Genomic DNA, 72,089 nt, shown 5'->3' with positions numbered 1-72,089 from the left:
CTTCTCACCAGTGGCTCGGATTAAATCTATTAGGGTTATGTTAGCCATACCTGCATTTCATGATTATGAAATCTGGCAGATGGATGTCAAAACTGCTTTCCTTAATGGAATGTTGGCTGAGGATGTTTGCATGAGTCAGCCAAAGGGTTTTGTGGATTCTAAATACCCTAATAGAGTGTGTAAGCTTGAGAGATCAATCTATGGATTGAAACAAGCATCTCGCAGATGGAAACTTTGCTTTGATGAGAAGGTCAAAGAGTTTGGCTTCTCTAGAAGTGAATATGAATCTTGTGTATATGTCAAAGATAGTGGGAGTATAGTCACCTTCCTGGTATTGTATGTTGATGACATACTACTTATACGAAACGACGTTCCAACTTTGCACGAGGTTAAGTCCTGGCTTGGAAAGTGTTTCGCTATGAAGGATCTGGGAGAAGCTGCCTATATTCTAGGAATAAGGATTTTGAGAAATAGGAGTAGAAGACTAATTGGACTTATTCAAATTATGTATTTGGATAAGGTGATAAAGTGTTTTAGCATGGAGAATTCAAAGAAAGGAGAGTTATATATCCAGAGTAATACCAAGTTGAGTAAGACTCAGAGTTCGAGTACTGATGTAGAGATAGCAGAGATGAGTCGAGTTCCATATGCTTCCACCGTTGGCTCGATCATGTACACTATGACATGTACTCGCCCTGACGTGGCTTTTGCTTTGAGCATGGTTAGCCGATATCAGGGAAATACGGGTAAAGCTCGTTGGATAGCGGTTAAGAACATTCTTAAATATATGCGAAGAACGAAGGACTGGGTCCTTGTGCTTGGTGGCAATGATGATTTAAGAGTTGATGGGTATAGCGACGCCAGCTTTCAGACCAACAAAGACAACCTCTGTTCTCATTCAAACTGGGTGTTTACCCTTAATGGAGGAGCAGTAACTTGGAAAAGTTCCAAGCAAGAGACTGTAGCAGATTCAACATGTGAATCAGAGTATATAACTGCGAGCGAAACATCAATGGAGGCTATATGGTTAAAGAACTTCATTGGAGACGTTGGAGTTGTGCCAACTATTAAGGAGCCGATGGAGATTTTCTGTGATAATAAAGGAGCGGTTGCCTTGACCAAGGAACAAAGAGATCATGGAAAGATATAGGTATATTGGTAGATATATCATTTTATCATACATCGAGTACAAGAAGGGCACTTTGTCGTTAAGAGAGTATCATCAGAAGAGAATCTTGCAGATCCCCTCACAAAGGGTCTGAGTTGGATCAAGTACGTTCAACATGCGAGGAACATTGGTCTCAAGGATGATATTAATTTTAGTGATTAGATAGATATTTAGAAACTTGTTACAAATAAATGTAATTGACATTTGATGATTGAATAATGGAGATTTATTTATGAGTATTGTTTTCTATCTTTTTTTACAATTATTTATCTTTGTGTTTCAACTTTACATGTTTTACTTCCCGAATAATTGGATTATTCAAAACATCCACAGTCGATCATACTTTGGAAGTAAGTAGTAAATTAAGACTATTATGAATTGGTTTGTAGATTGTCTAAGTGTTTAGACATAGAAATGGTTTGCTGTAACGTTCATGAGTACTTTTGAAATAGGGATTTAAGTATTGGATTAAACCACGCTCAGAGAATTACTTCATGGAATTTATCACGGGTAGTTCTGAGACGATAATATCGTATAATCTTTAAACCGAGATATATGAGTTGTTGTTTACGAGTTGGTTAGGCATTGATAATGCATAAACCGATAAATGCATCAATAACTAGGTGTTATAAAACATATTGTTGTGCATGATTTGATGAGTAAATAGTACAAGCATATAAGTCAAAGTTTATCTGTTCCTTTTGCCTTAAGGAGAAAATTGATATCTTGGGCCCCTCGATGATTTGGTGTTGATTTATGTGTCGAGCCCGGTTAGGACTGAATTGATGCGTTCAATTAAGTTATCTTTCATTACAAATCAGAAATTGGGAAACAAACTGTTGGACAATGAGAATGATTATGTTCCATGTCATTTTTCCACATGATATCTTGCAGAACGGAGGATTATATGATCCCTTATCTTAGGACATGTAACTGACTAGGTCAGAGTTCGATAGCGGCTTTTGAGAGCTATAATATGTTGGTCAATTTTTGAAGTTGTACTTGCAATTATAGTTATTAGACTTATCCAAGTGGAAGAATACTGGATTAGGTGTCTAAGCCCATAACTATAATTGGTATATAGCTGAATTGATAGTAGCACAGTCCTTTGGGTTGCCTTCACTCTTGCAACTTGACAAGATGACTTTTGGAGAGAAGTTGAATTTATTATTTGGAATAATAAATTGATATAAATGATTTATTAATATATTATGAAAATAATATATTAATTAGAAATCATGTTATTTAATTAATATTTAATCATAAATTAATTTGAAATTAATTTTAGGATTGAAGGAATTAATTAAAAGTACAGGGGTTGTTTTGCAATTAATTGATAGTTGTGAAATAGAGCTCTCAGACTCCTTAGATAGTAGTGGACGAAAATTATAGGGAGGCCCTATAAGTTTTCGTCCAAGGCTTCTAGATGAGGAGTCCATTGGCTGCTTAGGCCTTAAGCAGGAAATTAGGGTTTTCACCTGCAAAACCTAGCTTTGGGACTAAGCAACCTTAAGTATATAAGGAGCCTAACCCTTGGAATTTTCGGACACCTTGCTTCTAACCCTAGAAGATTCGATTTTCTGGTGTATCTCCTCCTCTCTCTTCTCATCCTCTTGCAAAGAGTGTTTATAAGCCATTAGAGTTGTCACATTTGAGACACTTGCTTTCAAGAGTTCAATATCTACAAGGATTAATTGTTATTACTACATAACAATTGACGTATGTATCTAAACCCTAGTATTAGGTTAATTTCGATTATTATAGATGAATATTAGGGTTTCTCTTTTGTATTCAGGTTTGCATGTTCAACTAGTGAAAACCTAGATCCAAAGTTTATAGGGTTGCATGAATACATAGGACTTGTAGTTATGCTCAAAACCTATCAGTTAGTTCTAACGTTTTTATGCATTTTTGTCCCATAATATTGGTTTAGTTGAGTATGAGCTACTCCAGATCTTATGTAGCCTTTTCAGACGTTTTGAAGCATATGGAGTCATAAAAATGCGATATTGATCCTTTCCTTTCATCCATGCATGAGTAATGGGGCTTAGAATCTTGTGATATGTTAGGGTTTTTAGATTTGGACACTTTCTAGTCATGCAAAGTCATAAAGTTGGAAACCTTATGTTTTAATGGGTTATTTGGGGTTAGATATGAGACTTAGATGTAAGGACTCAAAGGAATAAGAACTTAATGAGGAAAGTGGGATCTGATCATGTACGCACGGCGTACCTAGTGGTACACGACGGGTACTGAGTTGGAGCTGCGTAATCTGGAGAGAAATTCACTACGCAATGCGTAGTGATGGAGTACACAGGGCGTACTTAGCCTGATGTGGGATTTTTGAATTTTGACTTTTGACTCTTGACCATTGACTTTAAACAAGTTTGACTTGAGGTTATTTTGGGAAAATTATATAGTAGTTTGAGATTGGATCGATGTTGATTGTATAAGTGATCTGTAGAGGCGATATTTGGAACAGTGATCTGTTCAACTATTTTTCAGACTGTGAGGTGAGTTTTCCTCACTGTACTTGTAGGTCGAAGGCACCAATGTCGGCCCACTAGGTTATGTCTCCTAGTATATAGGATAATGTTGCAATGTTGTAGTGATCTATTAGATCTGCATGATTATTTTTTTGCTGTTATATGTTTTATCTGTTGCGTACGTCGACATAGTGCAGTTTGGGGTGAGGCTTTATTGCTATGTGTATAAGCCAACGAACCGGGGAATTCGAATCTGATGACTGATTGGGCCAAGGCATTCTAGTCCAATGACTGATTGGACCAGTGTATTCCGGTTCGATAATTGATTGGACCTGTTGCATGTTGGCATTCCAATCCGATAAATGATTGGGCTGATGCATGTTTTATTTGTCTTAATGCGTGTGGTATTTTAGGGGAACTCATTAAGCTTTAGCTTACATTTTGATTTTATCATTTCAGGTACTTCAAAGGATAGGGGTAATGCGAAGGCTTGGTCGTGCACATCATCCTGAACCTTTATATGATTTATCATTTTAGGATGCTTTGATATATGATTGTGATTTTTGGAAACTTTGTTTTTTTGTAAAACTTATGGATTTGAAATGGTTTTGAAAAATAAAAAAAAATTCCTTTATTTTGGGATGTTACAAACCTTATATTTCTTCCCCCCCTCCCCTCTCTCTAAATAATTACATGAAGAGTCTCAAAATTCTAAGCATTATATTTTTACATAACACGAGTCTATTCATACAAAACTTCATCATTATCTTTCAAATCTTGAACAAGATTCTTCACAGATAACTTCCTCCCGATTAGATTGGTATTTTGAGTCCCAAGGGAAGTAAGGACTTAATCATGTTTTGTGATCAGGGAATGCTATTGAGGAGGTTTAAAAGGTTGATCATCTAAACTTGAAATGTAATCCTTATCATCCTCATAGAAATCATAATTGGAGCTTCCATTAACACTTTCTATAACAATGTCTTCATCCACATACTCATCTACACCATCTAACTGCATCTCATCAACAACATTCATGTTTATATCCAAACCAATAGGAATAAGTTTTGCAACCTGTTGATAAAGAATCAGTGTCAAGTCTTGAATTTCTCTCATTTGCACCAAATATTTATAAAAAGTTCCCTCGATCCCTTAAATCTGAATGTTTGTGATAACAAGTGTTTCAACTAAATAATACATTTTTAATTCCCTTATATCGTATTCTACTTTCTTTTTGGTATGTATTTTTAACATTTTTGTAATATTTAAAAAAAACAAAACATTTTCTTGGATTAGCTTATTCAGACATGTTCTTGAAATTTTGGAATATATTATTCATACTTTGTCCATAATGTTTAGTCCAAAATTCAAATCATATATATATATATATATATATATATATATATATATATATATATATATATATATATATATATATATATTGTCTGAAACGTACTTTTGATGTGGAACTAATGGCAGTAGGCATTAATTGGAATATGGAAATGTACATGGAAATTAGAACATGGAAATGTACACATGGATAAGAAATGTACATGGGTTAGAAATGTACATAAGAATGATGGATTTTGATAAATGATGGGTTATATATCAAAATGAAGATCAATAATTATCAAGTTTTATATCAAAATGAAAATCAGGAAATGAACATAGTCATGTACCCAAAAAAATGGGTAAATAAACTTCAAAATTTTTTCAAGTCAAATTATCATATTGATTGAAGAACTTCATTCTTATCACTAAAAAGTCACAAATTTACAAATACAAGGAAAAGTAAGAAGATGACAAGTCGCAACCTAACTTTTGTGTATTCAATAGCTTTAACCATGATGGTTACTTCATATTACTTTGTTTGATTTTTGATTTGCTTCCTAATTATTCGTTTAATATATGAGGGTGTGACAAGTTTCTTCAATAGTTGAAGGGAGAAAATAAATTATAGGATTTTACCTTACCCTTTTAGTTCTGTGTCATTTAGAAAAGTGAGAAATGTAGAGGGTGATGGCTATGAAGCAATTGGGTAATGACTATATTTAGATTTTGGAATGTTAAGATTTGATTGAATCTCAATCTTACTTTCTCGATCCCGATCCTATGAAACCAAATGTGATATTGTAACGTCCCAAAAACACGAATAAAGTTTTTATTTTTAACCCATCAAGTCCATACAACTATTTGTTCCAAAACAAATCAGAGTAAAATGTTCATTCAAACATCAAAGTAAAACAATAATAGTCAGTGCGTAAAAGCCATCGGGGAATGTTGTGTAGTCAAGTAAGGCCCTTCCATTTGGAACAAGAACTACCTTAAAATGTTTAAACCACAAAACTGTAAGCATGAAGCTTAGTGAGATCCCCAAAATACCACATACCATATGTAGGATAGGGAATGTTATAGGCCAACCATAGTCTTACTATCACTATTAGCCATAAGCCAAGTCATGGTCTTTCCTTTCTACACTAGGAGCCAAATCCTAGTCTTACGTACAAGTGCCAAGAGCCACATCCCGGTCTTCCTTGTAAGCATCACAAAGAAAACTATAATCCTACGTATAAATGTCGGGGCTAGACCCTGGTATTGCATATAGTTTCCAGGAGCCACCACCTGGTCTTTCATACATATGTCAGGGGCCACCACTTGGACTTCTATGGAAGGATCACAAAGACAACTAGCATCCTACATAATATAGTGAGAAGACTCACATTGTCGACGTAATCAACAATTAATAACTCTCATAACCAACGACCGTATGCTAAACACCTCCTACTAAAACCACACAAGGTAAACCCTTACTCCACCTTCTACAACTAAAAATTTGACCAAAAGTCAACCCATGCCAAAAGTCAATGGTCAAAGTCAAAGTCAACAACCAAAGTCAACAGTCAACAGTCGATACTCATGTCGTGACTAGCCCATGGTCACTTTGTGGCAAACAACTCAGCCCGGATCCAAAACGTCAAATTCGAACAACTTTATCGTGATCAAAACCATTGTCATGTCGTGATAGCCAAGCCCCCACGTCATAACAGTGTCCATCTAAAACAATCGGGAAAACCCATCTTCATATCATGACTACAACAAATTGGGACAACTTAATTCATTTAACCCTTAGTACTTTAAGCCATCCATTCCAACTTTCCAAAGGACCTTCTTACTGCAAAAACATTCTAAAAATTAATGCTTTATAGACATGTATGTCTTGATCTCATATTAGGTCAAAATGTTGAAAATTGGAACCATACTCACAAGAATGTCTTCAAATATTAGCCAAGCTTTAGATCGAACAAACACAACCCTCAAGGGACCTTAAGGACCCACAAAATTGCCAACTTTATGGAATCATTCCATCCAAACTTCCAAAGGATTCCATTCAAACTTCCACAACATGAAGAAAAAGGGAGAAAAAGCCTAGATGTAGAAGCTATCAACATAAAGTTTGGATCTTGAACACTTACAATGGTCCAAAATTGGCTCAAATACAAACTCCAAGCTTGCGAAGAGGTTCTCTAGACCAGAAGGGTCTTTTTCTCCCTTCCAAGAGCTCCAAAACACCAAGGGATAAGCTCACAAATGAAGATGAGTTTATTAAGTTTTTGCTTCAAGGTTCTAGAGGGTGATGGAGGCTGGAAATGAAGCCCTAAATCCAAGATTGGAGGATTAAATACGGGGGAAACCCTAAAAGATATTCTGCTTGGGTTGCAGCTATTGTCACGTCGTGCCCATATTTATGTCACATCGTGACATCCTTTCGAATACGTGTTCTCATTTTTGGCACATCACGTCGTGACCTCCCTATGGTCACGTCATGACATATGGTTTTACCCCAAAACCATGTCTTTGACTCATTTATGTGCTACATTGATCCATTATGGAAGACGGGTGTTACATATCTTATGATAAACTCGATCCTAATAGGATCTGAATCGTTTTCCAGAGATAGAAGCTTTACGATCAATATTTGGATCTTAACAACTTTGATTAGTATAAGTCTAAGGATTAAGAATTCGGATCTCTTAACTTTGATTTTCATATCTCTAAAAAAAATTGGGACATTTACAATAATTTTCAAAGATTATATGGCCATTTTTGTTTAAAACGGTTAATACATAAACTTGTGATCTTTTTCTTAAATCTACATCTTGCTCGTCATAAAACTTAAATCCTTCACATTTGTGTGGCTGATGAGGCCACCGGATGGAACTTGAACAAAAGGATTTATGAATCTAGGCCCGTTTGAGTATGTGGACTCAATAATAACTAAAAGTTGAAAGTAGTTACCGACATAATGTTACAAAAAGAACAAATCAGCTAGGTTAAAGACGGAAACTTTGACTTTTACAAAATAATTTATTGTTCAAACTTGTGTAAGTTTACTTCTCATTTTTGTTTATGTAAAACCGTGATAATCATGATTATAAAATTAATTAAATATTTATATTAAAAAGTTAAAATTATTAATCAATTATTTTAAATAAATTATTATTTAAGATATATTTTTTAGTTATATAAAATTATAATCGTTGATTTTAATAAATATGTGAAGTTATACCATCTTATAATTTGTATTAATTTTATTTAATTTGTTAATCTAATGTTATTAATTTAATACAATTAAAGTAAAAATTTTTAAATTTTGAAATTAAAATTTAATATAATTAGGATGAAAAATTTAAAATTTGAAATGGATATTTAATATGTTGACAAGTGATATTATATGGAACATATATATTGATGAGAAAGTCTAATATAATGACACTTGTCGATATGAGAATAAACATATTCATTTATTAGAATAGGGATTGACTAATAAAATAAATAGAATGTTACCGTCCATGCAAGATGTACTTATGTAGTATTTATATGATGTGCATTAAACATATATAATAAATCATTGTTGACGTCAATTTTGTTTATATTTCTCATTCTTTTTCCCTGCTAGATTATTATTTGTTAGCGGAAGTAGGATATTTTGTCAATTTAAGGTCGCATTTGGGCCGAAAGAATCGTTGTCGCGCAGCTTGTGTTGTCTCTGTGCCCGTTCCATGCTGCATCAGCTCACCGGTTAAACGGTGCGAGAGCGGTGGTGGTTGTGGGCCGCTTGGTTGTAGTGGGTATGGGTGAGCAAGCGTATCGGTTTGACCGGACCGAACCGGGACCTGTGGCGGACCATGACCGATTTGCGTATAGTGGTTCGATTTTTGGTTTTCGCTTTTAAATATTCACCGATTCCAGTTCCAGATATAAACCAGTTTGGATCCACCAGTACCGGCTAAAATTCAACCCAAAAGTGTAGTCTAACATTTATCACACTTAGATAAAATTCAATACTTGGTGATCTAGAAATTGAAGAATCAAAAGCAATGGAATAAAAAAATGGATGCTAATTGAATTGAAGATCTTATCAATCTCAAGTAAGATCATGTTGATTTGTTGTAAAGAAGTTAGTTGTTATAAAGTAGGTTGCTATGGTTAGTTGAAATTTTATTCCATCTTTTATTTGCTTTTAGTGTAGTGAAGATGAACTTGTTGGTGCTACACCTTAAGCTAATATCGTTGACGATTCGAAAGAAGACGTGACAAAGCTAGGAAACGATGGAAAAAGATGGCATAAAAAGAGGCGTTTGTTTGAAATTGGTCGATATAATGAAGACAATAGAGAATGATGGTGTAAAAAGAAAGTATAGTAGAACATGATGGTGTAAAAAGAAAGTACACAAAATGTAAGTTTTACAAAACTTTCCTAAAAGCCTATCTAAAACCAAAATGATAATTCTAGTTTAACCAAACATGCAAATAGGTGCAAAAAAAACCCGACTAACATAGTAAAAAAAATCAAAACAAGTTGAATCTTAAAAACGACAAAAAAAAAGGCTAGTGTAACAGCACGATAACACGATGAGTCTAAGATTTAAATAATAAAAAAAAAGAAGAAGAAAGATTATTAAACCTTTTTTTGGTAGGTGAACTACCATTTAAGTTTGTTGCGGACAAGGCTTTTATCGTATACACCAACACGCTTAATGGTATGGTTGTCTTGTCATCTAGACATAAGATTTCCTAGATGTAGCCAAATTTTACATAGAAGAGTGAACAAAAATGTTTCAATATTTGAGTAACTCAAATACCACAATACATTTGGCAACACACATTTTGACATCCTCTTGTCAAAGGGTGATTTACATGGTCGTCACACCCACTTTATAGATGAAAATTTGGTGATGCACAAAATAATAATAAACTTTAAGGAAATAAATAGTCATAAGAGGAAATTGGTGGATAGTTACTATATTGAACTCACAAATGGGGTATTAAAAAAACGAATTAAAAGGGTAATATTGTTTTTGTTTTGTACATGTTTAGTTGTTGTTATTATTATTATTATTATTTTGCAAAATACATGAGTGTTGTTGGTTTAGACCACATTATGTCCTTATGACCCGTTATTGTATGTCTTTTTGTTGGTTTTGTTCGCATTATGTCCTTATGACTCGTTATTGTAGGTTTTCGGTCAAAAAATGGATTTTTCAGATGACTTTGACATCTCCGACGAGTCTCCGATCATCTTCTCCGACGATATATATATATATATATATATATATATATATATATATATATATATATATATATATATATATATATATATATATATATATATATATATATATATATATATATATATATATATATATATATTTCAATTTTCTCCTCGATTCATCTTAGCTGGTTCCTGGCCAGTTTGGACTGGTTGCTCACCCAAAGTCGTGGTCACAGTTAGGTTGAAGGCAGTGTTGCTTGCTGTTGGGTCAGCTCTTTGTTGGGCCGGTGGCTTTCAGGCTGCCAATCCACTTCCTATCTACGGTCCATTTTTGCTAGGACTCCTTATTTGTTTCGGTATTTTATATTTACAATAAATAAAAAACTCATAAGAAAAATTACAAACCATAATCTATTACAAACACTGTGGAAAAGAACTCTCACCCAAACGATAACAATTTGAATAAAAAAACAACCAAGAACTTTTAATATTCATATACAATGTATTGGAAAAAATTTAATATTCATATGCAATTCTATTCGATAAAATCAACGCATTCAATTATATTGAACAAAATTAGTAGTGATTATATAAGTATATGCACGTAATTTTACAAACAATAATATTTAACTAAAATAGAATGCATCAAAACATTAAAAATTAAAATATAACTTTAACAATTAAAGTATTTTGATAGTTAGTTTAAAAGGATGCAAAATACTTGAAAAATAATAACGGTTTAAATTTAACATGCAACAGAAAATTAATATGTTGTAGAAAATCAAATTTAAAATTTTATTTAACCACAAAACATATTCTAATAGACAAGAACAATCAACTGATCAGAAAGTTTTTGGATCATATATTTGATACATAGGATCCTTTAACGTAGAGATAACAATCATGATTGATTGTCTCTATGTGTGGATCCATACAAAGAGATTTGTATAGTTGCTAGACATCAACTTATCAAATTTGTTCTTTCTCTTTCCTTTGACTTTAAGTCTCTAACCTCTAAGGTGGGGAAAGAGGGACAAATGTTAAAGTTGGGAAGGGAAGGATTAGGGTTTTAATGTATGTTTTTTTTTTGTTGGGAAATTCAACAAAGCAAGTTAAACACTACTGATTAATGATAAATAAATTTCGGTAAAACTTTACGAAATAAAACTTCTGAAAAATTAAATCAATATTAAACACCATATTTAATGTGTTCGATAAAATTGACCTACATCTACAAGTGAACGAATGAGAAAGAGGATTTTAGTAAACTTTCGGGAACAATTACAATCAGTCAATGCACCTCATTTGAGCTCTCAAAACAAAAGAATCACTCATGCTTACAAACCACTCTAAAAGGTGTGCTCTCACAATGATTATTCTCTAAAAGTGCTCACAAAACTAGCATAGAATAATGATGGAGATGTATGCCTACTTATAGGAAAGCATGAGAAACCCTAAATCGGATGAGCTAGACCCATCCATAATTAGCCAATGAAAGGATGCCCTAAATCTCAGCCAATTACAAAAATGTCATGTAATAGCTTCCTCTTTATTGACAAAGTTTTTTCTCACCAACAAAGTTTTCTACCACTAAATGAAGTTTTCTCTCACCAATAGTGTTTTCTACCACTAAACATAGATTTCTCTCATCAACAGAGTTTTCTGTCGCCAGACAGAGCTTTCTCTCATCAATAATGTTTTCTACCACAAACATAGCTTTCTTTCACGAACAGAGTTTTTTTGTCACCGACATAGATTTCTCTCACCAACAGAGCTTTCTGCCACTCAATACAACTTTCTCTCACCAACAAAGCTTTCTATCAAAACTTCACACCCCCAACATATTTACCAAAATTATAATCACTGCCCCTTAAGTACTACTTACATTGTTGGGTAAGCTTTTAAAAAACTTTTCAAATGAGTAAGTCAAGTAAAACTAACCTATCTAATTAATTATTATAATTTAGAACTTGGATTTATTAAATAAAATATTTATTTAACTTATTTGATTTACTAAAATAATAAATAAATAATTATTCACTTTTTTATTTTTGTTGATAAATTATAATTTATCAAATAAATGAATTATTTATTTTTAAATATTTTTATAGCTCTTAGTATGACTTCATAGTCTATGTATAGTTAATAGTATATTAAATTGCATGTACCTTGCACACTATATCCAATATACACTATTTGTACGAGGAACAATACATGTTGGGATTTTATTTAAAACTTAGTTTCAAAAACTAAAAATAATAGCAAACGGAAGATTTGAGTTTTATAAATAACATAAACATTTTATCACCCACCAAGGATAACCTTGCAAATAATAGAAAGATTTAGAACACAACCATAGAAAGAAGAAGTAGTAACAACCTTTGAAGCACTTTGAGTCATTTACGGGAGGCTTGGAAGTTGATGGAGAGAGGATGAACCCTTGAGACACCAACAATGTTCCAATTTGAAAATAATGCTAGATACAAACCTTAAGCTTTAAGTCAAAACAAGATTATGACTTAAAGAGAGGATGCAAGCAACAAATATCTTCAAGATACAAGACTTGAGAGAATATGGTGAGAGGAGAAGAAGTTCTAGGCTTTTTTTTGCAAGAGTGGGATCATCAAAATGAAAGCACTCTCCACTATTTAAAACAGAATGTTAATCCAAGAGTCTTTAACCATTAAGCACTTTAGACAACCTTGTCCCCTAGTATGCACCCTACCTTGAATACTTTTAATCAAACAATTAAGAAACTCATGCTTCTTCTTTCCCCATGCATGGCCGGTCATGATGGTGAAAAAGAGAAGATTTGGTTTATATTTTATAAACTCAAAGTTTATAAGATATAAACTTTGTCTTTTGATAAAAGACAAAAGGTTTACCTAGTCCAAAATGTTGTACATGACTTATTAATTCATACATTATGAAATAATATGTTACTTTTATTGTAAAATAATTATTTTCTTGATATAAAAATTCTCCCAATTTATTATAAGAGTTTATGAATATTTACTAAAAATCAAATTCTAATAAATAATCATTTGTATCAAGTTGTTGTTAGTGTGACCCTTAGGATCATATGTTATTTAACAATATCATTTTAATATGACTCTTGAACATACTAGATCTTTCAATACAACCAACTTTATAAACAGTACTAAATGTTTAACAACATATCACTCTCCCTAAGAATATATGTTTGTTTCTCTCCATATAACTTTTTATTTAACATTTAATGGTGAATGTGTTGTCACTTTTAATCACCATTTGTTGTGATGTCATTTGAATATAAGATATAAATTTAATTATTCTCATATGTGTTTGACATTTTTGTTTCTTGCCTTACAAGGATGGCGAGAGGCGTCAATGATTTTTGATGTACATGAGGTCAATGCTTACCATTGCCAAACCCAATAGAGTTTGCTTGTAAAATGAAATGACAAAATTGCAAAAATGGTCCCTGTGGTATGCATTTTTTGGCGTTTTAGTCCAAACCACGACTTTTTTGGATTGGTGGTCCTTTTGAGGTAGTTTGCTTGTGATTTTGGTTCTTCGGTAAACTAAAAGGACAAAAATACCCTTCTGGTATATTTTTTCTGTTTTTCTCTATTTAATTTAAAGTTTTATTAATAAAAAATATGGGACATCTCTCACTCTCTCTCTCTCTCTCTCTCTCTCTCTCTCTCTCCAAAAAAACCCCACCTGAGTATCATCTTTTTCCCACAAGTCCAACATCTTTTCACCATCGACACACCACCTGCAACCTCATGTTTTTTTATAGTTCATCGACAACCAACACCCCCTTCACATCATCATTCTCATCGTCTACCACCACACCTTAAACTAGGCCTACAAATCAGAGATAAAACTCACACAAGTTCATGTCTTCAACTGGGTTTACGTCATTTTCGTCTCGTTCGAGTGTGTGTTTTTTCAGTTTTGTGTGTGTATTTAACTTAGATCTCAAAACTTTGATTATGTATGGAGATCTGCTTCGATTTATGTTGTTCCTCGCCCCTTTTTTCTTAAGAACCCTAATTTCTTTGATGGTGGTGGTCTGGTGGTGTTGAGAAAACGGGTTTAGAGTTGCAACAACTTGGTGGTAATAAAAACTCTAATATGTTCTTGAGTGGAGATGGAGCCCTAATCGTGTGTATTACCGATGATGAACAACATGGACAGAAACCCTTACACAGGTTTGGATTTGTAACCGGAGAATAGGAACAGATGTGAGTTTGGGTTTGAAATTTGATGCATTGTGTTTGAGTTTTGTGGATTCCGATATGGTATTCTTCATTCACCAGGGAAGAAGAAACAATGACAACCCTCCATCATCGATGAGCACACAGAATCAAGAATTTGCAACATGTTTTGATCGATTCTTCTTTTTAGCGTCATTAACAGATTAATCCTCGATGGAATCGCATCTTATTGATGAATAATTGATTTGTTCCATATGGCTACATCTCCGACTCTAAGCACCACCATACCCACCACCGATTTGCGTGTAATTCTTCATCATCGTTATCTAGTTCTCGGTGCCCTTGGTCAAATGTTGGAGATCAAAGTTTTAGATTAGGCAGAAGAAGAAGAAATGGTGGAGAGGAGCGGAACTTAGTTGTTACCGTTGGAGGCTCCATCAAAGGTGGATGCTTGGTCTCGACGAAGATGGTGATTCCGATCTGGTAGGGGGATGAACTTACAGTCAAATTGGAAACACACACACACACACAAAGAGAGAGAGAGAGAGAGAGGGAGAGAGAGAGTCATTTTTTTATTTATTAGTTATAAAATAGTTAAAAAAGAAAGAAAAATGAAAAATAAATATATTAAGGGTATTTTAGTCTTTTCAATTTGGGGAGGGACCTTTTCCACATACAAACTAGCTCAAAGGGACTACCAATCCAAAAATCTCGTGGTTTGGACTAAAACCCCAAAAAAATACATACGACAAGGACCATTTTTACAGTTTTGTCAAATGAAATTAATGTGTGACTTTGTGATATACAAAGAGAATAATAGCAGAGTGTGGGCATGAGATCAGTGGGAAGATGTAAGGCGGATTCTTCCTTACTCCATTATACAAACTCTCTTTCCTTCTTTTTCACTTTTAATTTAATGCCTTACATTTGACTATTTCCTTAACCAGGAATACACATTACTACAAAACTCAATACATTATGGCCATTTAAGCCTAGCTAGATATTCCTTTATGTTTTTGTGTCCTGAACATTTGACCTAACTGAAATTAAGTGAAACATGACGCGTGATAGAATAAGTCGAGATGGTTGAGGTGAGTTTAAATTTGCAAGAGAGGAAGATCCAAGATGGTGGGGTGGGTTGTAGTCGGACCCATGAAAAAAATTAAACAAAATGTAATTTAGTAACTTTCAATGAACAAAAGCCATAACAATTGAATTGCCTTTTAGGAACATTTTTTTTTAATCACTACTTTATGTAAACGCCATGATTCATATCTAGAATACACTCTTTTAAGTTATCTTAGTAAGGGTGAGAATTATTTGGGTTGGAATCGAAAATTCCTAAAATCAAATCGAATCGAAAATCGATTTCAGACGAAACCATATTCAAATTCGATTTTTAGTTTGGTCCAAGACCAAACCAAAATTTGAATTTGGTGTTTGGTTTGAGTCTGGTCTCATGAATTTTAGACCAAACCGAACCGAAAAAAATTGAATTGCATTAATTAATTAATTAAAATATATATTTTATATTTAGGTAAAAATGTTAAATAATCAAATATTAAATAAAAGACATTTTAGCAATTTGGTTTATTCGGTTTCTAAACCAAACCAAACCAAATTGGAATTCGGTTTTTGGTTTGATTTAAAGGTATTTGAATTTGATTTGGTTCGGTTTATGATTGAGACCCAATATATTCATACGGAGTAAACCTATTCGAAGACATAATAACTCATAAACCAAACCAATTCATACCCATATATCTTAGTTCTTGATGGACGATGTACACATAAAATATATGTCCAAGTTGAGTACAAATGTACAGTTTTAGACTCTTAGCCTTGATCAAGAGGATTTAAGGAAACTAAAATTTTAAATTAAAATATGAAGACGGCAAACGTAGGTAGTCGTGTCACTAACTCCGGCCGTCACCATCTCAATCACAATCTCTTCCGTTGACATTTTAGATAATTTCTATGAGAATATAGATTGTATAATGCAGGCCAAGGTACAAATTCCCTATTAACAAAACAACATACAAACATGCGTCACTAATTGGTGCGGGAAACGTTACTAGCAAATGAGTAAATTACAGTTTTGGTCCCTGTGGTTTTGTTAAATTCGTACTTGTAGTCGAATTTTTGAAAATTTAAAAAATTGCATCCTTGTCATTTAAAAAAAAATACATTGCACATCACTGATTTATTTAAAAATACCATTTTACCTTTTCTTTTATTGTTTTTTTTATTACACATTTCTAATTTCTTTTATATATATATATATATATATATATATATATATATATATATATATATATATATATATATATATATATATATATATATAGGGCTATGTTACAATGTGGATGAACAACTATTGTGCGAATGTGTGGACAGTGCTATTCTATGAGAATTACTAAGAGAATAAGTTGTTTAGTAATCTAAATGCGTTCAACTTCACACAACTATTGTCATTTTCATACATTCTACTAACTCTTATTCATTTTCGTTCCAACACATCATTTTTCACACATTTTCATTCTTACAGAATACGACTCAATAAACATTCTAACAGAATGAGAATAAAAAAAAAGTCTATAATAACCTTATAGATGGTTTAACTAGTAAGAATATATGATAATGACAATAGTTATGTAAGATTGAATGTATTTACATTATCAAACAACATATTATCTTTGTCATTCTCGCAGAATAGCATTGTCCACACGTCCGCACAATAGATGTCAATCCACATTTGAACCTAGCTCTCTCTTTCTCTCTATCAATCTATCTATCTATCTATCTATCTCCCTTTCTCTCTCTCTCTCTCTCTCTCTCTATATATATATATATATATATATTATATATATATATATATATATATATATATATATATATCCATACACATATTAGACTAAGGGTGAAAGTAAGAAAAAGGACCCCCAAAAACCGAAAATCGAATATATTAATGTTTCAAAAGGCATACCATTTACAAAAATCCATTATGAATATCATCAAAAACACAAATATAGCCACAATATTTACAAAAAAACACAAAATTTAAAGGATAATAGTTTAAGCATTTTAGATTTAAAGTCAATGATAAACTACCAAGATCAATTCTAACATATCCTTTTGTATACATAATACAACCATTGAATTTTTCTTGTAACACTAATGACCTTAGATCATTCTTCAATAATTTCATCTTAAAAAAAACTTTCAGTTGCAGATATAACAGTAATATGAATGATTAATAAGATGTTAGACGCAATAAAATATTTGGGTAACAATCCACAACATGAATGAAGTCCAAAATTTCAAATGAAAGAATCAAATTGAAAGAAACATTGTAACGCCCTATTTCGAATTGTTTCCCACTACGGGGTGGTGATCAAGGAGTAGGTATTAGCATACTCACAACCTTTGAAGAATTGTGGTTTGGGCTCATTTGGAGATAGATGATGTAATTTGGATGATCCGGGTATTCGGTTTGTGTTTTAGAGCCTAAGGTACCGGTAAATTAAGGCTTTGGCTTGGGCCTTTTATAAATTTTGGATTTAAGTTCGATTTTTTTTCATGAAAAATTAAGTTGATAGGAGTGTAAGGCTTCTCGTTACGTTTCTGTGGATATAAAGAACGTCGAAAACGGATAAGGGATGCAAAAGTTATGATCATTTGAAGTTAGAAGGGTTTTAGACCAAACCGGGTATGCGGGGGGGGGGGGGGGGGGGGGTACCAGGAGGGAATGCGGGGCATTCATGAACAAAATGGATGCAGAGTCTTTTGGGGAATGCTGAGCGTTCTTTGGGACTGCAAGGCATTCGTAGGCCAGATGAAAACCCTAATTTAGGGTCTTGGACCTTATTGAAAGACCTTAACTTACCTCCAACCCTTATTTCCTTCAGCCTCCATCCTTTCTAACCCTAATAACAAAACCCTAGTCTCCATCTGAATAATTCTTGAGCTTCAAAGTGACTTATGTGTATTTTTGGTGCTTGAGGAGGAAGAAGGAACTTCTTGAAGAGTCATTGTTTGATTTAGATCTTTTGGATCCATGCCTTGTGCACCTAAATCTATCTTCTAGAGGTATAAAGTCTCAACCTTGGAAGCTCTTTCATGTAGATCTAGCTAAGTGGTATTTAATTATGGTTTTGGTCCCTTTGTGGTGGTTCTTGTGAGCAGAAGTTACTCCAGAACCTTTGAGCTTCATATTTGGTCCTTGTTGGGGTTGTGGAGTCATAAAGTTTGGATCTTGATGAGTATAAACCTTCCATGCATGATTTGGTAGTCTTTTGGTGAAGCTTAGGACTTAGGGTTTTGATTTGGATCCCATTAAGTCATGCTAAGTCATAAAGTCAGGAAATTTATGACTTAAGAAGTCCCCATGAATTAGATCTGGAAGTTTGGACTGAGGTATTAAAGTATTAAAAAGTTCTTAAGACATTTTTGGGTGATTTTGACCTTTGGAGTTCATCTTTGGTGTTAGGCTTTATTAATCCATTCAAAGTCTTAAAGCCTTCGACTTTATGGATCAAGTCACTTATATTTAGCTATTATGAGGTTTTGGATGTTTAGCTTAAAGGATTAAGTCAATGGAATGACTTTTGGGTGGCCACTGGGAACGTCGTGCGTACCACTGGGGAACACCGTGCGTTCTGTCTATGATGCCCATTTTTGGACCAGCAATATACATCGTGCGTATGTATGATCAGATGGGAGTTGGGCTTTTTGGACTTGGACTATTTTGGTATGGGCTTCGGTTAGGCAATGTTGTTTCTTTTGGGCATAGTTGTGTTGGTCCCTGTTGGGCCATCAGGTTTTGGAAAGTTGATTATTTTAAGAATGTCTACAATGGGTTTGGGCCCAATTAGTAAAATTGGGCCATTGATTGGCCCTTGGGTAGCTTTTGTTATTTGGCCCTTTTGGATTATTGGGTTTGGGCCTAAGTCTTGGTCCAAACTAAGTAAGGGGTAAATTGGTCATTTACCCGAGTAATGGATTTATGGATATGGTTTGGGATCCAAATGTTGATTGGGTGCTGTTTTGATATTGTTAGTTTGGGGGTCGGTCAGCCAGCAGCTAAAGATTTATCCGTGGGATTCATCGGTGTGAGGTGAGTCTTCTCACTATATCCATAGGTCGAAGGCACTAATGCCGACTCATTATTTGCTTTATGGAATGCTAGTTGTCTCTGTGATACTTGCATGAAAGACCATGGGGGTAGCTCATGGCCCTTAGATATCAAACCATAGGGGGGGCATGACATTCCAGGTCAAGACCATAGGGGAGTCCATGGCACTTGGATATCAGACCATGGGGGAGCCCATGGCTTTCTAGGTAAAGAGCATGGGGGTAGCCCATGGCAACTATATATATGTCGCATGATATTCTGTGGTTTTATGTTCTGTGGTATTTTGGGGAAACTCACTAAGCTTTGTGCTTACAATTTTCAGTTTGTGCTTCAGGTACTCCGGTTTTCAAATGGAAAAAGCTCGGGATGATTGTTGAGCACACACCACATATTTCCACATTCTGTGAATTAGTTTGATTTGATGATGTTTTGCTAAATTATGATTACATTGTTTTATGGGAAAGAAATGTATTAATGATTTATTAATCTAAAAACAAAAAAAAAATCTATGTCGTGATTTTTGGGACGTTACAAGTTGGTATCAAAGCCTTGGTTTGAGGGATTCGGACATACTCTCGGGTGTGTCTAAACTCAAACTAAGGATTTGGTAAGGTTTCAAAAGAAAAGCATTTTAAGAAAAGAGTTTTCCAAGATAAGAAAAGTAAGTTTTCCCAAAATACCCATACATGTTATATGTTATGCTTTAATCTGTGGATATTTGAATTTTATGCTACTTATGGCTTGTTGGATTAGATGTCTAAGCCCATAACTATTATTGGTATGTATTCGACCCGAGAGTAGCATGGTCCATTTGGGTTGCACTTCACTAGAACAATTTATATGGATAGTCTTTTGATAATAGTATGTTTATGATTTATATTTATATATTATAAGTTCTAATATATTAATATGGAATCATATTATTTAATTAGTATTGATCAAGAATTAATTTAGTGATCAAAAGGAACTAATTAAATATGGACTCTTATATATATAGTATGGGCCAAGTTCATTTATGTTGGGCTAAACTTGCATGGATAGTCCATGGAGTTTTTAACCCATGGATCCTATGGAAATGAAAGGTCATGGGTATTAGGGTTTACATGAATGTAACCCTAATCCTCCATACTATATAAAGATTTCTTTAGCACATGAAATGGCACTAATGTGTGAGCAAAAAGAGTGGGCCAATTTCTAGTGTGCTTACTATTCTCTCAAGTTTTCCAAGGAGTTTTTGGTGATTTGTGATTCAACTTGAGGCTTCCACACTATTGGGGCTAAGCTCTTAAAGTTCAAGACTTCAAGCCACATCAAAATGTATGTCTTCTAACTAGACTTTTGTAGTATAGTTGCTTCATAACATGCTAGTTAGGATAAAACCTTGGAATATTGAATATTTGCATGTATAATAGAGAAAACATAGATCCAAGGTTTATAGGGTTGCATGTACACCATGGGAATGTTAGAATGCTCAAAACCCATAAGTGCTATCAGATCCTAGGCTTGTTTTCAATTATACTTGATGCTATTTTCAAGAAAAAAACGTTTTTTTTTTGAAATCTGCCAATTCACCACGAGGTGGTAAAATTTACCACGAGGTGGTGACTTTTCAGTGCAAAAAAAAAATAAGTTTTTTTTGGCCTGTTTTGGATTAGATACATTACCACAAAGTGTTTTTGTTCATAAAACATGATTTTGATGTTATGGTAATGTTTATTCTCATCCAAATAAATGATAATTGTCAAAGTTTCAATACTTGTTTTAGTTTATGTGATTAGTTAAGTTCTTGAAAATTGTTAATGTGAATTATCTTCACTTATGAGTTTGATCTTGTTCATAGAAAAATTACTTGATTATTGTGTTAATTGGTAATTTTATCTTAATGTTTTTTATGAACTCCATAACTTGTCCTCAAGTTATGGAAAATAAAGAGTTTTTTCTTTTAAAGTGTCACTAAAATTCATAGGTTATGAAAATGGAAGACCCTCTAATTTTAATGTCATCATAAAATGTTTTTTTATGTCTTCCATAACTTGTCCTCAAGTTATGAAACTTGAAATTTTTTTCATAAAAACCATATTAAACTCATAAGTTTTGGAAACCAAAAGTTTTTGAATTGTTCAAAACTTTCCCTCAAGTTTTGGAATTTCTAAAGTCTCACTCACACTTTAATTCCAAACCTTTAGAATTTTAAAAGTTAAAATTCAACCCTTATACTGTTATAATATTATAGGTTTAATATATATATATATATATATATATATATATATATATATATATATATATATATATATATATATATATATATATATATATATATATATATATATATAAGAACAAAGTTAGTCTTACCGTTAGTAGGCCTTATTCACGAAGCCAGTCTATAAGGGGTATAAGGTCACTGCCTATAAAATGACAGTTTAATGGGTGTCCACTCTCACCCACCGCTTCCGTGACTAGTGGAGGGTCGTTAGCCGAACGGGTAGAACAATGACTATAATTTCCATTATAAGTATAATTGATAAATATAAAGTAACTAAACCTTTTATAAATTCCCAAGCTTAGTTACTTTAGGAAAATGTGAATTTGTTGCTAACCCATGAAATTACACTTTGCACTTTTCTTAAGTCGTTAGTGAAGTGTGTGTGGTTAACCGGTACACTAACCTGGATTTAACAAGGTAGGCAAAAGGTAACTTAATGTTTATCATAGGATTGGTGGAGCGCATGTGGTTAACCGACACATCGATTAAGTGATAAATATTAAGCGTACCAAATATATTTGCATGGTTATTCACACCTTGTTTTGTGATCCTCAGCATCCCAGTCATAAAAATTGAGAGGGCACAATCGAGATTGAAACATGCCATTGAAAAATTCAATGAATCTTAAAAGATCTAGGAGTTTCAAATCCAATTAAAACCTAATAAATTATTTCGTTTTTCATGGTGGGAATTGGTGAATCGTCATTGGCCTACCTTCAAATATTCTATAGCATGGATTACGACATCCCTCTTCCAAGTTATAAAATATTGTGTTGGTTCCTAGCCTTAATAATTCATATTGGGTGTTATATTAAGGACCTTAAATCAACTAACTTGAATTTTTCCCATAGTAGATGTTTGGTTCAGACAACTATGATATTTCCAAATCTCTTGGAACAAGCTTTCCTAAAGAAGATGATGTCCTGGAAATCATACTTCTCTTCCTCCACCTCCTCCAATTACTCTCCCTAACCCACAAGTTTAAGGTCACTCAAGCCCTATTGGAAAGCAAGGTCTATGTGTCTTCATATCTTGGAGATGAAGTCACATATTGACAAGCCGGGAGAGTTGGGTGTCAAAGTCTTAAGGAAGTTGGATGTTGACTAATCACTTCCTAAGTCACATAGTGAGTTCTTTAAGGACTATTATGTAACATACTATGTCATGAACCTTAATGATCTTATATATTTGCTTGGTGCTGTTGAATCAACAATGATTTGGAGCACTGGTAAAGCAAAATTGATTAGAAGATCAACTTCCCAAAATACCATGGACATTGACAATGGTAACATTAGATATCCAGAAAAACTTTCTCTTCCCAATTGAAAAGGGTTGGTCATAGTCAACTCGGTTGAGCAAATGGTAAATAGAAAGGCTAAGTCTGAGATAGTTCCGTGTACCATTCCCAAAGGGTCCATATGTTTCTATTGCCAAAGAAAGGGGAATTGGTTGCGAAGCTGCCCTAACTACCTGAAAGATTTGAGAGAAGGTCAAGTCAAAAAGTTTGACTCGGCTTCAGGTAAGTCCACTATCTAACTCTCTTAAGTTCCTATTTGAAGATTCTTAATACATTTTGATGTATGGTAGGATCAAGCAAAGGGAAGGAAGCTTAAAAGAACATTATGTTGAATCTGATCGCGAAGATGGATTTCAATCGCATGGTTCGAAGATCAGATTCTTGAGCTACTACTTAGGAGTTATGATAGATTGCTAGGAAATATGTAATAGCATTGTTTCCATTTAAAGTTCCATTGTAAGGAAAACTTTTTTCCGCATTTTATAAATAAATAAAATTTTATTTAACTTTATTTTATATCTCCTTGCAATGACATTTATGGAAAATTGATGTTTGTATGTTTCTAGCAATATTGGAAATATGAAATTGATTCTTTCATTTGTGGTAATGTCTAAATATACCAAATAAGGAAAGATTCTCATCACCCAAGTTTTCAATTGGACCGAAACTTGGAATCATGCAAGTTGTATAGTATGATGAATGAGAATTTTAATCTTTGGAAAATTAAGACTAATTCCTTGTTCACATGTATATGTGAGCCAAGTGAGGGACTAAGGGATCGAGTACACATTCGTGTGCACTGGTCAAGTCCACCACAAAAGATCGATAAGACTATTCGTCATTATTTACTAAAGTTTAGTAGATATGGTTATACTTATAAGCTTAAGTATAATTCTGAAACATTGGAAAAGTTTCGATGTATGGCAGAAAGAATAAGAAGAATCAAATTAGGCAAAAAGATAAAAGTTTCTCAAATCTGAAAAGATGGGGGAGTACTTTAGTATCATGTTTTGTGATCATCTTAATAATTTAGAAATCATATCACAATTAGTCCTCTAAGGACATCTTAGTGCATTCTTATGACTAAGAAGAGGAATCTTGAATTGTTGAAATGGTTAAATCAAGAAGATAAGTCATATTTCGTTCCAAAACAAGTCTTATAGTCATACTCCAAGATTGTAATTTGAGTGACACATCTTGAAGAAGGTTTATTAACACTAGTTAAATGTAAGAGTAAAATGTGTCCTACTCTTGTACATTTGAAATTGGAAAGTTGTGATGTTTTGGATAAAACAAAGACCAACTTAGGCTAATTATGTGAAGTGTATGTCTTGATAAGAATCGACACTATCTCTTGAATATTTGTTTGTCAAAGAATGGGACTTGGCAAGAGAGTCTTATATGTCAAGAGTACAGTGGGAGTCTAAAAGATCCTGAAAGAATTTCAAGATCTAATCAAGAATAAAACCCGTAGTTTATCAATAGCTCACGACTTGAGGTTTATAACCTATCATGTTGACATATTCCTATTTTTGTGCCCATTACAGTTAAAGTTGGCTTTGCATATGAGTTCTGAGAGTTCTCAATTGGTTGCATAACAACTTGGAAGCAATGGCAGGCCCTTGTGCTGCCAGGTGGCAAGAAGTTTAGACTGCACAAGTTCAGTCCATATGAGTTTGGATTTGTCATTAACCGTGTCTTGTGATTATAGTTTTGACAAATTCACATGGACAGGAACACATACACCATACAATCTAAGTGTCATAAGGTTTCTCTCTGATTCATTAAAATAATGGTGAGGAAATGCTTTCACTAAAAAGATTTTAAATAGATAGCAATTATGATATTTGCATTCTCAAAGTCGTTAGTGGAGCGTGTGTGGTTAACCAACATACTAACATGGACTTGTGAGAAATAGCAAAGGTAAAAAACAATTGAGACTATGATTACGACATCCCTTTTCATAGTTCTAAAATTGTTTAGACACACATGTGTGCTATATTAGGAAAGGTGTATGATTTTGATAAAGTTATACAAAGCATCTCGTGTCAGAAATCTGAACTTTGGTAAGAAAGTCAATAAAGTATTGATTTCTAGAAGTCCAACTGATTTCTGAGTACATGTCAAAACTAGTGGGAGCATAAGTGTTATGCTAATAATTCTCATATTAGTGGGAGCATGATAATTATAATAAAGTGTTGCAAGTTAGCAATGTTAATTATAGAAAACAAAAGTTTCAATTGGGAAAAGTTGTTTTGCTATAATTAAGGGAGAGGAAATTCTTCTTCATTTCAATTCTAAAAGCTTAGATTGAGATTTTAATCATCTTTAGTCAAGGATATATATATATATATATATATATATATATATATATATATATATATATATATATATATGAATTTTATGTTGGAATGGCTCAACTTAAGGAAATTCTCTCTCACTCACTCTCTCTCTCTCTCTCTCTATATATATATATATATATATATATATATATATATATATATATATATATATATATTGCGTTCTCAAAATTCGATTATGATTACGACATCCCTCTTCATAGTCAAATTATGAAAACATGGCAAATAAAAATATTGTAGCGAAAGACTGATCTAGAATCATGCATTTAAGTGAGACATCATGAATCGTGTCCCATATGCTTCGGGTATAGGATCGATTCCATGTGCTATAATATTTATCCTTTCTAAAATTTTCAAATGCCTATGGCATTAAGAGGGAAAAAGTACTAGAACTGGATATGACTAAAGTGATTAAGCAATTGTCGAGGACAATCTAAGTTTTACCTAAGATTGGCTACTCAGGGACAGTTGGAAGTATAGTGTTAATCTTGGAAGGACCATATTGACATATTCTGAAAGGAGGTAACTCTTGTTCAGAAGTGATAGTCAAAATGGGAATATGGAAATGACTCCATAGGTGGAAGTTATTCAATCTGTGTAAGATTAGAAAACTTAATGAAATAAGGATGTTCAAAGCAATGTACTTTGAATATCAGACTTCGTTTCCATGGAGTTGATCTCCATTGGAATACTCTGTAATGTATGTTGACAAGTCTTTGTGACTTTGTGCATAATCATTACAAGAGGATCAGTGCATATAAATTTAAAATCTAACAGATTTCGGTAAATTGCAGGAAATTGGAATTCTTGCATTTGCAGTAAGGATTTGGGATTATGAAATGAGAATCATTGGAATTATGTTCAGCTGATCTATTTCACAAAGTAAAGATCATAGACAAACTTAGTGTGCATACTTGGTGTATGACATAACTAATGTTTGGACAAACATAGTATGCATACTTGGTGTATGGCATGACTATTGCTTGGATAAACATAGTGTGCATGCTTAGAGCATGGCATGACTAGTGTTTTGATTCAAGTATACAGTTGATTAGTTGAAACAGTATACAATGAATAATCTGTAATCAATATGGTGATAAATAAAAAGTGTTCTATTTGTATTCATAAGTTTTGAGACCATATTGGATTCTATTATTCTTGTGTTTCACTTTGCATGTTTTGACTTCCAGAACAACTAGGTCATTCTTCCCGAATGAATAAGTTATTCAAACCATCCACAATCGGTCATATGTTGGAAGTATATATGAATCAAGACTGTCATGAAGTTGGCTTGTAGATGTCTAAGATGTTGGACATATTGCTACAACATTCATGAATGCTCATAAAGTTCTGAGTATTGGATTAAACCCACACTCATTTGACTCACTTCATGGATTTTATCACGAGTGATCATGAGACGATAATATCCTATATTCTAGAAACCTAGAGATATGAGTTGTTGACTATGAGTTGGTTATACATTGATTGCACGAAAACACATATGGTAACTCGATGTTATAAAACGTGCCTTTGTGTATGATTCAAAAAGTAGTAGATAAAACATATGAGTCGAAGTTTATCCATTCTTTTTACCCTTGAAGGGATAAAAGTGATATATGTGGGCCCCTTGATGATTTAGTGATGACACCCAGAAGTGCTTGGCAAAGCCTGGACTGATTTGATTTGTTCAATTAGTCGGTTGTTATAAATCGGAAATCGGGAAACAACAAATGGATAGAGAGAATGATTATAATCTATGTCTCTGTCCATATGATATCTAGAATAGAGGAATATATGATCCCTTATCTAATAGACAAGTCATTGACTAGATCAGAGTTCGACAGCGACTTTAAGAGCTACAATTGCTAGTCGGTTTTGGAGTTATATGCAATAATAGTTTTAGACTTATCCAAGTGGGAGACTGTTGGATTAGATGTCTAAGCCCATAAATATTATTGGTATCTATTCGACCCAAGAGTAGCATGGTCCATTTGAGTTGCACTTCACCGGAACATTTATATGGATAGTCTTTTGAAAATAGTTTGTTTATGATTTATATTAATATATTATACGTTCTAATATATTAATATGGAATCATATTATTTAATTAGTATTGATCAAGAATTAATTTAGTGATCAAAAGGCACTAATTAAATATGGACTCTTATATATATATATATATATATATATATATATATATATATATATATATATATATATAGTATGGGCAAAGTTCATTTAGGTTGGGCTAAACTTGCATGGATAGTCCATGGAGTTTTTAACCCATGGATCCTATGGAAATGAAAGGTCATGGGTATTAGTGTTTACATGAATGTAACCCTAATCCTCCATACTATATAAAGAGGTCTTTGCACATGAAATGACACTAGTGTGTGAGCAACAAGAGTGGGCCAATTTCTAGCATGCTTACTATTCTCTCAAGTTTTCCAAGGAGTTTTTGGTGATTTATGATTCCACTTGAGGCTTCCACACTATTGGGGCTAAGCTCTTAAAGTTCAAGACTACAAGCCACATCAAAAGGTATGTCTTCTAACTAGACTTTTGTAGTATAGTTGCTTCATAATATGCTAGTTAGGATAAAACCTTGGAATATTGAATATTTGAATTTTTAATAGAGAAAACATAGATCCAAGGTTTATAGGGTTGCATGTACACCATAGGAGTGTTAGAATGCTGAAAACCCATTGTGGCTAATGATAGGAGAGATGCATTTGGATGTCTATTGTAAGAGCTGGTAGACTTGCATGCTAGTGATGATTAGTCAGCGATGGATGGGCATGATATGTGATGTCTTGTAGCCTTGGGAGCATTGGATGTTATGATAGATGGGAATAGTTATTGGTATCAGTAATTGGTAAGTGCATGCTTTAAAAATTGTATACAGTTAGGATCTTATAGCCCCATAATAACTGATTTGGCCTTATTTCTTGTTCCTTGTTTGGTTGTTATTCTAGGGTAGAGTCTTTTATTCGACAGTCTATTTGATCATGTTCTATGTATAATTTGCATGCATAAGGCAACCGGCGGTGGGGGTGGAAGTTCTTATCATGAGTTGTGGTGTGTGAGCTTGAATGTTCTTCGATTATTCTAGGATGAGGATTCTTGAGTATATTTAGACCTTTTTGCACGTTGTTTCGGTTTGGTGTTGAACACTTAGGAATGGAGTCCAGATTCTGGTTTCAGCTCAGTAGCAGGTACTGAGCTGATCGATGCGCGGTCATGGGAGTTCACAATATCGGAGATTACTCGTGGTGTTTCAGATTGGATCTTGGTGGACTTTGGTTCAGCCAAGGAAAGGGATTTTGGAGATCTTGGATGAGCGCTTGGGCCCAATCCGTGTTGAGGTTATGGCTATTGTTGGATCCCACACTCTATCATTCTTTGAGCAGAAGATTGATTTGGAGCACCTGGGGAAAAGAGGAGCCATATCAGGTGTAGGCAAGGGAGGGTTCCAATAAGAGACCCAAGACTTCAAATCCGTGATTAGGGGGCCAGCATGGCTGGGGTCAGTGCAGCTCGTGCGGGAAACTACACGATGGAATAGAAGATATAGCCCCTTCAATCAAGGGATATACTTGTATAGATTAGTATATAATCAATATTAGGGTAAACCCTAATCTTAAGTTTATCTTGTGACCGTCTTTGTGAAAAATCATCTTCTTGGTGAAGACAAAACCTTTCTTGGTGAAAGACAATTTGAAGAACTCCTTGTGTGATTTAGTTTTTGTTCTTTTTTTTTTGCTTAGATTAGTTTCTTTTTATTCTTTATACTTGAAGTTTATTTGATTAATACAAACCTTCAATTAGTATCAAAGCAGGTTTTTGATACACGCAAGTAATCATGTCGACTTCCAATAATCCCAAATCCTTTGGTCTAAAAAAACTACTCCTTTCGATGAACACAACTTCTTCAGGTGGAACACTAAGGCCATGTTTGTTCTTGAAAACATGGACTATGAGAAGCGTAAAATTGTTGAAAAAGTTCCTCACGTTCCTATGTACCATCCCATGGCCAACAATGCTCCAGTTGGTCCTCTGAAGCAAAAACCAAATATGACGACGATGACAAGAGGTTGATTAATCTTGATGTAACAGCCAGAGAATCGATAGGAAACTCTCTCCCTTAACACATGTATCATCTTTTACAGAATTGTGAATCATCCCAAGAGATGATGGAAACATTGATAGTGGCTTATGAAGGTACTGTGGAAGTTTAGGCCATAAGCATCAACAACCTCAATCGAAGATATGAGCGTTTATTTGATCAATAAGGTGAGTCCTTAACCTAAACCTTTAATAGGATTAACCGTTTGGTTAATGATATCCGTAGGTTGGGAATCGTCAAGAATTCCTCTTATTTGGTTCTAAAGTTTCTGGATTCTTTAGGGAAAATCTGGGAACATCATGTTGATGTCCTTAAGAACGGTGAAAAGATCAATGGCATGTATCTGAACTCCTTGTTTGGAAATCTACAAAATTACAAAGAGGGCAAATCTCTTTGTAAAGAAATAATGAAGGAATCAAGAAAGGAAAAGTTTGTAGCCTTGGTTTCTCGAAATGAAGCAATGAAGCACATTAGCGACTCAAACAACTCAGATCAAGGCGAAGAGAGTGATAAAGATCTCACTGATGAACTTGTAGCCAGTGCTGCACTTATTGTCAAGTGTTACAAAGAAAGCAAATCAAATAGGTCATTAAAAGCTTAGTTTAATGGAGGCAGTTCAGGATGCAGATCCTCTTCAAAGAAGAAAAACTCATGTAATTATTTTAATTGTGGTAGTCCTGACCATTTTTCTAGGGACTGCAAAGAGAAGAAGAAGCTTAAAGTCCTAAGAACTATGAAGTTTTATACAAGAAGCTGGTGGCCCACATGAAAAAGGAGAACATTTCTTTGCCAAAAGATTACATTGCAAAACAAGTAGATCATGAAGAATGGGTGGAAGAAGATGAAACATCTGAAGATGAGGGGTTGAATGTTAAGGGTCTAATGGATCTTATAAATGAATCCCCTGATGGTAATCTAAATATGTGCGACGCTGATAAATCTCAAGTTTTTCGAGGATCACGTCTAAATCTATAACATACTTAGTACCTAGACAGTGGGTGCTCTAGACACATGACCGGTCTCAAGTCCCTCTTAACAGAATCTGTCAAGAAAGATGTTCGCAAGGTGGTTTTGGCGACAACAATAAAGAAGTTGTCACTGGAGTGGGAACCTTTGAGTGCAGGGCATTCAAGGTGAATGAAGTGTTTTATGTCAAAGGCCTAAAGAGAAATCTCATCTCCATCAGTCAATTTTGTGACGCTGGTTATAAATTTATTTTCGACTGCCATGAAGGAAAGGTTTTTGATTCTAAGAAAAAACTTATGCTTGCTGCACTTAGGTACAACAACGTTTATATGGTTTGATTTTTTTAATACATTGTAACTTTAGTTTTACCTCATGCTTCGCTACTTTCAAACTTTTGAACATAAGCTGCTATTTTTTTATTATTTGTTATAACTTTCTGCTTCAAAAAATTAACTTTTATTTTACCAAAGGAGTATACATTGTACATTTTGTTACTAACATGGCCTATATATGATCTTCTCTCTCACCTTCTAAATGTCTCAGGATCCTCTGTCTCCATCTCGACATTGATCTTAACTGATAAGATCAGCGTGTCATTCCTTGAATGCATCACCTCCCTTGGAGAGCTAGTTGACGCTGACTCTACATCTTTTCTTCAACACCAACTGACCTCTCACTAACGTTGATGAGTACACTGATTGACATGTTGCTTCATTTCGATGAGACCAGATAGGAGAGAATTGTGTCAAAGGATGTTCTTTTGGACACATATCTCTTTTGTCTTGAACAACTTATTTATGCTTCAACAGGATGAAGTGAAGTTAGGTGACATAACTTGTCTAATTTCCATTGATGCTTTCACGGCTACACCATCCTCTTAGAGATCCAAATGAGTCTTCAACAAGACATTGGTCCCACCTTCTCTTCCTTCATGGATCATAACGAGTGTAACCTTTGAGTTTTGTCTTGCTGACTTTTATAACTCGAAGGTTACAAAAATTGGATCCTTTTAACTCGTTGGTTATAAAGACTGGTTTATGCTCCTCCTTCGTTCATGGTGAACATGAATCTTGGAATTAATCTACAATATCTCAACGATTAAAGGCATTCTCTCTCTTTATCTACTAAGAATTGTGTTTTTTATATATATTTGATCTTGTTTGCTCTCTTTTATAGACAATGTTGAGTGGTAGATGTCTTGGAAAATGGAAGTACATTTATGGCCCTTCAATTGAAAAGATTTGGTGGATCGAGTCTTTATCGTTTTCTGAAAAAGCTGCAAAAATATTGCTTTTAGAATATCTCCTTGTTTGACTAACTCTTTTGTTGTATCCTTATACTATTTATTATTCTGTCCTATACCATATTAAATGAAGTGATGGTGAACTTTATAGTTCTAGACCGCAACTTAACTCCATGATACGGAAGATGAACCACTTTCTGTTGATGAATTAACACCGTTTATGATTCACGCTGATTCTGCCTCGACGTGAGTGAAACAATCCATTCTTCCCTTTATCTTCTTCATAAAACTTAATGATTCATTACCATACACTGATAAAACTTTGAAACTTTGTGCCGATGGTCAGTCTATGTACTGTAGCCTGTCACACACACACACCAATCCATTCTTGCCCTTATATTCTTCTTTAAAGCTTTATGATTCAGCATAATGTACCATACGCCGATGAGAGATTGACAAATATATGCTGATGGTTAAGCGAAAACACAAAAACTTATCACACACATCAAACCATTCTTTCCATAAATTCTTCTATATAATTTTATGATTCAACGTATGATTCCAAACGCTGATGAGAATTCGAAAAATTTGTGTCGGTAGGTATATCATTGTTCGTGATATATTACACTTACCTACCCACTCTTTCCAAAAAATTCTTCTATTAAGAAGTTAAGGATTCATTGTATTAGCCATACACAGATAAAACTTCAACACTCTTTACCGATGGGTCAATTTCATACCGGAATGTATTACATGCATCATACCATTCTTGCCTTTTCTTTTAATAAAAGTGATTAATGAGTCAACATATGAAACCACATGCTGATGAAATCTCACAATACTATGTCAGTGAATGAGATTTTAAGCACATACTATCAGGAGACATCACAAACTTACTGGGTGACCATCATTAATTTACTCGCTGATCGATTACGTTGATGTTCAATGCCGCTGATGACATGTCTTACTGGTGTAACATTCTTATCTCAACGGTAACGTTTTGGATAACGACTAAAAGGTCCATCATTATCTTAGGATACGAGATTTTTACGACGCATATCTCCTCAATCATGATTACATAAAAGGGAAGAAACTTTTTGGTATAAATTAGGAATATTCCTTCCTAGGTCACCTTTACAAACTATTCAAGTAACTGGCTCTCTCTTTCTATCTAGAAAAGTGCTCTCAACCATCATCATTCTCAAGATTTCACCATGTCAAAGCCTCTATACGAGTTTGTCCCCAACAAAAATGTTGTCAAAGGTCCTCATGCTCCCTCCTCTCCCATCATCATTAAAGAAAACAATGTGGCTTTCTCTGATGAAAACCCAAAGCAGTTCGCGAACTCAGGAATCAGAGACTTCGTCGACTATGTCAAGAGTTGTGCTCTTCGGTATGCCTTCTATGATTTCCCAGACCCATTCTACCTTAAACAAGTATGTGAGTTCTATTATTCATGCCCTGTTGATTATGATGCTCTAACGATTACTAGAACCACTGTAGATGGTCAATATAGGGTTACTACTGATGTGGAATCTTTTTGAACTGGTCTTCGTCTTCCTCGATTAGAAAATTACTCTGAAACTCCTTCTAAAAAAGTGCAATTATGTTCTTAAAAAATTAGGGTATAATTTCAATTTTTAGGGAATCACTCACGATCCATAAAAAAACACTCTTCGTCAGTGTTTTATTGTTAGATGGATATATTTGACCGGCGTAATTGGAAGGTGTCTTGGACACAAGACCGGGAGTTTGGATCAACTAAACCTCTTTGATAAAATGATTTTATTTTCTATTGTGTACAACAAAAAACTGGATGTTGCTTAACTTTTTCTTGATTAAGTGATTGACTACATCATAGGGAACAAGAATCTAGTGTATGTTCCCTATCCTCATTGGCTTGGACTGATCTTTTCCCGTGAGGTAGGCTATGTTGAAAGTTAAGGAGTTATCCTTCCAATTCTTGCCCTCTCCTCAAAGATCATTAATATTGCTCCTACTGAATATGATTTGCATATTACTGTGAGGATGCATAAATGGATTCGCAAACACTATATGGTTAAGTCCTCTGACTCTGAAGAAAAGATTGATGAGGATGATAATGATGATGATTAAGACATGGGTAATAAAGAAGGGTCCAATGAAGAAGAAGACACTTATAAAGATGAAGAAGAATAATCCACTGATAAGGGAGAAGAATTTGCTCACTGAATGAACTCTCATCCAAGGATGAACACGCAAATTCGATTCTCATCTACTACTTCATCCTGTTCCTCCGCTGATGATGTTGTACAATGTGGATCAACCCCTCCTTTTAAGGAAAATGTTGAGCCAATGATACAAGATATAACTTCTCCAAAACCAGCATCTTCTCCTCCTCAAACTGAGACTATTTTATTGGGTTATGAGCATAACATCATTCCTATGGTGTACATGCAACCCTGATTGCTTTGATCTAGGTTTTTCTACTATGAACACAACAACATTGAATATCAAAGCAATGATCCTATGAACTAGAATATAACAATCAAATTGATGCATAAACTAGGGTTTAGATCTCACCTTTCTTGTTATGCAGTAATAACAAGTTCTCCTTGAATGTCCTTGACCTTTGAAAGCTTAGTGCCTCAAATGTTGCACCTCTTATGGAATCACAAACACTCAATGCAACAATATGACTTGGAGAGGGAAGGATTTTGGCTAGGGTTTCTCATAAAACTCATGGGGCCAAAATTCCTATGTAAAGGGTTCGTTATATAGTTGTGTAGGCTACTAGGGTTTCTGAAGGAAACCCTAATTCCTGCTTAAGGCCTAAGCAACCCATGGATTCCTTCCTTAGAGCCCTTGGACGAAATCTTATGGGCTTCCCCATAAATTTTGTCTACTCCATTCTATGGAGTCCATCAGCCCAACTAGCAACTAATAGTTAATTGCAATATCAGTCCCCTTTATTTAGTCAGTCTCTTTTGATCACCAAATTAATTTCTGATCAATACTAATTAAATAATATTATTTCCAAATAATATATTAAACTTGTAATATATTATAAAACCATTTTTGACTACCAATTTATTATTCATATAATAAATTCTACTATCTCTCCTTTTATCATCTTATCAAGTTGCATGAGTGAAGGCAACCCAAAAGGACCATGCTCATAATCAGGCTAAGTACATACCAAAATATTTATGGGCTTAGACACCTAATCCAACAGTCTCCCACTTGGATAAGTCTAATAACTATTTTGCAAGTACAAATTCAAAAACTAATTAGCAATTGTAGCTTTAAAAAGTCGCTGTCAACTTTGATCTTATCAGTAACACGTCCTGTAGATAAGGGATCATATATTCCTCTATTCTAGATATCGTATGAAGTGAGACATGGATTTTAATCATACTCTCTGTTCATATGTTGTTTCCCGATTTCCGATTTATGACGACTGACAACAGATTACAATTGAACACATCAACTTAGTCTCGGCTTGGCCAAGCGCTTAGGACGTCATCACTAAATCATCGAGGGGCCCACAAATATCAATTTTATCCCACTTTGGGTAAAAGGAATGGATAAACTTCTACTCAAATGCTCTCTTGTACCTACTCATCAAATCACACACAACAATATGTTTTATAACACCAAGTTACTGGTGTGTTTACATATTATCAATATGCAACCAACTTGTAAACTACAACTCACACATCTCCGTTTCAAAAATATAAGATATTATTGTCTCACTAATCACCCGTGATAAAATCCATGAAGTGATTCAAGTGAGGGTGGGTTTAATCCAATACTCAAATCTTATTTCAGGAGTACTCATGAACACCGCATCAGACTTTTGCTATGTCTAAAATGCTTCAGACAATTTACAGTCGGATTCATGACAGTCTAGCTTCAATACCTACTTTCAAAGTATTTATCGACTGTGGATGATTTGAATAATCTTATTATTCGGGAAGTCAAAACATGCAAAGTGAAACACAAGAATAATCGATCGAATCCAATATGGCCCAAACTTTTGAGTATAAATAAAACACCTTTATTTAATCATCATATTGATTACTCATTATTCATTGTATAATGTTTCAGATAATCAACTTATTACTTGAATTATAACAACAGTTGTCCGATGCTCCAAGCATGCACACTCTGTTTTCCTATGGTCCATACTTTGTGAAATAGACCAATTGGAATCATTTCCAATGGTGCTCATTTCACAACTCCTAATCCTTATCGTTAGTGTAAGAATACAAGAATCTCGCCACTACTAGAATATGTTAGATTCTAACATTTTATGCAACGATCCCTTCGTAATGTCACATCATCAAAGCCACCAAGACTTTGCCAATGATATTACAAAGTGCTCTATTGGAGGTTGCTACAAGGAAATTCCATAGATATGAATTCTCATATTAAAAGTACATTCCTTTGAACATCCTTCTTGCATAAAAGTTTCTAATCTAGACATAGATTCTCGATATCCAACTCCCAATATGGAAACATTTCCATATTTTTCATATGACAACTCGTTATTAATAGAATCATATCTAATCATAATAATGTCATTATGGTCCATTCATTACTATACTTCCAACTGCCCACAAGTGACCAATCCTTGGCAAACCTTAGATTCTCCTTGACAGTTGTTTAATTAATTTAGTCGAATCCGGTTCTAGTCCTTTTTCCCTCTTAATGCCCTTGAATTTGGAAAATTTAGAACGTTCGAATATTATAGCATATGCAATCGATCCTATACCCGAAGTGTATGGGACGCGATTCATAATGAAAAACGTGATACTTTACCAGTTTCTTGCTATAATATTGCCATATATAGAATGACCCTATGTTAAACCTTTTCAACATAACATTGATATATGTTTTTTTTGACTAACTTTAATTAAAATTTCTTGATCTGAGCTTTTAGATTTGAAATGAAGTATAATATTCTCCCCATTAATTATAGCAAAACAACTTTTCAACCCTTGCAACTATGCAAAGTGAAACTTTTGTTTTCTATAATTAATATTGCTAACTTGCAACACTTAAAATAATAATCATGCTCCTACTAACATGATAATTATATCCATACCAGCATAACATTTATGCTCCCACTAGCTTTGACACGTATTCAGAAAATAGTAGGACTTCTAGAAATCAATACTTATTGACTTCTAAAGTTCATATTTCTAGTACGGTATGCTTTGATAAGCCTTAATCTAAGCTTCTCAAACTCATACACCTTTCCTTAGATAGCTCACATGTGTGTCTAAACTATTTCAGAACCTACATCAGCAAGTCCCGAATATTCAGACTTATTTCCATTTCTCACAATTCGAACTATGAAGAGGGATGCCGTAATCATAGTCGAATTTGAGAATGCAAATATCATAATTGCTATCTCCTTAAAATCTCTCTTAGTGAAAGCGTTTCCTCACAATCATTTTCATGAAGCGAAGAGAAATCTTATCACTTATATTTTATGGTGTATGGGTTCCTATCCACTTGAATTGTCATAAACATAATCGTAAGACAAGGTTTAAGACAAATCCAAACTCATATAGACTGAACTTGTTCATTCTTAATTTCTTGCCATCAAGGGTCACACCATTGCTTCCAAGTTATTTAGCAGCTCACCTATACTAGTCAATGTACTTTCATTGAACAAGGTGCTTGCCTTTATGCAATCTATTGAGAACTCATATGCATAAGTAACTTTACTGGAATGGCACATAAACAAGAATATGTCAACACGATAGGTTACAAACCTCAAGTCGTGGGCTAGTGTCTAATAGTTTTACTCTTATTGATTAGTTCTTGAACCTTTTCAAGATCACTTAGACTCCCACTGACCTCTTAACATATAAGATTCTCTTGTCAAGAAACATTTCTTGACAAACAAATATTCAGGAGTTAGTGAGGATTCTTATCAAGACAAAAACTACTCAAAATTGGTCTTAGTTGGTCTTTGTCTTATCCAAGACATCAAAACTTTACCAATTTCAAATGTGCAAGAGTAAGAAAAACATTTTTTCTACTCCACATTTGATGAGTGTGCTAAAAACTTCTTAAGATGTGTCACTCAAGTCACAATCTTGGAGTATGAACCTAAGACTTGATTTGGAACGAAGTATGATTCACCTTTTGAATTAACCATTTCAACAATTTCCTATACCTCTTCTTAGCCACACTAGTGCATTAAGGTGTACTTAGAGGATCAATTGTGATATGGTTTCATAATCAATAAGACGATCATAAAACATGATACTAAAGTACTCTCCCATCTTTTCAGATCGGAGAAACTTTTATCTTTCTGCCTAATTGATTCTTCTTATTCGTTCTGCCATTCATTGAAACTTTTCAATGATCCAGAATTATACTTAATCTTGTAAGCATAACCACATTTACTAGACTTTTAGTAAATCATGATGAATAATCTTATTGTTATTTGTGGGACTTAATCAGTGCACAACATTGCATACCAGACATCCTTAGTCTTTCACTTGACTCACATACTTATGTGAACAAGAAATTAATCTTAATTTTCTAAGTACCAAGATTTCATACATCACATGACTCAAATCATATGATTCCAAGCTTCTGTCTAGTTGAAACTTGGGCAATGGGAATCTTTCCTTACATAGAAAATTTCGGCACTACCATAAATAACATAATTAAGAATCACATCCACTTAATATTGCTTATAATAGAAACACACAAGCATCAATTTTTACAAATGACATTGCAAGGAGATATAAATAAGACAAAAATCAAAATTTATTTTATTTATAAAAGGTGCGGAAAACTTGTCCTTACAATGCAAATTCAAAAGAAAACTATGCTCTTACATATTCCTAAGCAATCTATCATAAGTCTAAGCAGTAGCTCAAAAATCCGATCATCGAATCATACGATCGAAATCCATTTATTCACGATCAGACTCAGCTCACTTCTTCCTTTAAGCTTCCTTTCTTTTCTTCAATCCTACAAAACATGAAAATGTAATCTTATCACATCATGTATTCAGAAAACTTAATAAAGTTAGATAGTGGAATTTACCTGAAGCAGAGTCATACATCTTGACTCTCCCATCTCTTAGATCTCTCAGGTAGTCAGGGCAGCATCGTAACTAATGCCCCCTCTTTTGGCAGTAAAAACATATGGATTCTTCTGGAATGGTACACGAGACTATCTCAGACTCAGCCTTTCTCTTATGTAAAGAAAACTTTTCTGGACTTCAAATGTTGTCATTGCCCATAGAAGGTTGGGATATTGATTTATCAAACAAATTTGCTCGACCAGTGTGTCAAATCATTGCTGATTTAGCAGTAATAAACAAATAAGTCAAATCAATGAGGTTCACGTCGTGGTCCATCACATAGTACTCTCTAATGAACTCACTATATGATTCGGGAATGACTGAAGAACCAAGTCAACAACCAACTTCCTTGAGACATCGACACTTAACATCCCCAATCTATCAATATTCAACTTCATATCCAAGACATGAGCACATACATACTTTCCATCTTCATGTTTGTTTTCCAACAGGGCCTGAGTGACCTTGAACTTTTCAAGTCTTCGAACACGTGAGTCGGGGAGAATTATTGGAGGAGGTGGAGGAAGTGAAGAATGATTTCCATTTCCATAATCCAATCGTGAAAACATCATCTTTAAGCGGAAAACTTTTTCCAGCGGATTCAGGAAGATCATAGTTGATAGAATTTGACATCTACAAAATAGGAGAAATTCAAGTTAGTTGATAAAATCCTCAATATAGCACCCAAATGAACTATTAAGGCTAGGATCTAAGAAAATATTCTACAATTTGGAAGAGGGATTTCGTAATCCAAATTGCATAACATTTGAAGGTAGGTAAATGACGATTTACCAATTTCCACCATGAAAAACGAAAATTGAAAATTTGGTTTTAAATGAATTGAAACTCCTAGATCCTTTGAGATTCATTGAACTTTTCAATGGCATGTTGAAATCTTAATTGTGCCCTACATGTTTGCGACAGGGATGTCGAGGATCACAAACAAGGTGTAGATAACCATGCAAATTAGCTTGGTACTCTCGAAGACGTATATCACCTAATCAATGTGTCGGTTAACCACACACGCTCCATTGATCTATGATAATCTACAAGCTACCCATTTCCAGCCTTCATTGGTCTCATATTAGTGTGCCGATTAACCACACACGCTCCACTAACGACCAACAAGGTGCAATGTGCAATTTCATGGATTAACACCAACTCCACATTTTTCCTAAAGTAACTAAGATTTGGGAATTTGTAAAAGTTTTGAGTTACTTAGTATTTCATTATACTTATAATGGAAGGTTGTGTCGTATCCTACCCGTTCGGATAACGACCCTCCATTAGTCAAGAGTGTTGCGGGTAATAAAGGATACCCATTCAATTATCATTTTATAGGCAATTTCCATAAACACCCCTTATAGATCAGCATCGTGAATGAAACCTACTAACGGTAAGACTGACATTTACTTATACATATATAATATTAAACTTTTAATTCTATATAGTATAAGGGTGTATTTTGCACTTTTAAAATACTAGGTGGTCTAAGTTAATAAATTATACTTTTAATTTAATTAAAATTAAACCATATCATTATGGATTTATTAACTTTCTTTTAATTACACATTTAATTAATTTAATAAAGCCATAAGGGTGTAATTTGAACTTTTCAAGATACTAGGGTCTTAGAATTTAATTTTTTAAAATTAATACCTTTTAATTAAATTTTAAATTCCAAAACTTGAGGACAAGTTTTGAAACCTTTCAAAACATTATGGTTTAACTATTTAAATTTCAAAAACTAAAACTTTTTAAGTTTAAATTTAAACTATAAAACATAAGTGTGTAAATTGAAACTTTTTCAATCTTACTAGGTCAAATATTTGACTAATAATAATCCTATATTATCCATATTTAACCAAATCCATAAATTTTGATGAGGATAATCATTCCAAACTTAAAAAATCGGATTTTGGAAAGAAAAACAAGTTTTGGCAATTATCCTCAACAAAATTTGGCTAGAAAATCGAAATTCCCGGCACCAGACCCTTGGACTCATCGAGTCCACTATGGTACTCATCAAGTAGGACCTACTCGTGGAGTCCCTACGTGGACTCGACGAGTCTGCCAGTTAGAAACCAAAAAAATTCGATTTTCAAGATCTTTGGTGGTTCACTTTTGCATCTATTCACTAGAAAAATGACCTAGGATCTGATACCACTGTTGGGTTATGAGCATAACATCATTCCTATAGTGTACTTGCAACCCTAATTGCTTTGATCTAGGTTTTTCTACTATGAACACAACAACATTGAATACCAAAGAAATGATCCTATGAACTAGCATATAACAATCAAATTGACATATAAACTAGGGTTTAAATCTTACCTTTCTTGTTTTGTTGTAATAACAATTTCTCCTTGAATGTCCTTGACCTTTGAAAGCTTAGTGCCTCAAATGTTGCACCTTTTATGGAATGACAAACACTTAATGCAACAAGGTGACTTGGAGAGGGAAGGATTTCGGATAGGGTTTCTCATAAAACCCATGGGGCCGAAAATCCTATGTAAAGGGTTCCTTATATAGATGTGTGGGCTGCTAGGGTTTCTGAAGGAAACCCTAATTCCTGCTTAAGGCCTAAGCAGACCATGGATTCCTTCCTTAGAGCCCTTGGACGAAATCTTATGGGCTTCCCCATAAATTTCGTCCATTCCACTCTTTGGAGTCCATTAGCCTAACTAGCAACTAACAGTTAATTGCAATATCAGTCCCCTTTATTTAATCAGTCTCTTTTGATCACCAAATTAGTTTCTGATCAATACTAATTATATAATATGATTTCCAAATAATATATTAAACTTCTAATATATTAATAAAACCATTTTCGAGTACTAATTTATTATTCATATAATAAATTATACCCTCTCTCCTCTTCTCATCCTATCAAGTTGCATGAGTGAAGGCAACCCAAAAGGACCATGCTCATCATCAGGTCAAGTACGTACCAAAATAGTTATGAGCTTAGACACGTAATCCAACATATTCCTCCCATGGTAACTCCTATCAAGACTGTTGCATTTCATCAGATGATCAGGAAGAATTCAGCTCTAACTTTCAAATTGTTGTGCTTTCCCAACTCTCTCTAATAGTGCAGATAACTTAATTAATGGGAAACATGTTGACTAAAGTAGAAAAGGATGTGGCTGATATAAATCAATTTATGCATTGGTTGATGATGATGATGATGATATGGTTGTTGATAACACTCCACCAAACTTTCCAGGTAATAATCCTCCTCTACCTCCACTTCCATCAACAAATCTTCCTCTACTACCTCTTTCACCATCTCATCCTCCTCCTCGCACTCCTTCATCACCTCCTGACTCTCCACACCAATCTGATGCTGCCAAAAGGGGGAGAATAAAAAAAAGACTTGATCAGCTAATGCAAATGGTGGTGATTGCACCAACTCCATCTCAGCCTGAGATGCCTGAAACTAGAAGAGTTGAAGCTTATTTGCAAAAGGAAATTGTTTTTCCTGACATTCCAAACACTGATGTAACAAATGATGATTATCCTATTCCAGACACTAGTGATCAATCAGAGATCGACAACTATGAACGGTTTCTTGATCTTGGATTTATGCCACTAACTGATGTTCCTATTGTTCCTCTAAATGTCATCTACCTTAATTCATACTTTGAAGGGGAGATTCCTCAAGGAACTAACAATGACATTGAGTATAATAATGATCAACTCAATCCTCGAAAAAGGAAGGCTTCCTTCTCAGGGGGCTCATGATGTTGAAGTTGTTTATGCTCTTGGTGATCCTTCTGCACCTCCTCCTTCCAAGAAGAGCATGCTCATGCTTGATATGAATGAATTGGCCAAAATATGGGATATACGTATTGATGACGTAAGAGAAATTATGATAGAGAATAATGTTTCCATTCAATAAAAGAAAGAAGCTAGGAAAAGAGAATGTCTATCTACAAAACTTGCTCAAGCTCTTGTGCCCGCTGATGGAAGTGCTGACGTTCAAAGCATGAATGATTAAGCCAAGAAAATTTAGCTCTTCAATAATAGTGTGGATAAAAAACACAGGGTTTCAGAGCTGAATGATTAGATTGACAAAAAGAAGTCTGGAGATGTTCTGACTCGAAGAACAAAGTTGGATCCTATTATCAGGGTGAGATGCACTAAACCAAGGAATGAGTCTCTAAAGTTTCACTTGTTCAGGAAGAAGATTGATTATTAATACACTAAGGTTGTATTTGCTCGTGATCTAGTCAAATTTGGATATAATGAGTGGATGTAAATTCAAGGAATTTTTGAAAAACACAAGGGTATTCATGCTCAAGAGGTAAAATTGGCAATTCAGCAGCTAAACTGAACCTTGTACCGTCATTTTTCCATCTAGACCATCCTCCTCAGGAAGAACAGGTGCTCCCAGACAATCCAAGAATACAAAGTTTCTTCTTCCTTATGGCACTAGGTACATCAACAAAGAGCTACCAATGAGTGTTGAACCATTTCAGTACATTGTCATTCGAGAACTATAACATGGCATTTTTTTATCTTGACAGTCAAAGTCACATGTGCTTTCAACGCATTGATGATCTTTTTTCCAGTCTCACTGAACAATTGTTTCATTTTCGCTTGGAAGGACATAGTCACTTTGAACTGGAAAGAGGATATTATGTTCTAATATCTCTGGAGCTTAGTAGAATAGTGGATGAACTTCAAATCGATGAATTCAGATGGGTTAAGCCTGAGATCTTGAAAGAAGCTGACAAATTCTATAATGGTTATTCTGATGACTCTGAAGAAGAAGATTAGTTTTGACATCATCATATAGGGGGAGATTGTAAGGTCACACGTTATGATCTGATGAGTCAAACACTCTACAGGCTATTTGTCAGCGTCAACGTCTACATCACCGTCAGCACCCACATATCTAGTCCATCAGTGTCAACGAGTAGTATAGTTATTCTATGTAATCTTTTGTATATTAGGTAATGATATAGATAAGTACAGACTAGATTGCAGATGCGATATCTTTGTGATGAGGATCACTTCTTAGTATATATTAGATACAATCCCTACAATCAATGGATATACTTGTATAGATTAGTATATAATCAACATTAGGGTAAACCCTAATGTTGAGTGCGTCTTGGTGACTGTTTTTGTGACAAACCGTCTTCTTAGTGAAGACAAATCCTTTCTTGGTGAAAGAAAATTTGGAGAATTCCTTGTGTTATTTACTTTCTGTTCTTTGTTTGCTTAGAATAGTTTGTTTTTGTTCTTTATACTTTAAGTGTATCCATTCGATACAAACCTTCAACCTCCCGATTTAGAAATCAGCAGAGTCATAAGAGGAAGGCGTGGTCAAGAATCGAGAGTATGAATCAGGAGAGGAATGAGTCGAATGACAAGTTGCTGGAGAGAGTTTGAGAGAAATAAGAGTGATAAGCATAAGGGAAGCTGATCACGATTCAAAAATCAGCAGAACCGGAAGGGAAACCGATTGTGAGTGTAAGGGAAAAGAATAGACGATGATTTAAGCAAAAGAGAAATGAGGGTAGACGACGATTCTTGAAGCTAATTTCTGATATTGAGGCAGCATGATGTCAATCATGAGTTCCCACCTGATGTAGATGGTGATTCAATTTTCAACGATGTTCGATTCCATTCGCAAGGTGTGCTTTCATTCCCAATATTCCCAGATGGGAGTTAAGGTAGCATCGATCATTAGGCCAATTTTTTATTTTCTTGGCTTCTGAGTTTGGGCTAAATTGGGATTTAGACCCCTAAAAAATGTAAATAGTTTTTTGTATATCTATAAAATATATAGACTAAAATTTTTGGGCCCCTTAGAGATATTGGCCCTGGGCGACCGCCCGGGTTGGCTACCGTCAGGCCTGACCCAATATATATATATATATATATATATATATATATATATATATATATATATATATATATATATATATATATATGGCACATGACATCTCCATAACCCCCATTTTTCAAAGAAAAATATCGAATATACCCTTCTAACCTTTAAAACCTTTACGCGTTGGCAAACTATTATCAAGCGCGCATTTGATGATCTACATTTACATCCTAATTTTATATCCTACAAAATCAACATAAAATTTGAATTCTACGAATTAGCAACTGACAATCAACCAATCACCAAGATTGTTTGATTTAAATTCATAAATCACTTCTCCCTCTCTTTCTCTCTATATCTCTCTCTATAAAGAGTTATAAGAGAGATAGGTTCCGTTGAGATTAAAAATGATACGGAGATCTTGACATTCAACCTCAACCACATATTTCAAGTCGGCTGCTCTAACCCTCCGGTGTACCATCGCGGCAGACCTGTTGTAATCATAAATGATTATATAGTGTCACTCATTCCTTTCTTCTCTCTCACTCATTCCTTTCTTCTTTGCCACCATCCACACCATCACAACCACCACCACTACCACCACTAATATTCTAGAAAAATGACACACACACACACACACACATATATATATATATATATATATATATATATATATATATATGTATACAAAGAAAGAGAGAGAGAGAGAGAGAGAGAGAGAGAGAGAGAGAGAGAGAGAGAGAGAGAGAGAGAGAAAGAAAGAGCTAGGTTCAGGTATTCAAAGTAATTATTGTTTTATTGTATGCATAAATATGGGCCACTCAAAATTTAAAATAAAAATAAATAATTAATTAAATAATAAGGGTAAATAGGCAATTTAATAATTAGTTTCCCCAAATAATATCCTATAATTATGGTAACCATTGACTACAGCTACCTAGGTTTTCTCCATCCATCATCGGCTTTTTAAAACCACCACCTATTCGATCCCAACACCATTACTGTCGAGGTTGGAGGGCACATCCGACAGCTCCCAGCCATCGGAGCATCACTATCAACCGACGATGCTCTACTACCGCCACAACCTATCTCAGACATCAATTTCTCTATTGCCGACACACCAGAGGATCTCGATCCAGAGAAAGATAAAAGGCGTTCGTTAAAGACATGAGTAGTTAGGAGCAGATGAGGAAAAAGGTCGGGATACGCTTGAAAATCCCCTTCTGTTTAACAATTCTAATTAGTGAAGAGTCTGCCGGCAATGACAACAATCACTGGAAGAGCGTTTCCTCAAATTTAAAATCATCATTGTTTGCTTCCTCTCATCGACGGCAGTGGTCCTGGCTTCATTGTCACTCCGCTCCCGCCTTCCTTGTCCGTTTTCTATGCCGATTCTTCTATCACTCAAAATTCAGGTATATGCCTATATCTGTGTGCGTGAATTGATTATTCCAGTCGATTCAATGTAAATGAGACTTTTTTGACATAAATTGTACCGGTCTTGATTTATAGGGATTTATTTGTGTTGAGGTTTAGAGGAGGGTTTAAGCCAGTGGCGATCTGTAAGTGTAACTGTAGTTGCAAATAGGTATAGTGTAAAAGAGGTTGTGTCAATGACCTTCTTCTTATATGTAAAGTACAAAGTGAAGGTACTTTGTCACTATTTTCATATCAAAATTACTTCTTCTTATATGATAAAAATCAATTTGTTTCTGTAGATGATTCAATATTGGTGGATTCCAATTCTTTTGGAATGGAATCACGAATTCCAATTCTGTTGGAATGGAATCATGAATTCTAATTCTAATGGAATGAAGTATGGATATTTTCTTACTGATTTATGCATGCTCTACAATTATTGGTTATTGGTTTTGGTGCAATTCACAAGTCCACATATTTTTCCAAAGAAATTTTGTTTTTTATTTTTCATTTGCTAATGCATTATTGGAATCTAAACTACAATTTGGTTTTGTTTTCACAGAAGTTGATTTTTGAAGAACGGACCGCAAAATTGAAAATGATTCCAAGCAACATTATTCTTTTAGAATGTATAAGTGTCATTGTTAGATTTTTTTTCCGTTTTGAAAGTTTTTTTAGTTTTATACTTTAACAATAAATGTAATTCTTAACAACTGTTACTTGTATTCTATAAGAAATAATTTATTTTTTTTATTCTTCAATTGATTTTTCAAAAATTTGTTATTCTACAAAAAGTTTTTAAAGTCATGATCAAAAAATAGGTTCAAAAATATTTTTTATTATTTATGGTTTAAGAATATTTTTATTTTTGAATATACTCATAAACATATTCTGTCAGAATGTCTGGATTAAAAGAATTATATTTCGTAAAATCGGATTTCAAATTAATAGAATCTATGATCCTTTAAAATATGCAATTTTCCTTTATTAAATGTATATTAATTGACTAAAATCCCCCTGCAATTAAATTAGATGATAGTTTTCAGTTATATTTAATTCAATAATATGTATTAATCACTTTCTTAAAATAAGTAAAATTGATTAGCCCACATTTATGCATACAATAACATAATAATTACTTTGAGTATAATAACCTAAGCCTATATATATATATATATATATATATATATATATATATGTATATATATATATATATATATATATATATATATATATATATATATATATATATATATATATATATATATATATATATATATATATATATATATATAGGGAAGAGTTATATGGAAAAAAAAACCCTAAAAATTATAAAAAAGCATAAAAGAAATACTTAGAGATCACAAAACTATTTTTTTATTTTACACATCAAAAAATCATAGGTTTTTTAACAATTTCACTGAAAGAAATATTAAAAACTCGATTTTTTTGGTTTTTTTTCAAAAAAAAATTCACCGAATTTGTTAAAAAAGTTGCGAATTTTGTATATATAAAGTCGAATTTTTTTTTTGTAATCTTTAAGTATTTTTTTTATGTATTTTTATGATTTTTTGTTATATATATATATATATATATATATATATATATATATATATATATATATATATATATATATATATATATATATATATATATATATGAAAGAAGTTAGAAATGTGTAAGAAAACAAAAAGATAAAAGAATTGATAAAGTTGTCTTTGGACCAATAAATATGCAACATAATTTGTTCTTGAAACATAAGGATGTATGTTATTAAATTTTTTAATAGTTGGACTATAATTATGAATCTTACTAAACCACAAGGACCCAAGCTGTAAGTTACTCTTAGCAAATTTATAATCGGACGGCCAGCGGAATAAATAAAGTAAATTAACGACGGCACACGGCGGAGTGGGGAGGGTGTACTATGGTAGATCGTGCATTAGGCCCCACCTGAATGATTCCTCCAATTATATCAAATAAAAATAGTAATTTTAGTGTTACTAGATTAGCTTTAAATCGTTAATTAATAATTTGATAGAATTGTTATTTAGTAAATATATTTAAGAGAAATATGTAAAAAAGTCTCTGAAATTTGACTCTATTAACTAAAAGTTTTTCTTGAATTTACTTTTTTAATCAAACCTGAAAAACCGGTAAACATTTGCAAAACAACCATTGCAATTAAGCCCAAAAAAACTCTATTAACATAAAAATTATTTCTATAAAAAGGTCCTTTAAAGTTTAGCATGTGTTTTTATAAAAATATCTGCAATAAAGTCTCAATATTTTTGTTCAGTTTATGGTTTAATCATAATATTTATTTTTTGAACATAAAATTCTCGATTATCTACTTTTATACGATAATATGTCATTTTTGTCGAAAAATATAAGAACTGTTTCATTAATTTAGGAAAAATATAAAATAATTGAGACTTTTCTGTTAAAAAAATAAAAATTGATATTAAACCGTAAACTGACCAAAAATATTGAGATTTTATCGATGATTTTCCTTTAATAACTATTGGAGCTCTTATAACATTTTTGCAACTATTTAACTATGTTAGCATTTAATTTATGTGTTGTAAAACAACTTAAACTTAATTTGGTTACTTTTAAAAAAGTAGAAATTCCTTTTATTCTCATTCTTTACACTTAAGTCATTTTCTTACACCTAAGACCTGAACATTCTACAATAAAGGAAGCATGTGGCCTCAAAACCGGTATTGAGACTGATGGTCAATCTCGTAATATGCCCATACCTAGTTACTAAGATTAGAAATACTGTTATATCATACTTGAGCGAGTACCCAAAACATTCTGACCATAAGAACCAACCCAATATCGGCTCTGAAAATTCATCAATGAAAGACCTCAGATGCACACATGACTTCCTGACAAATAATCACTAACACACCGCTCCCTTAAATATAATAATGGACGAACCTAAATCTCCGGTCACTTTCATACTTCGTCTCGGATCAAGTGTACAACCACCTACTAGATCGTTAAAGAGTGTCACACCCCCAAACCAAGGATGGCGGAAACGTCCGGGGGCGGCGGACTTCATGTATAGTATCACAACAACGAGTATAATAGTGCTCAAAGTAAATACAACCAATCATAAATATAATCAGAAAATAATTACATGGTTTTAAGTGTTACATTTCTCAATGATTGATTACAACATTATATAAAGATAGTTGTTCAACGCCGTGGCATTCCATCCTCAAAAGCATGTGGTTATCTGGTTTCGTTGATTTCCTGAGAATACAAGTAGTTTTGAAAAAGTATCAACAATTAAGTTGGTGAGTTCATAAGCTTTTTAGTTGAAGAGTTTGAAAACCGATCTTTGTAATGTGTTGTGTGTTACCAAGAAAAATCCAATATTTTCCTTATAAGAGTGATATGTAGTCTCAAATACCAAGACCGAAAGTGTACAGTAATATCCGTACTTATTGATATAAAAAGTGTTTTTAAATCGACATTAAACCCTTTTTGATTTATGAAAATCCCCATAAACTTTATGTGTTGTTAACTCCTTATGTGAGTCGCTATAACGATACTATGACTGAATGAACCTGCCACGACGTTTCTTAGGCGTCAAAAAGTTAAATGACACTTGTCACCCCAGACCTACCGGTCTAGCTGTTGCATGCAGCTCAGGTGTGGGTTTGTCAGACCCAATATAGATCTATACACAACTATCACGTTCTCCCTACAAGAGACTCTGGTTATAACTACCAGGAATTTTAAACCATACTCTAGGAGTACTAAGAAGAGTGTCTCACAATTTATGTTAAAATTTTTACGTGTAGTGTGCTTGAGTGTAAAGCCTTTTTCTGTGGAAATATAACCTTCTGAAGTATGTTGCTGTGTTAATGGAAACATAAACTATACCTATTATAGCTTATCAAAAACGTTGTGTAATGGTAGAAATCCTCTTTGTATATGATGTAAACCTTTATAATGAGGAAAAAGACATGTAATATAAACAACATGTATTTATATATGATAATACACACCTTGCTCAACAAATTACAAGATGTAAATGAGTTAATAACAATTTGCTAGTTTTATCTTTTCTGTTCCTGTTCTTGGAATGATTATAGAAAATTCATACGGAGTCGAAACTGATTCCATAAATTCTGAGAGTTTATAAATTGTGTCTAGTTTGTTCATAATTTTTCTCATGATTTTTAGTAGTCTAGAACTGGTGTGGAAACATTTATATTCACAGATTGGTCCGAATTCGTAGCTACAATGATAGACAGTTTTGTAAAAATCACCAATTGTAGAAAAATCATGTGAATATGTGCAAGTAGTCATTTTAAAGGTATAAACCTGAGCTATTTTCATATACTACAGTTTTGAAAACTAAAAGGTTTAAGATGTTCAAACCAGTCCGTGAATGAACATTAACTTTTCTGTTGAAAGCTGATGTTTGATTTTAGTTGTGTTCTTGGTGTTTTAACTTGTATTCCCCCTTAAAACTTACGAAAAACATGAAAAGATAGGGGTATGAGCTTACCTTTAGTGATCTCTTTGGATGGATGACATGACTGGTCCAAACGAATATGGGGCCCGGGGCGAAAAAAATTTGGCCGCTTAAAGACAAATATCATAAAGATTCAAAAACAAAATATCATTTATTCTTCACTATAAACGCGTACAATTAGCAATAACAAGCAAGCTAAATTGTTTATCTTTTGAGCTAGTTTGAGTTTGAACCAACTTTAGGCCCTAAAAATCATTTAGGTATTAATTTTTTTTATATATATACACAACATAGCCTAGAAATTTTGGGCCCCTGAAGACGTAGGCCCTGGGCGGTCGTCCGGGTTGCCTACTGTCTGGACCGACCCTGATGGATGATGGAGAAAAGGAGTTTCCAAGTCAAAAACACTTGGGTGATGCTTGAAGATTTGAAGGTTCTATGTACAAATATGATGATATTTGTGTAAGCAATCCATAATTTGGAGGAAGGATAGTAGAATACTTAAGTGTAGGAGGAAGATACTTACCAAATGTGGAGGAAAAACCCAAGATCAACCTTTAATCTCGAATTTTAGAGAGAGAAAGTGAGAGAGATGTGTTTGTTCTTCTTGAGAAAGAGTGTAATAAGTGGGAGGAGAGATAAGGATTTTTCCCATTTTTGAGTATTGAATCTTGCTGGAAAAAGGGTGGTGAAAGGACAGTTAGTTGACTAGGGATGATAGGAATAGTGACATAAAGCATGAATAGTGACCTGGAGTGGGTATGGGGAGGGGTTGCTTGTGTCATACACTAGTTAAAGTCAACACTCTATCACATAATCTAACTTAATAGATTTTATTCTTGGACAAGGATTTTTCCCAAAATATGATAAAAAAAAATGAATATTTAGGGTCTCTTATGTTAAAATGCGAGCTTGGGTGAAAATCCCACGTTAAAATCACGAAAAACGGGCTTAAAACGGAGTCGGGGTCGAAAACCGGGAAAAGAAAGCGAAGCTGCGAAATTTCGGATAAGCAACCGAGGGTTCGATCTTCAGAGGTTGAGAACCAAAGGTGGCTTCAGTTGTGGGTGAGAGCCAAGAGTAGCTTTGGTCCGAGAAATCTCGCAGGCGAGAAGAGAGGGAACCGAAGCGCGGTTCGGTCCTATAGGCCTTCGGGTTCGGTTCGGGCAAGGTTCGGTCTTCAAGCAGTTTCGGTTCTTCCTGCTTCAGCTTCGGTTCCTCATCAGAGTTTCGGTTCTTATGGGTTTCGCTTCTTAGGTTTTCGGCCCTAAGAAGGTTCGGCCCTATAAGGCTGATTTTCACGTTAACTCCCCGTTTTGCGTAGTTTTTGGCTAAGTCAAGGGTCGGGATGCCCCGAATGATTATAAAAAGTTGAGGGAGGTTGTGAGAGAGAGATTTGACATACTTGGAGTGATTTCACCTACTTAGAGAGATTTGGGAGAGATTTCACATACTTGGAGAGATTTCACATACTTGGAGAGATTTCACATACCTGGAGAGATTTCACATACTTAGAGAGATTTGGGAGAGATTTCACATACTTAGGGAGATTTAGGAGAGATTTCGTTTGAGACCTTTTTGGATGTTTAATTTCACTATGCAAGGTGTGTAAACCCCGTTAAGCCTTGTTATGAATGTTATGCGTCCCTGAGGGGTATGGGATAGTGTTTTACTAAGTAGTTTCATCACTTATCCTGATTAGGGTTTGAAAATTCTCAAAATATGGATTTTTCAAGTGATAACTTCTTATTAAAATAGCGAGTTGTACAGTAGTAACATAATGTATACCCTAATATGTAAGGTTAATTGAGTTAACCAGTTTGACTTGTTGACTTTGTTTGACTTTGACTTGACCGGAAATTGACGGTTGTCACATCACCCCCCCCCCCCCCCCCCGTTAGAAGGAATTTCATCCCGAAATTAGCACTTAACTGGGACTTTGAGAGTTGGGGAAAGATGCAGGTACCTTTGTTTTACTTGATCCTCACGTTCCTAGGTGAAATCGGGTCCTTGTTTTACGATCCAATAGACCTTCACAACAGGGATGCGACTTTGATGTTAGGGTGGTAGTTGTTGTTGTGTGAAAATTCAATGAGTGGTAAGTGGGCATTCCCACGCTTTACCGAAGTCAATCATCCAAGCTATTAACATGTCTTCCAAGGTTTGAACAGTTTCTTTTGCTCTGCCCGTCGGTTTGCTGGTGGTAGGGATAAAGGAACATGAAGAGACCTTTAGATCAATCGAAATATCAAACAATGACTATGAATAAGAACAAGAGAAATTCACGAAGAAAAACTTTCACTAAGAGAGATAATCTCACAAAGAGATTATCGTGTGCACAAAGCGACGATTAGGGTTTGTGAAAGGCGTGACCATTCACAAACCTATACAAAATAATATATACTGCTATTCTAGACGATCCCTACAATTCAGGGATACGCCAGCAAATAAATCAAGATAACTAAGGAAACAGGATAAATACAAGATTTGTTACAAAGCACTGAATAAACTAAACTATTACAAACTGAGCTGCTGACGTGCTGGCGCTGATGCTGAGATACGTGCTGACGCTGAGTCTGTTTTAAGCATTATCATATTTTCAAGGCTTGACCTTTCAATCTCCCCCAATATGATGATGTTCAAAACAAACTAAATTAAGACACCCCTTGAAAGGAATTCTTCATACTCAGCTTCAGCTTCAATTTTAACCGGCCAGTAAGGACTGTCCAGCAACTCCTGTCTTCTGTTCAGCAGCTCCATGGCGATAAGAATGTGAAATTCTCCGGATAGATCTTGATGACTCATGCACATTTGCCTTAAACCAACAAGGTGAGTGGTTGGAGCTTTTGGAATCTCAGTAGTGCGCTGAAAGCACATCCTCCTGTTTTTATCAAGGTAGAACATCCCGTGTTCAGGAGCTGAGATGAATTGATGCTGAACCGGATCAACACCGAGAGGAAGATAATTATTAATCACATCAGCACCGAAGTCTAGAACCAATACTTCTTCACCATCAACATGAAACTTGGTCCTTCGAGATCTAGGAGCTGACGACCTTTGTCCTTGATGCTGAGGTCGTTCTTTAGGAACAAGATCCAAACGCTGAACCTTCTTGATCAGTAGATGAAGAGCACAAGTTAGTTCGGAAGAGTGAGCTGAGGTTTGCTTGGATGCTAGATCGAGCAGTTCCATCCATTCCGAATACCCATATCTGATCAGCTCATCTCTTTTGACAACCTCAGTATATGAATGCTGAGGACCTTGACGAGTAATCAGCAACGAAAGGATTTTCTCGTTTTGAGGTTTGGAAGCTTTGACCTTAATGATCTTGTCACCACACATTCGCCGATTGAAAACATCTTCAAATCTCTTTCGATCAATCCGGTCAAGAACACTGTCAGCCTTAGGCTTACTAGGGCCAGTAGGAGGTTGAGAAGACTGAGCCTTGGACTGAAATTCCAGGAACTTCTGCATCTGAGCTTCAAACGATCCCTTGGCCTGAAGTTTGTGATGAATAAGGGATTCATCAGCTTGAGCAATGTTCTTTAGAAGCTGAGCTCGATTGGCTTCATCAAGAATTTGCTTGACTTGGTCAGGGGACATGTTCCATTCAGTGGCAAGGTTTGAAATACTGACAATAGATTTGGGTTTCTTCACAGTTGAAGAAGTATCAGTTTGAGAATAATCCAAGTCAGTATCTGCTACCTTCCGCTTTCGAGACAACGGATGAGATTCTTCACTGGCAACGTCCGAATCCTCTCCTTGGACCGGAATGATAGGATCAGCAATATCATCAGCTAGAATCGGATGAGACTCTTCAAGGTCATCTGAGCTTTCTTGCTGAACTGGAATGAGAGGATCAATGAAGTTCATGTCAAGAATTTGACATTCGTCATCAGGTTCATCATGCTCACTGTCTTCAAACAATTTTTCAGTAGCTGCTGGACTATTATGCCCCGCAGAATCAGATTCACGAACGGGGTTGAGAGATTCATCCTGAGTGATAGTGTTGTCAGCAGCAGGTTCTGTGTCTTTCTCATTTGGTTCACCATCAGCATGAGCATTTGGTTCATCAGCATGATCATCAGCATCAGCATCTTCATCAGTATCTCCCCCTTTTTGAGCATCATCAAAGTTGGGACTAGCGGGAGGAGTAAGTAAGAGAACCTCCTTGATTTGTTGAACATCAACCTCAATTCGAAGCAGACGCTGACTCATGTCCCGAGTCAGTAACATCAGTTCAGAAAATGCTGAAGCGGGAATTTGAACCATTGAGGTACCTGGGGTAACTGGAGAGCTAGGAGGCAGGAGAGAAATGGTGAGTTGCCGGTGATGGATGCTCCCCCTGAGACTGATGCTCCCCCTGTGAGGGATGCTCCCCCTGAGATGGATGCTCCCCCTGAGGCATCGAATCCTGTGGAGCTGAGGAGGCTTTGCCAGAGTCCGAGATGATGTGATGAGACAGTTGAGGGGAGAAATGATCGCCATCATGATGCTCCACCTCTTGATCATCATGATCCATATGATTACCATCAGCACCTCCTTCATCAGTGTCAGCGGTGAGAGAAGGCACAGTGTATGGATTGGCAATCCATTCTCTCATCCGATCGGAGATTCCAATGTCAGTATCTAAAGGATCATCCTGATACATACGAACTGACATTCGAGGACATTGGATTGGATTCCCAGAGTGAGAAAAGTAGTCAGCAGCGAAGAACTTGTCGAATACCAGGGCAATCCAGCGTGGAAAGGGAACATGATCAGCACGCACATTTGCACGTAGAAGCTGAACAAGATGATCAAAGAAAAGTGCCCCATAATCCATCCTTTTGTTGAGAAGAAGGGAGCAGACAACTTGTTGCTCATAATTGCTCAGTTGGTCACCACTACGAGACTTGTGACCCACACACTTGCATAGAGCTCCAGTGAAAAACTTCTAGCCTGGGGTCATGAACTGACGCAAAATAAGAGCTGATCGAGTACCAGCCTTTGAGTGATCATAGCCCAGTTGATCAAACATGCGTTTACATCTTTCAATAGATGGAGGTTCAGAGAAGGGTTTGAAAATTGATAACCTTAAAGCAGCACTGAGAAGTTCTACGGTGATGAAGACGGAGTGTCTTCCATGGCCAATGGTGCCGGTGATGGCGTTGTTTTCTTCATTAACGATTGCAGTGTAGTAGAACTCACATACTTGTTATGGGAAGAACTCGGATGGTACATCGCTGATTGCATATCGAAGGCGACAAGAAGCCAAGAAATTTACGAAATCATCGAGTCCAAGACCTCGATGAACCTCTGGAATGTCTGGGTTGAAGACTACATTGGTGGCCTTGATGTGAATGGGAAGAGGAGGAGAGTTTGGGGCAGGAATGACCCTTCGAGAGGTTGAGGAGTATGTGAACAGAGATGCCGCCATTGGAGAGTATTTGAGAATTCTAGGGTTTTTGAGAGAAGTTCAAGGTTTTTGGAAGGAAAAATTAAACCAAGGGAGAAAGAGGTTTAAATATGGAATAAAAGGGGGTTTTTAAAAGGTAATGATTATCTTCATTAAAAAGGTGATGATTATCTTCTGATCTGCTTGATTATCGTCATTAAGGATAACGGCGCATCGTAACAACCTGTCAGAGTAGAATATAGCCGTTGGATAAAAGAGCCGTTGACTGAATGTGAAACGTCAATCAGTGTTTGCGGAAGCACTGAGCTCAGTGTCACAAAAGTTACATGCTGAAGATATTTTTCCGTCAATTCAAGGTACAACTTGCTTATTCAGGGCTAGCAAGGAGAGTGGTGCGTGTGATAGATACTAGTTACATTATCTAACCATCGACACGAAGTTTTGTGACTTCATCAGTGAGTGGTGTATCTTACTGAATCATTAGACACTGAATAAGAGGAGGGTAAAGAATGGATTGTTGCGTGTGATAAACCTTGGTGTTTTGGTCTAACCATCGGCAAAGATTTTTAGACTCTCATCAGCGTGTGTTTTTGCACACTGAATCACAGAATCAGTGTAAGATTGGTAAGAAGGGATAGTTGCATGTGATAGATCTTGGTGTTTTGATCTAACCATCGGCAAAGATTTTAGATTCTCATCAGTGTGTGTTTTGGCACACTGAATCACAGAGTCAGTGTAAGATTGGTAAGAAGGGGTAGTTGCGTGTGATAGATCTTGGTGTTTTGATCTAACCATCGGCAAAGAGTTTCAAGTCGTTATCAGTGTATGGTTTAATACAGTGAATCATTCAACTTTTATTTAGAAGATTTGAGGAAGAGATAGAGATAAGAAATCAAACCAAAGTGCTCAGTAGCAAATATCATCAGTATGTCATCATCAGCACAATGTACATCAGCTTATAAGACAGAATCAAACATTAGTACAATTAAACATCAAAATTAATTACAAGGAAATCATTCCCAGCTCTCCAATAATGTAAGCAATTCATTGAGAATCCAGTGCCTTTGTGAAGATATCAGCAAGTTGCTCCGAAGTCTTGACATGTTCAAGAACAACTTTTCCTTTTTCAACATTATCTCTGATGAAGTGATGTCTGATCTCGATATGCTTTGTCTTTGAGTGTTGAACAGGATTTTGTGTGATCTGAATGGCACTGGTGTTGTCACAATAGATGGGAGTCTTTGAGAACTTGAACCCATAGTCGAGAAGCTGATTTTGAATCCATAAGAGCTGAGCACAACATCTCCCAGCGGCAACATACTCAGCTTCTGCAGTTGAGATAGCAACTGATGTTTGCTTCTTGCTAGACCAGCTGATGAGACGGTTGCCAAGGAAGTGACATCCACCAGATGTACTCTTTTTGTCTAAATTGCATCCTGCATAATCTGAGTCAGTGTATCCATAAAGTTCAAATGCTGATTCGCGAGGATACCATAGTGCAAGGTTTTGAGTTCCCCTTTAAGTATCGAAAAATACGTTTGACAGCCATGAGATGAGATTCTTTGGGATTAGCTTGGAATCGAGCACAGAGAATGGTTCCAAACATGATATCAGGACGACTTGCTGTGAGATATAAGAGGGATCCAATCATTCCTCGATACAGAGAGTGATTGACATCAGTTCCAGTTGGATCAGCGTGTAGCTTATCAGTCTTAGATACTGGGGTAGAGGCTGGTTTGCAGTCACTGAGAGAATACTTAACAAGCAGGTCAGAAATATATTTACTTTGACAAATGGAAATACCTGTCTTTTGTTGCTGAACCTCAAGACCTAAGAAAAAGGTCATCTTTCCCATCATGCTCATTTCGAACCTTTGAGACATGATCTTTGCAAATTCCTTGCTCAGTGTCTCATTTGGAGAGCCAAAAATAATGTCATCGACATAAATTTGAACAAGAACCATATCTGAGCCTTTGCTTTTGATGAAGAGAGTGTTGTCGATTGCTCCTCGTCTGTATCCATTTTCAAGCAGATACGATGTCAGCGTCTCATACCAAGCCCTGGGAGCTTGTTTCAGTCCATAAACAACTTTATCTAACCGGTACACGTAATCAGGATGATCTTTGTCCACAAAGCCTAGGGGCTGATTTAGTAACACTTCTTCTTCTAACACACCATGAAGGAATGCTGTTTTCACATCCATCTGATAGACAATGAAGTTCATGTAGGATGCGTATGCGAGAAACAGCCTGATAGCTTCAATGCGAGCAACTGGGGCAAAAGTTTCCCCGTAGTCGATAGATTCAATTTGAGTAAACCCTTGAGCTACAAGCCTTGCCTTGTTGCGAGTGATGATTCCATCTTTATCAACCTTGTTACGATAGACCCAACGAGTTCCAGTGATAGACTTCCCAGATGGTCTTGGGACAAGAGTCCAAACTTTGTGCCTTTCAAACTCATTCAGTTCTTCTTGCATGGCTTTGATCCAATCAGCATCTTGAAGAGCTGTGTGTACTTTATCAGGTAAGATCATTGAAACAAAGTTAACATACATGCAAAAGTTATTAAGTACACTAGATCTGGTTCGAACACCATCATGAATATTCCTTATAATTCGATCAACAGGATGATCTCGATGTTCAATGACTGATGCTGATTCCGGAGAGATAGACACTGACACATTATCAGTTTCAGGAGAGTCTTCAGCTTCAAGGGTTTCATCAGCATCTAATGAGTTATCTGCTGATGTGGCTGCAGTATCTTGACTCAAGGGACATGGAACTGGAATGATAGGATCATAGGAATCGGACTTCTCCTCAGCACAAGGTGATTCATCGAATGGACAAGAGAGAAGCTCTTGAAAGATAGAAGGAGAATGAGTGATTTTTTCATCAGTGTATGATTCCTCATCAAACTTCACATGAATGGATTCTTCAACACATTGCCTGTTCACATGAAAAACACGAAAAGCCTTTGAAATAGATGAGTACCCAACAAAAATACCTTTATCAGCCTTAGGTTCAAACTTGGATCTTGGGTCACGCTGATTTAGAATATAGCAAATACATCCGAACACATGAAAAAAAGATACGTCTGGTTTTCGATCTTTTAGCATTTCATATGGAGTTTTCTTGTGAATCCTGTGAATTAGAGATCGATTCTGAGTAAAACATGTTGTATTGACAGCTTCAGCCCAAAACGACATAGGAAGACCAACATGGATCATCAAGGTCCTTCCTGCCTCAATCAGTGTTCTATTTCTTCGTTCAGCAACACCATTTTGCTGAGGAGTACGAGGAGATGAGAAGTTTTGTCCAATTCCTTTATGATCACAAAATTCTTCAAGAGTTGAGTTTCGGAACTCAGTGCCATGATCACTTCTTAGTTGCTTAACTTTAAGACCTGTCAGTGTCTCATTTTTACGAATTAGTGAGATGATTTCCTGTGCAGCATGACTTTTCTTCTTTAAGAAAACTACCCATGTAAATCGAGTGAACTCATCAACGACTACTAGAGAATACTTATTTCCACCTAGAGAACGAACATGAATAGGTCCAAACAAGTCCATGTGGAGTAGATGAAGAGGGACTGATATACTGGAACATGACTTGGGTTTGAAAGAGGACTTGGTTTGTTTTCCTTGTTCACACGCTGAACACATCTTGTCTTTCACAACACTGAATTTTGGGAGCCCTCTAACTAGGTCTTGATTGGATATCTTGGATGGATTCTTGAAGTTCAGATGAGAAAACCTTTTATGCCAAATCCAGCTAAGATTCGTCTGAGACTTTGTAAAGAAACATTGCATCAGTGCCTTGTCACTTGAGAACATGTCAAGAACATATATATCATCTTTTCTACTTGCTGAGAGTACGATGTTCTTGTCAGTGTTTACAACTCTGCCTTCTTTCTTTGTAAAGTGAACTTCATAGTCAGCATCACACAATTGACTGATGGAAATAAGGTTGTGTTTGAGAACCTTAACATATGAAACGTTTTGGAAAACCACGTTACTGCATTTGATGTTTCCATATCCCTTAGTGAACCCCTTTCCATTGTCTCCATAAGTAACTGCAGGACCAGTTTTCTTAACATAATCTTCCAGGAGAGACTTTGATCCTGTCATATGCCTTGAGCAACCACTGTCTAAGTACCAAAGATGCTCCTGACCCTGCAGTGCTGAGAAACTAGTTAGAACACACTGACCCATTCGAAGATGGGTCATTCACAAAGTTATTTGATAATAAATTATAATACTCCTTAGGAAGACAGTTTAAAGAGTTTGACTTAAGAGTCCATTTTTCATTCCTAACTTTAATATTTTCAGCTCTTGAGGATGATTTATCAAAAGAACATTCACTGATCTTGTGAGAGGAGTCACCACATCTGTAACAAACTCTAGTTCCAAAGTTCTTCTTGGTGAGCAAATTTTTTGATTTAACACATTTTGATACGTAAGATTCATCAATAGAGCTTTGTGTCCTTTTGTTTATCACTGAGTTACTACTGAGTTCAGTGTCAGAAGGAAATTGATCAGTGTTAGGAGATGAACTATCAGTATCTGATTTTGACTCATTCACAGATGGGTTGCAGTCAGGGAAGTGCTTGAGTTGTTAATGAACAACATGAAACATTCCATTAGAGATAGGAAAAGCAATAATATTCTCAGTTAGAGGGGTTGGTCTAACAATATGCGCAGGATAAGAGGTAGGATCAATTCCGGTAATTTCAACATTACACTCAGTGATACCATTAGAATTAATAGTACAATATTCATCAATTAAACTTTGATTAATAAAAGAGTTACTGAAAAACTTATTTTTGAAATTATTTTTCATCTCATTCATGGAATAGACCTCAGATTCCTTTTCTGGTGATTTAAAAACTTTTTCAGCTTCTGCAAAATTACCCCCAAGAATTTTTTCACAAGAATGTGGAATTTGAGCTGAAATAATATAATTGGCATTCTTATGAGATTTTGCCCAAGTGTGAAGCACAGTTTGTTCTTTGATCAAAAGACTTTTAACATCGTCAATTTCAGCAGACAAGGATGAATTTGACAAACTAGTAATTCTAAGATTTTCCTGAGTGGACTCAATAATGCTACTTTTTATGGATATATCAGTTTCAAGAAGATCAATTTGATTTTGCAAATTTCTTATGGTTTGATTCTTCTTAGAATTAATGACACCCAAATACTCAAACATTTTGATTTTTTCATTCATTGAATAGGAAACAAAGTTTTTAACCTGGTACATTGAAGAAGAGTCAATGTTGTGCTTCCTGGAATTTTCAGCATCAGACATATCAGTGTCAAAAGTACTTTTGTCTTTATCGGGAATATCCAGGTCCTCTATTTTGACCATGAGACACTTGACTTCATCATCTGATGACTCTTCATCAGTTTTCCATTTTTCTTCTTTAGCTACAAGCACTTTATGTTCCAAATTTTCAGCTTTCAGCTTCTCAATCAGCTTGTTGTACTTCTGCTTCCAGTATTCATATGAGCCTTGTTTCTTTTGTTTACAATCCTTTGCAAAATGATCAGTGCTCCCACAGTTAAAGCACTGAGCCTTCTCTTTCTTATCAGCACCATGCCTTTTATCAGCTCCTAACCCTTTTGAGAACTTTCCACCAATCTTCTTTTGAAGCTTTGAGAAGTTTCGACCTGATTTTTCAAAGGTCTTCACAATCAAGGCTGCACTAGCTACAACCTTTTCAAGATCATCAGTGTCAGTTTTAGATGAATCAGTGTCTGATTCACTTTCAGTGTTTGAGTCTGCCACCAGCTTTTTGTTGGAGAACAAGGCTACAGAAGATTCACGCTGAGAATCCTTCATCAGTTCCTTTCTTTGAAGCTTGGATTCTTCATAGTATCGAAGATTTCCATAGAGACTTTGTAAGTCCATAGAGTTGATCTTCTCACTGTTTTTCAGTACATCAACATGATTCTCCCAACCTGCACCTAGAGAATCCAAAAACTTTTGCACTAGAACAGTTCTATGCTTCAACTGATCTAGTCTCCGAAGATCGTTAACAAGAGTATTGAATCTGTTAAAAGTTTGAGTCAAGGTTTCACCTTTCTTAGCAAAAAAATGTTCATACCTTCGGTTAAGATCATTTATTTGAGTAGCCTTGACTTCTTCAGTTCCTTCAAAAGATACAGTCAGCGTATCCATCATCTCTTTTGCTGAGATGCAATTTTGAACCAGTCCAAAGATGTTGTATGGCAATGAGTAGCTGATAGCGGCACGAGCACGAACATCCAAACCATGTTTTCTCTTGTCGTCTGCCGTCCAATTTTCTTTTGGAGTTTTCTTCATAGTACCATCAGGAACATTATTTTTAAGAGGTTGATACATCGGAACATAAGGACCTTTTTCAACGATGTCCATCATGTCTTCATCAACAGACTCCAAGGCATACAGAGCCTTTATTTTCCACATAGCAAAGTTAGTTTCATCGAAAGGAGGGATTTTAGCAGAAGGATGATTTGACGAGTTTGATGAAGAAGAAGATGAAGCCATTTGTTTGATAAAAGAAACCTGCTCTGATACCAATTGAAGAGACCTTTAGATCAATCGAAATATCAAACAATGACTATGAATAAGAACAAGAGAAATTCACGAAGAAAAACTTTCACTAAGAGAGATAATCTCACAAAGAGATTATCATGTGCACAAAGCGACGATTAGGGTTTGTGAAAGGCGTGACCATTCACAAACCTATACAAAATAATATATACTGCTATTCTAGACGATCCCTACAATTCAGGGATACGCCAGCAAATAAATCAAGATAACTAAGGAAACAGGATAAATACAAGATTTGTTACAAAGCACTGAATAAACTAAACTATTACAAACTGAGTTGCTGACGTGCTGGCGCTGATGCTGAGATACGTGCTGACGCTGAGTCTGTTTTAAGCATTATCATATTTTCAAGGCTTGACCTTTCAGAACAAATTACTCTGACTAAGTACTCATGCACGGTACTTACAATATCAAGCATGGGATTACATTTTATAACATGCAGTTACGAGATGCATTTTGGGTAAATCAATGCACAACTGATTCTCAAACTAGGAACTATATATCTCCGCTTTAAGAATAGTAGATATTATCGTCTTAGAATTACCGGTAATAAAATTCATGTAGTAATATCTAAAGGTGGGTTTATCCAATACTTAAAATCTCCATTTTCCAAGCACTCATGAACATTATAGCAATCTGTATGCAATGCCTAATCTCCATAGACAATCTACAAACAATTCATGACAGTCTTGATTCACTATTTACTTCCAAAATTATGAATGTCTGCAGAATTTGAATAATAATAAAATTATTTAGGAAGTAAAACATGCAAAATGAAACACAACAATAAATAATTAAAGAAGGTAGTACACATACTCATAAATAAATATCCATTATTTAATCACCAAAACAATTACAATTTATTTTGTTACAAAGTTTTAGTTTATCAAATAATTACTAAAACTAATGTCGTCTCTCAAATCAATGCTCCTTGCATGGTGGATGTGCTTAGCCTTGCTTAGGGCCTTTGCGAAAGGATCTGCATGATTATCTTCTGATGACACTCATTTCACCAGGAGATGCTCACCTTCTACTCTATATATGATGTAATGATATTTCCTGTCAATGTGCTTAGACCTTCCATGATCTTTCGATTCTTTGTTTAAAGCAACTACACCTTCATTGTCACAAAATATTTCCATTGTTTCATTAATAGTTGGAACGAATCCAAGATCCCCAATGAAATTCTTCAACCAAGCTGCTTCATTTGACAGTTCACTCACTGTTATGTATTCTGATTCACAAGTAGAATCAACCACCATTTTCGGCTTGGAACTCTTCCATGTCACCGCTCCACCATTCAATAGGAATACCCAACCAGACTTTGAAAATAGTTATCACTATCTGTTTGAAAGTTGGCATCACTATAACCTATCACTCTCAATGTATCACTGCCACCAAAAACTAAGAACATTTCTTTGGTTCTTCGCAAATACTTTAGAACTGTTGTACAATGGGCTCTGTGTGGATTATCCTGAAATCTACTAACCCTACTCAAAGCATAATACACATCATGATGAATACATGTCATAACATAAATGATCGATCCTATATCAGATGCATATGGGACTCAACTCATGTCATCTATTTCTTCAATAGTACTGGGACATTGAGTCTTACTCAATTTAAAAACATGATGAATGGGTAAATCCCCTTTCTTAGAATTTTCCATACTAAAACGCTTCAATATTTTATCTATGTATGTACTCTGGATAAGTCCAATAAGACATTTCTTTCTAACCCTATAAATCCTTATTCCAATAATGTATTTCGCTTCCCCTAGATCCTTCTTAGCGAAACATTTCCCGAAGCCAAAATTTCACTTCTTGTAAGGTTGGAACATGGTTTCATATAAGTAGTATGTTATCTATATACAGTACTAGGAACGTCACTACACTCCCACTAACTTTGAGATATACACATGAATCATATTCACTTCTAGATAATCCAAAATCTTTGACTTTGTCATGGAAACAATGATTCTAGTTGTAAGATGCTTCTTTTAATCCATAGATGAATTTCTCAAGCTTACACAGTCTATCAGGAAATTTGGCATGTTCAAAACCTTCTGCTTGACTCATGTAGACGTCCTCAATTAACTTTCCATTCTAGAAAGCGATATTAACATCCATTTTCATATCTCATAATCATGAAAGGAATCAATGGTAAGCATTATCCTAATCGACTTAATCTTATCTACTGGTGAGAAGGTGTCATTATAGTTAATCTCTTGGGTTTGAGTAAAGCCCTTCGCAACCAACCTAACTTTGAGATGTGTACTTTCCCATCCATGTTAACCAAGCTCCATACTTGATTATCATACATGGACTGAATCTACATGGACTGAATCTCACTACACATTTCCTCTTTCCATCTGACAAACTTAGGGCCTGCCATCGCTTCCTTATAGTTAGCAGGTTCATCCAAATTCAACAGTGTATTATCACTGATGAACATGTCCCTATTTTTTGTTATATGAAATCCATAAAAATCGGATGACATGCTAACTCTACTAGATCGACGAAGAGGTAATGAGTTGTCAATGGGCTCAACTGGAATCTCATCCTCAAGTTGAGTGTTAGTGTTATCTAAGGTTACATCATTGGATGACTCTAGAATTTCTTCTAGGTCAATAACACTCCCACTATCCTCTTTGAATACAACCTCTCTCTCACGAAAGGCTCCCTTTTGAGCTACGAAGACCATGTTCTTACTAGGTATGTAGAACAAGTATCCAAAGGATTTCTATGGGTAACCAATGAAAATGCACTTCCCGACTCTAGGTTCAAGTTTATCATGAGTTTCTCATCTTACGAGAGCCTAACAACCCCATACTTTGATATGTACGAGTGAGGGAGTTTCCCCTTTTACATATCATGAGATGTTTTGGCAACCTTCTTTATAGGAACAAGATTTAGGATATAGGCGGTTGTCTTCAAGGCATCCCTCAGAATGATATAGGAAGAGTGGCTCGACTCATTGTGGAACGAACCATGTCCAACAAGGTTCGATTGTTCTTCTAAGACACACCATTAAGTTGTAGTGTTCTTGGAGGTGTCAATTGTGAAACAATTCCACATTCCTTGAGGTAGTCATTGAACTCGATACTAAGATACTCTCCATCTCTATCAGATTGGAGCATCTTTATCTTCTTTCTCAATTGATTCTCGAACTCGTGCTTAAAATCTTTGAACCTTTCAAAAGTTTCTGATTTATGTTTGAGTAAGTAGATATACCCATATCTGCTATAATCATCAATAGATGTCATATAATCTGAGATACATCTGTATGTATCAGATCTAATAATCCCTTACCTCTTTCACATGTTCCCATGAAACGTAATTTTGTTATCTTTCCTAATACATAAGATTCACATTCATCATCTGAACTTAAGTCAAATGATTCCAATACTCCATCCTTTTGGAGTTGGTTTATGCGTTTCTTATTTATATGCCCAAGACGACAATGACACAAGCTTGTTTTGTCTACACCATTAGACGAACCAATACCGAATACACTATTGCCTAAGTTATCAACACATACGATAGTTTCATACACGTCATTAATAGGAAAAGCTTTGAATATAAAAACACCATTTTTTGTAAACCAAAATAAAACCATTGTCATTATCAAATGAAAAAAACATCCTTGTCTAAATAACGCATGAAATGAAATAATATATCTAGTTATATCTAAATCATAACAAAAATTAACTAAATCAACTATCACACCACCATCAAACACAACTCCATAAGTCTTAATGCTGGTAATAGGTGAAGTACACCTATTTCCCATGACCAGGTTCAAGCTTCCATGTTTCACTTCCTCACTTTCTCTTAAGCCCTGCAAATCAGAACAAATATGGAAACCACATCCTGTATCAAGGGCCCAAGAATAAGAAACTTGTGTGTTGTTGATTAGAAGAAGGCTTGATATTTTCTTCTTTCAACTCTTGAAGGTATTTTAGGCAGCTTTTATTCAAATTCCCCTTTTCATTGTAGTGAAAAGCAGGTGGCCTCTTTTGGATAACTAAGAACTGGAATATTAGGATGGGCTTTCCCCTTTGACCCACTACTAGACACTCTAGCATGTGCTTTCCTTTCCAATTAGGTTTGGTGTTGGCCTTCCTTTTCTTTCCTCTTCCATGATTGATGGCCAGGACATGAGCACTTGTCATAGAAGGGACATGAGTCTTCTCCATTCCTGATTCAATAGTTTGCAAAAAGTTATGGAGTTGAGTCAATGTGGTCTCTGTGTTGTTCAAATGATAAGTTAAAATAAGTTTATCATAACTAGCAGGTAGGGAGTTAAGGACCATGTTAATGGCCAACTCCTTATCAAATTCCACATTGATTTGCTTTAAACTTTCCACATGTCTCTGCATCTTTTGCACATGGACACATACAAATTTTCCTTCCTTTAGCATACACCCCATTAGGGACTTGATGACCTCATAACATTCTTGTCTTGACTTCTTATGAAACTTTTTAGCAAGATCCAAGCTCATTTCGTACGACCAGTAGTCCTCATAGAACTTTTGTAGCTCAGGTACCATGGTTGCAACCATAGTGCAAGTGACCCTAGTGGCATTGTCAGTATGTTGTTTATGAAGAGCTAATTCTTCCGGAATAGCAGTCAATTCATCAATCTTAGGAATGGGGTTATCGAAAACATTCTTTTTGTTATGATAATGAAGAGTCATGTTCAAGTTTCTCATCTAAACCATGTAGTTTGGACCAGTAAGCTTTTCCTTTGATAGAATTAATAAGAGAGTGAAGTTTGAATTTGGAGTAGAGTTTTGTGTAGCAGAAGTTTTACCATTTCTAGACATCAGTTGAGAGAGACAATTTTAGTTAGTTGATGTGCATCCTTAATATTTTAACCCAAGTTAATATTCATGGCTAGGACCTTAAATACAATTCGAAATAAGAAGAGGGGTGTCGTAATTTGATTACGAATTTATTTATGTAGGAACAATCCTAATTTAAATCTGATATGAAATTCCTAGATCTTTTGAAATTCACATAATCTTAGCAATGACATGTGTAATATCAGATTATGCTCTTCCATTTGTGACCAAGATACCAAAGATCACAAACAATATGTGAATAGCCATGCAAACATGCATGACATACTCGAAGTCGTTTATGATCTCACATTGATGTACAGGTAAACCATGCACGCTCCATCAACAATCTTATAATCAATTATTTACCATCATTTTCAGTTTCTAGTCACATATTAGTGTGTTGGTTAACTACACACGCTCCATTAAAGACTTCACAAAGAAATGAGGTGCGTTTTCGTGGATTAGCATACATTTCATATTTTTCCTAAAGTAACAAAAGCTGTTTTTTTGAAGAATGTTTTAGTACTTTTTTTTATTATACTTTAATCTTTTTATATTCTATCAAATCCGTTCGTCTAAGGATCCTCCGCCACACATAGGAGCAGTAGGTAAAAATGACACCCATTCAATGGTCATTTTATATGTCATTTCCTTATACCCCTCTTACTGTTGGATTAGGTGTCTAAGTTCATAACTATTTCTGGGATGTACTTGACCCGGTTGGCATGGTCCATTTGGGTTGCATGGCATTGCAACACTTGGATAGACTAAATGAGAGAAAAGGACACTTAAGGATTATTAATATATTATAAGTACTAATATATTAATAATATTATGTAATTAGTAATGATCAAAGAATTAATTTAGAATTGATTAAGTGATCAAAAAGAGACTAATTAAATATATAGGGTTGATTGTGTAAATAATCTATCCTTATATAGTGGGTTAATGATCCATTGTTTGTATGGATTGGGCTAAAACCCATAAGGTGCTGCATGGATACTCCATGGAGGTTACAAACCCATGGATCATGGAATATGAAAAGCCATGACAATTAGGGTTTACATGGTGTAACCCTACTTGTGCCACAACTATATAAGAAGCCCCAAGGCAAGAAAAAACGGTCTCTAAGTGAAGAACAAGAGAGCAATCCGATTTTGAGGTTAAGTGAACTTCTCTCAAGTCTATTCCAAGAGTTGTAGTGTTGTGTGAGACATTTGAGGCATCACACTTGAAGTGTTAGGCTCACAAGGTTCTCAAGGAATCCAAACTACAAAAAGGTATGTTCTTCTTCTAGCATTTATGTTTAAAAGTTCCCCATGGTATGCTAGATAGGTTAAGAACCTTGGAAAATCAATTTTACATGTATCATAGTAAAACATAGATCCAAGGTTTCTAGGGTTGCATGTACACCTTAGGAGTGTTAGAATGCTCAAAACTCTTAAGTGGTATCAGAGCCTAGGTTTGTTTTCTTGATACTTGATGCTACATGTTTTTTCAAAAGTTAAAATTCTACATTTTTTGCATCTGACTGATCACCACGACGTGGTAGTCTTTACCATGACGTGGTGATGCCCCCGTATGTAGAATTTCGGGGTTTTCCTTGGTATTTGATGAAGATCATTACCCTAAATTGTTTTTTGAACCTTAAAACCTGTTTTTGATGTGGTAATGATTATACTAATCCAATTTCAAAGGTTATTATCAAAATTTCAATTTTTATATGGTTAATTTTATGATTCTTGAAATTGTTGATATGCATGTTCATGAACTTATGACTTTAGAAGATCATAGGAATTATTTGTAACTTGCTTGTTAGTTTAATTCTCGAACATTATGTGTTTTAATGGACTCCATAATTTGTCCTCAAGTTATGGATTACCAAAAGTCACTCTTTTAAAGTCCATTATGAAACACATAGGTTACATAAAATGAAAAGTCTCTCATTTTAATTAACCATTTAACTCATAAGTTATGAAAAATGAAAAGTTTTGAAAGTTACAAAACATGCCCTCAAGTTTTGGAACATGTAAAGTCACCTTAAAAACTTTAGTTCCAACCCCTAGAATTTTAAAAGTTAATACTCAACCCTTATACTTTATAATATTATAAGTGTAATAATAATTATATATGTATAAGAAAAAGTCGTTTTACCGTTAGTAGGCCTCATTCACGAAGTCGATCTATAAGGGGGGTATAAGGTTGCTCCCTATAAAATGGTAGCTTAATGGGTGTCCACTCTCACCCACTGCTTCTTTAATCGGTGGAGGGTCGTTAGCCGAACGGGTAAGATAAGGAATTTAAATCTTCATTAAAAGTATGATGAATATAAAGTAACTAAATGTTTTTATAAATTCCCAATCTTAGTTACTTTAGGAAAATGTGAATAAGGTGCTAACCCATGAAATTACACTTTGGAATTTGATTAAGTCGTTAGTAGGGCGTGTGTGGTTAACCGGCACGCTAACCTGGACTTAACAAGGTAGACAAAGGGTGACTTAATGTTTATCATAGTATCGATGGAGTGCGTGTGGTTAACCGACACATCGATTGATGGGTAAACATTAAGAGTACCAAGTAATTTGCATGGTTACTTCACGCCTTGTTTTGTGATCCTTGGCATCCCAGTCATAAAACCTGAAGGACACACTCGAGATTGAAACATGCCATTGAAAAGTTCAATGAATCTCAAAGAATCTAGGAGTGTCAAAACCAATTAAAACCTAATAATTATTTCGTTTTTCATGGTGGAAATTGGTGAATCGTCGTTCTCTTACCTTCAAATATTCTATAGCTTGGATTACGACATCCCTCTTCCAAGTTATAAAATATTGTGTTGGGTCCTAGCCTTAAAATTTCATATTGGGTGTTATATTAAGGACTTTAAATCAACTATCTTGAATATCTCCCATTAGATGTCTGTTTTAGACATCTCTTATCTTCCCAAATCTCTTGGAACAAGCTTTCCTAATGAAGATGATGTCCCGTGGTTAGATCATGGAAATCATTCTTCACTTCCTCCACCTCCTCCAATTATTCTCCCTAACCCACAAGTTCAAGGTCACTCAAGCCCTACTGGCAAGCAAGGTCTATGTGTGCTCGGATCTTGGGGATAAAGTCACATATTGACAAGCCGGAAGATTTGGGTGTCAAAGTCTTGAGAAAGTTGGTTGTTCAATCACTTTCTAAGTCTTATAGTAACGGTCCTTTGGGACTACTATGTAAAAGACTATGACATGACCCTTAATGATCTTATCTATTTGCTTCGTGCTGCTGAATCACAATGATTTGGAGCACTGGTAGAGCAAATCTGATTATTAGATCAACTTCCTAAACTACAATAAACATTGACAATTGGTAACATTTGATATCTAGATAAGCTTTCTCTTCCCAATGGAAAGGGATCGGCCATAGTTAACTCAGTTGAGCAAACGGTAAAGAGAAAGGCTAAGTCTGAGATAGTCTCATGTACCATAACGAAAGAGTCCATATGGTTCTATTGCCAAAGGAAGGGGCATTGGTTGCCAAGCTTCTCTATTTACCTGAAAGATCATAAGGTTGGTCAAGTCAAATTTTTTTTTTACTCTACTTCAGGTAAGTCCACTATCTAACTCTATTAAGTTCCTATTTGGAGATTCTTATTACATGATGCGACCCACCATGATGTGACTAGGTCACATGTTGAAGTTTTAAGAATCAAAGAAAAGAGAGGAAGCTTAAAGAAGAGTAAGTTAATTCAGATCGCGAAGATGGATTTCGATCGCATGGTTCAGTGATCAGAATTTTTGAGCTATTGCTTAAGAGTTGTGATAGATTGCTTAGGAATAGATAACAACATAGTTTTCATATGCATTTGCATTGTAAGGATAAGTTTTTCTGCAAGTTTTAAATAAAAGAAAAGTTTCATTTCTATTTATTTTAAATATCCTTACAGTGGCATTTGTAAAAAATGTTGTTTATTTGATTCCATTGATAGCAACATTGGAAAATGGATTTGATTATTTCGTTTGTGGTAGTGTCATAATTTACCAAATATGGAAATATTCTCATTACCCAAGTTTCAGTTGGATAGAAACTTGAAATCATGCAAGTCGTATGATGAATGAGAATTTTCTTCTTTGGAAAATTAAGACTAATACCTTGTTCACATGTATATGTGATTCGAGTGAAGGATTAAGGGATCGAGTACACATTCTTGTGCACTGATCAAGTCCATTGCAAAAAGATTGATAAGACTATTCATCATGATTTACTAAATTTTAGTAAATATGGTTATACTTACAAGTTTAAGTATAATTATGAAACATTGGAAAAGTTTCGATGTATGACATAACGAATGAGAAGAATCAAATTAGGCAGAAAGATAAAAGTTACTCAAATCTGAAAAGATGGGAGGGTACTTTAGTATCATGTTTTGTGATCATCTTAATTATTAAGAAACCATATCAAAATTGGTCCTCTAAGGACATCTTAGTGCATTCTTATGGCTAAGAAGAGGAATCATAAATTATTGAAGTGGTTAAATTAAGAAGATGAGTCATACTTCGTTCCAAAAACTAATCTTAGAGTCATACTCCAAGATTGTAACTT

The sequence above is a fragment of the Lactuca sativa genome, chromosome 6 (genome assembly GCF_002870075.4).
Source record: "Lactuca sativa cultivar Salinas chromosome 6, Lsat_Salinas_v11, whole genome shotgun sequence".
Lineage (NCBI taxonomy): Eukaryota > Viridiplantae > Streptophyta > Magnoliopsida > Asterales > Asteraceae > Lactuca > Lactuca sativa.
Note: the sequence above shows the minus strand (reverse complement) of the source record.